Below are 72,089 nucleotides of genomic sequence, written 5' to 3'. Positions count from 1 at the left end.
ACCTGGGGGCCTTGCCCTTAGCTTGAATAACTAGCCATAGAGCTAACCAAACACTTTGTTTTCCAACAACCATAAGGTCGGCCAACATAATAGTACGTTGTTGATTTGGGCCTAAGCCTTTCGACCAGCGCACAGTGCGGTATTGCCATCCTTGACTAATAAGTCAAGCCCTGAACCAGGTATTCAGATACAAATACAGATAAGCATACTTCAGACAACACAAGTATGCATATATTTTAATCATATAACATATCAATTAAATTCAAACATAGTAATAACCATGTTCCCTAATGGGGTCGAGCCCTAGCTACGCAAACCATGCGAATAATCATATAACACTTAGCCAGAAACGGAATATTCAAGTATGTTTAATCAACAAACTCAATCATAACTCAAACACGTACATTCTTAGGGGCCCGAGACCTATTCATAATTATAATAAAAAATCGGGCCAAGCTATAATCACATATATCATGTATTGGGTGTAGTTTTCTTACCTCGGGTCCGAGTATAGCATAATAATACGAACGACCCTCGAGCACGATCCTCGTTCCGAGCCCCTAGCGACAACCTAGTCACAACCATAATTTAGGATGTTAGGGTTTTATGCCCTAATTAAAACCCAAACTCTTTGTAATCTCATTTTATTATCAATAAAATAATAGAAATCATTTTTTGACTTGGTCAATCACTTTGCTCACATGTTTTATTTTCATGATTATTTGTTTAATATAAACTTCTATTAAATCCCGAGCATATAGCTAATCTTATTTATAGTGACGTAATCACAGTGGAATATAAATATGATTATATGTTCAAGTAAGTTAGTCCTAAGATTAGTCAGTGCACCGGATTTATACTGATTTTCCAATCTACGATATGATCTACTTACACATTACAGTGTTATGTTCTTTCCAGAACATTAGCAAAGTAGGTAAGATCGGATGTATTTGTTACATCGGACAGGACCGATATTGACAGTTGATAAGATAAGTAAACATACCGTTATTATCTATTCTAGTCATATCATATAGTTGACCATAGGTCAATTCAATCTCAATTCTGAGTGGTTAGTATTCTAACTGATTGTATTATTTGAGTTCTTTGACTTGTTCATTACCAGCTTACCCTACGGACTAGCCCATACTTACATCTTGGGAACTCGGTAGTATAATTGAGTGGGAGTGTTAATCATAGATATGAACATCTATAGCTTCTGATGAAGAAGTGAAATGATGGTTTCCTTTTAGTTTGGTTCAAGGTGTTAAATGATAGAGATCTCATTTCAGTAATTAAATTAGTTTACTGAAATATCATTTACAAGGAACTAAGTGTTTTAAGGATAAAATATAATGAGGGGTAAAACGGTATTTTAGTCCTATCTCATTGTAGACCATCTATAGAGGATTGAGTGACAATTATGGTTGTAACAATGGATAATTAATAGCGTATCTATATTTGTTATAGAGTGTTCTATGAATTCAAGAGTGCAATTCCAAGTCTATAGTGGAGTCACGAGGAATTAATAAGTTAGTAAATTTATTTGTTAGATTTATGATAACTTATTGGAGCTTGATTTCATAGGCCCATGGTCCCCATTGTACCTTGGATAAAATCATCTAGATAGTCTCAATTAATTGATTTAATTATGAATTAGAATTATCAAAGTTGACCAGGTCAATTTTGGATAGTTTCACAGAGTTGTGTAATTTTGAGAAGAAAAGAGAAATTATGGCATATTTATTAATTAAGATAAATTGGTATCTAAATTAATAAATAAGTTTAAATCAAGGTTCAAATTATAAATAATTAATTTGATAAAGGATTTAAATAATTATTTAATTAATTAAATCAATAGAAAATAATACAGGCCTTGATTTTAAGTCCAATGGGCTTATAATCAAATGAGAAATTTTACGGGCCTATAGCCCATGATAATTTCGACCTAGGGCTTCAAAATAGCTATTATTTTATTGATTTTTTAATTAAATTAAATGGTCTAATTGAGTCTATAAAAGGAGTACTTATAGATCAAAACAATAAGTTTTGATAAGTCACTAGTCAGATTTTCTGATAGTTTTAGATTCTCTCTAAACACAAGTCCTTTTCTAAGCCTCTTTGTTATTTTCTCTTCTTCTCGCTATATCTATCTCATGTGTTGAGAATTGCCCACACTAGTCTAGGTGGTTCTAAGGATACATTGGAAGATCGTGAAGAAAATAGAAGATCGGTTCAGTTTCTTGATAATACTCTGCGACAGAGAGGATACAAGAGTTACAGAAACTGAAGGAATGACTCTTTAATTCCGCTGCGTATACTGTAAGTATTCTATTCTTTGTTTCTCTTTGAATTCAATTTTAGAAACATGTTTTAGGCTATCTCATATTAATTTGTTTAATATTAGATATACATGAAAATAAATAAATATCCTGTATAAGCTTTTTCCAACATAGGATTCCGTCAATAATGAGCAAATAAAGGCTTCCGGACTGAGTCCTAGCCTCCGAGACGTCGGAATCCAATAAACGGGGTAATGGAAATGATCCCAAGCCCTTTGGAATAAATTCCCGTCATTAAAATCCTACAACATCCAAAATTGCCCAGGCGGTCTGCGACCTACCCCTAAATGTCGTGGCTCCCTCTTGCCTGGAACCTAGACACAGGTCGCAACCTAGCCTAAAGGGTCGCGGCACGCCCCTGAAGCAGAAACTCCCTTGACCCTAGGTTCGCTTGGGTCGCGGCGCCCCAAGAACAGGGCCGCGACCTGACCCTGCGAACCCACTTTTCCTCAGTTTTCTCCAGCCAAACTCAATGAAAACCACCACAAATTCATCCTAAAACCACAATTCAATCCTCATAACATATTTAACATCTTCCCAGCAACAAAACCCAACTTAAAACTTGATGAAAAACCCATCAAAACTTAATAATCCAACATTTGAGCTACAAGCTCAAGAACACCAAAAACTCTAACTGAATTCAATCGAAACAAAGGTTAGAACCTTACCTCGGTTGTGATTTAATTCCCCCTAGCTGTAGCTAATCCAATCCCAAGTTTAGGCCTTCAATCTTCCAAGCTTCAACCAACAATTTCTTAGTTTTCCTCAAGTATTTCTCTTACAGAAATGAGAGAGAGAGAGAGAGAGAGTTGGTTGGGAGATAAGTGTTTGAGTGTGTTTTTGTGTTTGGTTTTTCTTCCTTTAGGCTTATTCCCGTTACTCGATAACTCGATAATGTATTAATTACCCACAATACCCCTTGACTTGCCCCAAGTCGAGTATTGGGTCCCGTTGTGACTTTCCCGCTAACTTGCTCCCTAGGATCGTCTCGTGTCGAGTAACCCAAATAAACCCACATAATAATGTGGTCTCTCACATATATGCACATATATACAATTATGCCCATAACATGTCAAATTACGAAAATTGCTCTTCTAATAAGAAACGGGCCCACGTGGATATCTAATACTCCTAAACATGCATATCTAATCATATAACTCACATAATCACATAATTACACAAATATAACTCATATAAGCATATAACTCCATAAATTTCCATCATGACCCCCTAATCAAGACCCTAAGTCTTATTAGGTAATTTGAGACGTTACATCAAGGGTATGAAAGACCCTTGTTTTGTTTGTGGCAGGAGTGGTCACTTGGCTAGGAAATGAAAGTTCTGAAAACATACCAACTTTGGATCCAAGGTCAACACAACTGAAGAAGAGTTGGTTGCAACCTTGAGTGAGGTGAATTCTATCCAAGGAAAAGTGCAAGGATGGTGGTATGACACTAATGCCACCATTCATGTAACTTATGGTAGAGAATTCTTCAAGACATTTGAAGAATCAAAGGATGGCCATGAAATCCAAATGCGAAATGAGTATAGATCCAAAGTAATGGGAAAAGGGAATGTTGATCTCTACTTTACATCTGGAAAGAAAGTTCTTCTAACTAATGTGTTGCATGTTCCGGAAATTAGTAAACTTCTTGTAAGTGGGAACTTGTTGAGCAAACCGGACATCAAAGCAGTGTTTGAGTCCGGTAAGCTAATTTTGTCAAAGGAGAATTAATTTGTAGGGAAATGGTGTTGGGGGAGAGTGAGATTACACCACAAAAATAATAAGAATCTACACTAAAATATCCTTGACAGAGACCAAGAAAAATTGAGTTTAGATGACGCAAACCCTTGTAGTAGATCAAAGTTCTTCAACCTTCTTGAAGTTTCTTTTTCCCTTCTTCTCCGAGTTCTCTCCATTCTTCCATCTGGGTTCGAGCTTCTCATTGTAAGTTGGTATGAAATTTTAACTCTTAACTTTTCTTTCCTCTTGATTTGGTGTTCGTTCTTCAACTTTGTAATGGGTGTTTACACTTTAGCCCTTTATTTGAACTTTTCTTGAGCTATATGGGAAGATCTGAATTTCTTGATGATGTTGATAAAAACTTTGTTTTATTTTTCAGATTTCTTGTGTTTGATGATGCATCTTAGATTGGGTTCGTTTAGGTTTTGAGATTATTTGAGATTTGTTGAAGGATTGAGCATTGAAACAAGTTTGGGGAAATTTTTGACCTAGAAATTGAGGCTTTTGAAATTTTTGATGTTATAATTAAATTAGATTGAAATTTATGAAATTATTGTGATGCTTGTGAATTTTGTCATCTTTTTTGTTGAGTTTCATTGTAATTTGAGAGAATTTTGCATTTTGAAATTTCTAGGGCATGGAATTGAGGATTCTGTTAATTGTGATGAATTGATGAAATTAAGTTGAAATTGATGTTCATTTTGAGTGTATTGATCATATAGAAGTTTAATTTTGTTGGGCGTTGATTTGATTTGACAATTGTGGTATAATTTGCGTAATTTGAGGGCTAGTACATGTTTTTTTTTTAACAATGAATATTTCATTTAAAATAAATAGAGTGTAATACATCCAATAATAATGATGGAAAAACTTTCATTCATACAAGTTCATTATCCATTCTAAGTGCATTCGCAACCAATTCATAAGCAGCCTTATTGGCCGAACAACATACATGAATTACGGATGCCTAAGAAAAATTGGATAACAAACTTGTTATATCCTCTAACAAATATCTTAACTCATTACAATACAAGAATCTCTTAGAGAAAGCATAGACTAAAGTTAAATAATCAGTCTCTATAAAATACAAGGGTAGCCCGATCATATAAAATCAATCCAAAACCACAATCAAAACTACTCTAAAATTTTGATCAAAGAAACATATATCTATTAAATATCAATCAATATATAAATTTCTATCAAAAAAAAATGAAAGGGATACTCCTCATAGTACTAATATATTGTCAATTAAGATATCAATGTATGAAAAGAAACTTAAGTTGCTGCCATTTGTAAGTTACTTTTCAAATCAAGTATGAATAAGAGCAAAATTCTAGCAATCAACCAAAAAGAGAATTTAAATCCAACACTTATAATTCAATAGTTTAATAAGTTCATCTAACTATATATTTTTGGCATACTAAAAACAATCTGATTGAACAAAATAATTCTATGAAATTCAATCAATCGATCTAACCTCATATTTGATTTCTTTTTTGTTCCACAATCGGAGTTTTTTTATTTATTACATTGATGTTTTCATTTCTATAGTCACCGGAACTAGTGAATTTATGATTTCTAATCTTTTTTACTACAAGTCATAAAAGTGAAAATTAAATACCATTGAAAGAAAAAGAAAAAAGATAATCATATAAGAGATTAATTTTTTCCACTTACATAGTTATACATGAAAAACCATAAGGTGATTTGTGTCAAAATCTAGAACAAAATATTTTCATAATTATAAAATGGGATATTGGCAGGAATATTTCCAAAAAATTTCAATTGTTGCACTTTAAATATAATATATGAATTAAAATCTTAGTGCAATTGGTAGTACTCACCGTTAATTGTCCATTAAGTATCTATGTGCTACATTTCTATTGGTCTAATTAAAGTGACACGTAGATACTTAATAGACAATTAACGATGAATACTAACATTGCACCAATATATAGAATTTGAGTATTATTACAGTAAAAATAATTGAGCATTGAAGTGTAATAATTAAAAAGCTTTGATTATTTTCGCCACTAATAACCCCTATATAATTAAGGTTGTTAGACGGTTAATTAGTAACTATTAGTTGTCATTTATTTCGTTTCTTACAAGGATATTTATGAGAGTAATTCTTTAGTTACTTTTTTTCCCTTTATTATAGATTCATTGCGTAATGAATTTTACTTTTTTTTTTCCTTTACAAAATATATACAGACTAAATTAATAAAATATAAAAATAGCTTAAGCTTGTAAAAAAATAATGGATTTGTGGAGAGACTGTGGCAGCCGATGATTAACAGTGTTCGCCGGCGGTGGCGACGGCAAGGGGCAGTGGTTGCAGGTGGTGGTGGCGGCGGGATGAGAGTGGGTGTGGGTGGATGGGTGAGGATGATAGTTTTTAGGGTTTTTGTTTTAATTTATTATTATTTAATTTTAAGGGTAAAATAGGTAATACAAAAAATTTATTAATAAAAGATATTATTTTGTTAAAAACTATTGAAACTAGACCAAAGTACAAATCTATATATTTATATAAAGGAGAGCTCACTCTAAAATTACTCAAAATCACTCTTTCTATTTTCTCATTTTTTACATTTTTTAATTCTTCTTTTTCAAATTTAAGATTATTCATTAATAATTAAATAAAAAAACCAAAATATCTAATTATAAAATTTATAATATATCTTTACTTAATTTTAATTCAAATTTGATTAGATATTTAATTACGAAAAATGCTTGATTAAATTATAAATATAAATATAATAATAAAAAACATTTTTTCTCATATTTTTATTTTACTTTACTAATTTATGGCTATTAAATAATTTTGAAAAAAACTCAATCTATTTTCTATTTTTTCTCATTTTTATTTTAATAATAATCTGTCTATTAGAAAAACATACAAAGCGTATAATAATAATAATAATAATATGAAATAAAAGTACATGTACACACAAGTTTTTTTAACTTTGTTTTTGACACTTTAACTATTTATAATTTCTCGAAATCTTGCACGAGATTTGCTAAACAATGAATCTTATCATAATTTTTTTTTTGTCAAGACGCCTTCACGTGTCCTATTAACCGAGATTTTCGGCAACTATATTAATGAATGATATTTACTAGTAATAATAATGAAAATGGAAGATCGACACGAGGTTTTTACGTGGTTGGGGCGTTAACTAGCCTTAGTCCACGAATCCATATATTAGAGCTAGAAGAAGCTTTTACAATGGAGTTTTCTAACTATATCTAAACAGAGTTTCTGCCTTCTCTCTCTTTTTTCTCCCTTTTTTACGTTGTTCTACAGCTTATATTTATAAGCTGAGGGGGGACACCGGGTCTGGGCCGGATCCGACCCGGGCCCATCAGAGAAATGTGCACAAGGGGCAATTCTAGTGGAGGCCCAATATAAAAAGGTATACAATACACAACATTCAAACCAGCTAAGGCCCAATTAGTTGACCTGAGACACAAGCCTTCGCCCGACAAGACGGCACTTTGGCTCTGACCACTTCGAGTCACGAGGCTGATTCAGGAGACAAGACCAGTCAGGGTACTTGGCTGCGCAGTCCTGACACACCAGTGGACAATCCCAAGGCAACCTTTTCTGCAGGCGAAAAGTGGGGGGACAACGCCTACGCGAAATGAGGCGGTTTCAGGATCCTGGACGCCTGGCCCTTCAACTGGGGAGGAGGTGATCCAAGTCCGTTTACCTTTGGCCCGCTACATTCACCTCGGGCCCGGACCATACCAGGCTCCGGGACATGGACGCGTAGGTCGCGACGCTCCGGGCGCTCCGGACATCGCCGGGACCGTCCAAGCTGAAGATAAACCCGGAGGGACGTCCCGGACCCTTCCAAACGGGCCCAGTCTGGAGTCCCTGGGCCAGGCCCAAATTCCGAGTCGGCCCCCTGACCGTGGGCCAGGGCGAAGGCCCAAAGCCCTTCCAGGAAATGGGGACAACATTTACCCCCCAAGCCTTCACCCGGGCTAGCCGGGAGGAGGGTTGCACCACCCTCGCGGCGCTCGCCAAGTCGTCTCCCCAGTTCCTGTCCGGGCTAGGAGGCTTGGCCGAAAGGCCGTGGCAGTGGCAGGTGGCTTAGCCCGGATCGTTTACCGTGATCCGGAGACGTTTACCTTTGGCCCGTTTTAGGAAAAACCGACACACGTGTCGCCATGTGATAGTTACAAGGGCCTCGAAGGGTCGTCTAGGCCTCCCAAAGGCCGCTAGGCCTAGACTAGGGTGTCAGCGCACGTCACGAGGCGTCACATCCGCACGGGGGAGTCATCATTAATGTCCCTGGAACGAGGTGGACCGTAGGATGGGGCGTCCTTTGGCATTCGCCACTCCTGGACCGTCGGATTAGAGGCGTCGAGGATCCAGACCAAAAGGACTCATAAATGCCCCCTGCGCGATTCTTGATCGTCGGATGAAGAGGCACCTGACCGTTGGATCGTGGGCCAGAATTTGGGGGATGACATAAACACTCCCAGAGAACAACATTCGGCACTTTTCCATTTTCGAACCAGCTTAAGAAAAAACCCGAACGCTTGTTAGAGCTTTGCATGTCCGACATCGCCGACCAAATACTCCGCCGTCTGCTAGTTCTGCGCCACCGCCTGTTTCCCAAAGCCTCAACCTTCGTTCTGCAACCTGACGGCGCTTATCGGGTTTGTCCCGCCGACGAACTGCCGCGCCGGCTGTGCCACTTCAAGAATGAGGTCCTGCCATCCTTACGATCGGACAACCGCCAGCCTCAACAGTTGACACCACACAGTAAGTCTTTTCTAACTTCGTTACCAACTTTGTGAACTTATGCTCTCTAGATGCATGCGCCTAGGCCCTGTGCTTTAGAATTTGTTAAGAAGGCTGCCTGGTTTGGGTGGCACTGTGCTCGGATGCTTCCCGGACAAGGGGTGGACCTTAGTAGCCTTCTCTCCCGATCAGGGTCCCGGGGCTTTTCGGGGTCCCGGGCCTGGTCCGACGGGACTCCAAGCAGTCCTTAGGAGACTCCCTGTACCTCGACCGACTTTTTTGGGTTTAGGTACTGACTGCTTGGTCTTTCTTTATCTGTTCCCAGATCGTCTATCATGGCCACGGGCGTCACACTCCATTCCGAAGAAGAGGTCAACAGGGCCCCTGTAGTCGTTCCCGGATCCAAGAGGCCCACAGGCAACAGGTGGGAAATGGATGTAACGGCCAACTCATTCCGGAACTACCGGATGATGCTGCTCCTGGAGACGCGGCTGGGCATCGAATCAACTCCGGGCCTCTTTCACAATCGCATGGCCAGGCTAGAGGAAAGGGCCCACACGTCCGTGGATGGATTCGGGGTCTGGAGTGCCGGTCACATCAGCGCGGGAGCTACGCTCCCGCTTCATGACTATTTCGTGCGGTTCCTGACATACGTGGGAATCGCACTGTTCCAACTGCTGCCGCAAGCGTACCGCCTGCTTGCTGGGTGGAAGGTGTTCTGTGTCGCGAAGGAGATCGCGGAGCCTACCCCGACGGAAGTCTTGTACTTCTACAAGTTGGTGCCGCAGGTCAGCGTTAAAAACAAGAGCCTGGACGGCTTTTACAGGCTGTAGCCGCGGAGTGGCTACCCTGCTCCTACCAGCACCTGGAAGCACCCCCCGGATGTCAGGCATTACTGGTTCATGACATTCGGGTTCCTTATTGACAAGAACCCCACGCTGCTACTAGACTTCCAGCGAGTGGGTAAGTATTCCCCCGGACCCTCTCTTTTATTCATCTTTTGCTTCCACCTCTTATCGTATCTTCCGGGTCGCAGGTCCCTTCATTCAAACCCCCCTTACCGAGTTTCTCTTGGAAAGGAGGAGGTTCTATGCCAAGCTGACCGCGGAGGAGCTCGACGTTGGGGGCTATGTCAATGATAAAAACCTCCGGCTAATAGGGTTGCTTGCGGCCACCCAGACCATTGTCATCCCGAGCCTCCGGGGCATCCCGTGCGAGAAGGATGCCGAGGTCCGAGAGCAGCTAGCCCTCGACCATATCGTCGAGGTGGTGAGAGCGGCGCAGGCCACCGCAGCCCAGCATAAGGAGAATCAACTTCCGGTGGAAGAGGCCACCTTGGAAGAGCTGGAGGAGCTTTTCGAAGACGCCCTACCAAACACCGGGACTCCCGGGGCTAGTGCATCGGGGCGAGGTAACTCCCCTTTAATCTTAACTTATGCTCCTCAAGTCGGGGACTTAGCTAGGGATAGGCTAGAGCCGCCGGGCCCCGCGTTTGGGGCTGATGGGGAGATGAGGCCTTCATTTCCCGTCCCTGTAGGATCAGGGACCCTAATGTTCCTGTCCGGGTTCCTCCAGTATGGGGGGTTTCTAACCCCGGACGACGTAGGAGACCGGATACACTCATTCGCTTTAAGGGAATTGAGTCTCGCCCGGGGCCTAGATGAGGGTTCGTCCCGGGCTGTTCTTTTTTACTGCTGTGTTTTCCTGTCTGGCTTATCATACTAACTCCTTTCTTCTGTACTTTTGCAGAGGATTCTACTGTCCCAGAGGAGTGCCGACCTAGTACCCGAGCTTGCCATAAAGATGGAGACGGCCAAGCTGGAGCTGGAGGCGGCCGTGAACCAGAGGGAGGCCATCAAGGAGACCTTCAGCCGGGAAACGGCCCATCTCCAGGAAGAAGTGGCCCGCCTGAAGGCGGAGCGCGAGGAGATTGGCCGCGCCAAGGCTGGGCTGGAAGAGGAGCTGTCCCGGAAGACAAGAGTCGCCGATGAAAGGGAGACGCTCTTGCAGACGGCCGCGGCACAGTCCGCCCTGGACAAGGAGGAGATCTTGGCCCTGAAAGCTCGAGTCTGCAAACTGGGCTACTCCCTGCTTCAGGAGAAGGCGGCGCATGAGACGACCTGTCAGGAGAAGGAGGAGGCCGATAACTTGGTGGATGTTACCTTCGACGAGGCCATCTATATGGCCTGGTGCAAGGATAAGAACATGAACCTCCTCGTCTTCCCTGATCCACAATCGAAGCATGCCAAATACGAGGCCAAGGAAAGGGAGGATGAGGACCTCCGGGCGGATGCGTTGTAGGCCCGTGTCCTGGCCTTGTACTTTTGTTACTGTTTTTGGCTTGTAATTAAACTTAAAACCTTGCTACTTTCTTTTGTCTTTTAAGAAAGCTTCCTTCCATTGTTCAGTAGAGATTTCGATTTGTTGCCGCGACTAACTGATTGCAGGGGTTTTAGTCCTGGTTCCAACGGCCGGGACTAGGCCCAACTAAATTTTCCAAGTCTCTAGCCTTGGAGCAGACATCGTTCGTCCAGGGTGGGACCGGCCTTGGGCTCGGTCCCTTTTATTATATACCCCCGGACATCGTTCGTCCGGGGTGAGACCGGCCTTGGGCTCGGTCCTCTTTTTTAATATTCCCGGACGTCGTTTGTCCGGGGCGGGACCGGCCTTGGGCTCGGTCCCTTTTATTATATACCCCCGGACATCGTTTCGTCTGGGGCGGGACGAGCCTTGGGCTTGGTCCCTTTTATTATATATCCCCGGACATCGTTCGTCCGAGGTGAGACTGGCCTTAGGCTTGGTCCCTTTTTTAATATACCCCCGGGCGTCGTTCGTCCGGTGTGGGACCGGCCTTGGGCTCGGTCCCTTTTATTATATACCCCCAAACATCGTTCGTCCGGGGTGGGACCGGCCTTGGGCTCGGTCCCTTTTATTATATACTCCCGGACGTCGTTTGTCCGGGGTGGGACCGGCCTTGGGCTCAGTCCCTTTTATTATATACCCCCGGACATCGTTTCGTCCGGGGCGGGACGAGCCTTGGGCTTGGTCCCTTTTATTATATACCCCCGGACATCGTTCGTCCGGGGTGGGACCGGCCTTGGGCTTGGTCCCTTTTTTAATATACCCCCAGACGTCGTTCGTCCGGGGTGGGACCGGCCTTGGGCTCGGTCCCTTTTATTATACACCCCCGAACATCGTTCGTCCGGGGTGGGACCGGCCCTGGGCTCGATCCTCTTTTTCGCATGTGCCTGGGATGACACCCCCCGCAAGTGAGCGGAGACGGGTCTGTGGTCACTTGGGAAAGAAATTCGAAAGGAATTCGCCCTGAGGCGTACATTTTCTTGGTGACGATAGCCCTTTAAGACATTTTACACACGTCGTTTTCATTGTTCAAAAAGGAATTAGCCCTGAGGCGTACATTGCTTACAACGTAAATACTAAACTAGGACGAGTTCTAGGACTACTGGTAGTATTTGCGGAGAAGCTCCGCATTCCAGGCTCGCGGAACCTCGGAACCATCGAGCCGCTTCAAACGGTACGTTCCGGGGCAGACCTCGTGCTGGATCTCATACGGCCCTTCCCAATTAGGGCCCAGAAACCCTACTCCCGGATCCCCAGTGGCAGGGAAGACCCTCCGCAGGACTAGATCGCCGGTTTCGAACTTGCGGTTCTTGACTTTGGAGTTGAAATGCCGCGCGATCTTGCCCTGGTACATCTTCAACTGCACTTGCGATTCCTCCCGGATCTCCTCGATAAGATCCAGCGATTCCTGGAGCAAGGCGTGGTTCTGGGTAGTATCATATGTGTCGCGTCGATGGGACGGGACGGTCGTTTCAATTGGGATGACGGCTTCGCATCCATAAACCATTGAGTAGGGGGTGTGCCCGGTTGACGTCCTTTCGGTCGTCCGGTAGGCCCACAATACGCGGGGGAGTTCCTCGGGCCATTTGCTCTTACAGGCCTGGAGCTTTTTCTTCAGCGTCCCTTTTAGGATTTTGTTCACGGCTTCGCCCTGCCCGTTCGCTTGCGGTCTGGCGACTGCCGAGAAACTCTTCACTTTACCGTGTCTTTCGCAAAAATCCGTGAAGTGGAAGCTGTCAAACTGCTTCCCGTTGTCGGACACGATTTTGTAGGGGAGGCCATATCGACACACTATGCTGTTGACGATGAAATCCAAGGCCTTCTTGGACGTGATCGTGTTCATGGGCTCCGCCTCGACCCATTTCGTGAAATAGTCTACAGCCACAATGGCATACTTTACCCCTCCCTTCCCGGTCGGGAGAGATCCCACAAGATCGATTCCCCACACTGCGAAGGGCCAGGGGCTGTTCATCAAGGTTATCTCTGTCGGGGGGGCCCGAGGGATCTTCGCATACCTCTGGCACTGCTCGCACTTGCGGACGTAGTCTATGCAGTCTTTCTTCAAGGTGGGCCAGAAGTATCCTTGGCGCAGAATCTTCTTGGACAGACTGGGCCCGGCCATGTGATCTCCGCAAAAGCCTTCGTGGACCTCATGCATAATGGCTCCCAGCTCGGTCCCGGACACGCACCTGAGGTAAGGCATAGACAGTCCCCGGCGATAGAGTTTCTCGTCCATCATGACGTACCGGTGGGCCTGGTATAGGAGTTTCCTGGCCGCGGCCCGATCGTTCGGAACTTCCCCGGTGGACAGGTATCGGATCAGCGGCCCCATCCAGGAAGTGGAGTTGTCGACCCTATTGACGGTGGGAGCCCTGATGCTTGGGACGGGGAGATGGTTGACAGGAACCAGTCCGGCCAGTTCGGCCTCTGCGTCGGTTGCCAGCTTCGCTAATGTATCCGCGAACACGTTCTTCTCCCGGGGAATCTGGCGGATGGAATGCGCCGCGAACGTTTGGAGCATCTCCCTCGTTTGAGTCACGTATGCCGCCATTTGTTCTCCCTTGGTTTGATACTCCCCCGAAATCTATCTGACTACCAGCTGAGAATCACTGTAAATTTCGAGGTTCGTTGCCCCTACTTCCCGGACCAGACGCAGGCCGACTAGGACAGCTTCATGCTTCGCCTCGTTGTTTGAGGCTTTGAACTGGAAACGGAGGGAATTTTGTAGCTGGTGCCCCTGCAGTGACACCAAGATGATCCCGGCGCCGGCCCCGTTCTCGTTCGAGGCTCCGTCCACGAAGATTTTCCAAACGGGCGCCGCAGGGGCTGCGGGGACACTCTCTTCTGGGGGGATCCCGGAGCATTCAACGATGAAATCGGCCAGTGCCTGTCCCTTAATGGACACCCGGGGCACGTAAGATATATCAAATTGGCTCAGCTCCATTGCCCATTTCAGGAGTCTCCCCGACGACTCGGGTTTCTGCAACACCTGCCGCAGGGTATGGTTGGTCAAGACCTTTATGGCGTGAGCCTGAAAGTAGGGTCGAAGCTTCCGGGATGCCATCAATAGGCAGAAAGTCAGCTTTTCGATCAGCGGGTACCTAGATTCGGCGTCTAGTAACCGCTTGCTCACGTAGTATACCGGGAGTTGTGTCCTTTCCTCTTCTCGTACCAACGCGGCGCTGACGGCATGCTCGGTCACGGCCAGGTATAGGTACAAAGGCTCTCCTTCGACTGGTTTCGCCAGGATGGGGGCCTTGGCCAAGTTTTCTTTCAGCTTCTGGAAGGCTTCTTCGCACTCGGGTGACCACTCGAACCGCTGGCTTCCCCGAAGGACGTTGAAAAAAGGGACGCACTTGTCCGTGGCCTTGGAAACGAAACGGCTCAGAGCGGCCACTCGCCCCGTCAGGCTTTGAACGTCCTTGTGCTTCCGGGGAGAGGCCATGTCGATCAGTGCCTTGATCTTCTCTGGGTTGGCTTCGATTCCTCGGAAGCTCACTATGAAGCCCAGGAACTTCCCGGAAGCTACGCCGAAAGTGCACTTCTTAGGGTTCAGCTTCATCCTGTACTTCCGGATAACTGCGAAAGCCTCTGCCAAATCCTCCGAATGGTCCCGCGATGTCTTGGACTTGACCAGCATATCGTCGATGTATACTTCCATGTTTCGCCCTAGCTGGGCCCAAAACATTCGATTGACGAGCCTCTGGTAAGTTGCTCCGGCATTTTTGAGTCCGAAAGGCATGACTATGTAGCAATAGATGCCCTTGTCGGTTTGGAAACTGGTGTGCTCCTGATCCGCCACGTGCATGGAGATCTAGTTGTAGCCCGAGTAGGCGTCCATGAAACTTAAGATCTCGTAACCGGACGTGGCGTCCACCATTTGGTCTATTCGAGGGAGCGGGAAACAGTCCTTCGGACACGCTTTGTTGAGGTCCGTGAAGTCGATGCAAGTCCTCCAGGTCCCGTTAGGTTTCGGCACCAAGACCGGGTTGGCCAGCCACACGGGGTAAACGGCTTCGCGGATGAAGTTGATGGAAGACAACTTCTCTACCTCCATCTTGAGGGCCTCGGCCCTTTCCGTCCCCAAAGGTCTGCGCTTCTGGCGGACCAGGGTCGTGTTTGGGTCAATACTTAACGCGTGGCAGATGATATTGCGGTCGATCCCGGTCATATCGGAGTGGGACCACGCTAGAAGATCCTGGTTTTCCTGGACTCGGGCGATGATGGTGGCCCGAACGTCCGCCGGCAGGCTCCTTCCCACTTGGATGACTCTGGCCGGGTCGGTTTCGCTGATGCATACCTCTTCTATTTCGTCCATTGGCTCCAGGACGCGCTCATCTCCTATCCGCGGGTCCAAATCGTCCTCTTCCTGGACTACTCGCTCGACCGGGCGGAGGGCCAGCCGACGGGCTCCTCCCAGACCATATAAACGGGACGGGCAGAGACATGGTAACACTTCCGAGCGCTTTTTTGGTTTCCGCGGACAGTCCCTATTCCTCCATTGCTGCACGGGAACTTCATGCATAGATGGCGGATGGAGGTGATGGCCCCGAACTCGACCAGGGCGGGTCGGCCAAAGATGACGTTGTAAGCGGTTGGGCAATCCACCACAACAAAGGTGCAGAACTTGAACGAGTGCTGCAACTCATCCCCCAGCGTCACCGGCAGCTGGACCTTTCCCATGGGGAGAAGCGCATCTCCGTTAAAGCCATAGATTTGGGTCGGGCAGGACGCCAAATCAGCCTCCGTCAGGCCAATGGCGGCAAAGGCAGGTTTGAACAGCAAGTTGACGGAGCTTCCGTCATCCACCAACACGCGGGATACCAGCTTGTTGGCAATTTAGGCATCTACGACCAGCGGGTCGTGGTGCAGGAAATGGACGTTGCGGGCGTCATCCTTCGTGAACGTGATGGGGAGGTTCATCAGTTTAGGGCGCTGAGCCGGGACCTGGACAAGGGTGCAAACTTCTTGGTCGTGGTCCAGCTCGCTCAGAAAGCGCTTTTGGTCATTCTTCGAAGGTCCTCCTAGGTGGGGTCCGCCCGATATGGTCGCCACGTGCCCGTCCACTCGAGGGGGCGTTGCTCCAGTAGGATAGGGCATTCCAGGGTCGGGGGCCTGCGCGGCGATGGTCCCCTGAGGGGCTTGCGCTGGGGGTCCTGGTGCATACCTTCCCTGGGGTGGGTATGCACGAGTCGTCACCGGCGCCGTGGATTGTCTGGGGATTGCTGACACACCCGGGACGCCCACGGGCATTCTTACCCACTGATGGAGATGCCCCAGCTTGATGAGGTTCTCAATCTCATCTTTGAGCTGTCGACACTCGTCGGTGGTGTGGCCCACATCTTTGTGATAGGCGCACCGTTTGCTGGTATCTCTGGGATTCCTTCCCCCCTTAAACATGGGGCTAGGCTTCCGGTAGTGGACTGCTCTTTCCGTAGCCAGGTAGATGTTTTCCCGGGTGTCCACCAAGTTGGTGTATTCTGAATATTGGGGCTCGTATCCCCTCTTCCCTTTTTTGGCCAGCTCCGACCGGTTTTGGCCTTTGCCGGACCGCTTCCCCCGGGAGGGATTCACGCTTGCCTCGGTTACTCCGGTCTGCGATTGCTGGGCTACGATGGGGGCCATACTATGCCCCGCCGGCGTGACGCCATAACCAGAGAAGTGCGTTGATTGGGCTGAGGCGTATCCCGAAGCGGCAGGGCCGTATACCGTAGGCGTGTAACTGGTACCGGGCGCGACGGCCGTCCCCGGGACTATGGGGGGCGTTGCGTAGGACTGCGCAGGGAACTGCCTCGCACCACCCGGAATCGTCTGAGGGATGGGGTGAGGAGCCGACGGCCATCCGAAGGCCTGGATCTGAGCCTCCTTCCAGTTGATGAATCCTTGGGCTCTTCTGATGAATTCTTCCAAAGTGGTGGCTTTACTGCGCTGCATGTCGTCCCAGAGTGGGGACCCGGCCCGGATCCCAGACTACAGTGCCACCAGGCGCTGTCCGTCATCGACCTTGGTCTTGGAGGCTTCTTCAGTGAAGCGCTGGATATAGGCTCTCAATGTCTCCGCGGGTAGTTGCTTAATATTGGCGAGGGCGCTGATTTGCATGTCCATCCTCATGGCGGCCACGAATTGCTTCTGGAACGCCGACTGTAGCCCGGACCATGTTTGGATGGACCCCGGTTTAAGCCTTTTCCACCACTCTTCGGCGGGACCGTCTAACGTGATGGAGAAGCAGAGGCATTTGCCGTTGTCGCTGACGTGGGCCACGGTCATGAGTCGGTTGTACCGGGACAGATGATCCCTAGGATCTGTGCTTCCAGTGTAGGCGGTGAGGCTTGGCATCTTGAACCCCTTGGGCAGTACGGCGTCCAGGATGTGCCTCGCGCACGGCTCTTTATCCTCTTCGTCAGAGTCAGTGTCCGCGCCTTCCTGCTTGCAGACCAAGCGGTCAGTGACCTTTTTTAATGCGGCCATTTGCTCCATGAGCTGCTTGGTCGTGCTATCATCCAGGGGGATTCTCTCGTTCCTCCTGTCATTGATGTCGTTCCTGAGGTCGCCATCGCGAGGAAGGATTTTTTCCTTGCGGGCCCGCTCTTTCCGGGCATTCAGTCCGTCACGTAGATCTACCCGGGAAGTGTCGTCCCCTGAGCTGAGAGCGTGACGATCCTCGCGGCGAGACCGGTCCCGGCGGTTCTTGTTGACCGAGGCACTTGGGTGCAAATACCTTTCCTGCCCGTTCGTCCCTGGGGCGTTCCGGGGCTGATCGTTCCGCGGCCGCTCTCCCTGTGGATCGATTGGGTGGCCTCGACCTGGGACAGGGCGCACCTTCTCTTTCCTAGGTAACGGCCGTGAACGTGCCCCGGCTTTATCGACGTGGGTGGTCTTCTTCCGGGTCGTCCGTCGCACTTTGTCCGGGACTTTCGGAGCCGTGTCGGGAAAAGGCTCTGGGGGACGGATCGGGCTGGCACCCCTGGGGCCCCTGGCTTGCGCTTGGGGAGCGAGTTGTTGCATTTCTGGTTGCGGGCCAGCTGTGGGGTTGGCTGACGGGCCCTGCACGGCCATCAGTGCTTGCAGGGCTCGTAGGGACTCTTGCACCCGGCGGTGCGCCTCCGCCTGTTCAGCCATCCTGGCTTCCTAATCCAGGATTTGCTGCCTCAGTCTAGTCACCTCCGAGTCTTGCTGATCATCGTGAGGGACCCCGGGGTCTGCGGCTTCATCGTGATACTCCCCCTCGTTCTCCTCCTCGTAGTACTCTTCTTCGTTTTCTACTTCGTACTCTGCCTCACCCTCGTAGTCTTGTGACTCATCTTGGTGAGACGTCTGAGGAGGCACGTCTTCAGGCAGGTCTTGAGGAATGTGCTGAGAAGGCAGCGGATCTCTGTTTCCTTGCTCTGGGTTGGTAGGGTCGAAGGTGGTGTGACGCGTGTTCACCATCGTAGTAAAAGGCCTGACGTTGGCGCTAGCTTCCTTCAGCTCTCAATGAAAGCACCAAACTGTTAACCGAGATTTTCGGCAACTATATTAATGAATGATATTTACTAGTAATAATAATGCAAATGGAAGATCGACACGAGGTTTTTACGTGGTTGGGGCGTTAACTAGCCTTAGTCCACGAGTCCATATATTAGAGCTAGAAGAAGCTTTTACAATGGAGTTTTCTAACTATATCTAAACAGAGTTTCTGCCTTCTCTCTCTTTTTTCTCCCCTTTTTACGTTGTTCTACAGCTTATATTTATAAGCTGAGGGGGGACACCGGGTCTGGGCCGGATCCGACCCGGGCCCATCAGAGGAATGTGCACAAGGGGCCTTTCTAGTGGAGGCCCAATATAAAAAGGTATACAATACACAACATTCAAACCAGCTAAGGCCCAATTAGTTGACCTGAGACACAAGCCTTCGCCCGACAAGACGGCACTTTGGCTCTGACCACTTCGAGTCACGAGGCTGATTCAGGAGACAAGACCGGTCAGGGTACTTGGCTGCGCAGTCCTGACACACCAGTGGACAATCCCAAGGCAACCTTTTCTGCAGGCGAAAAGTGGGGGGACAACACTCACGCGAAATGAGGCGGTTTCAGGAACCTGGACGCCTGGCCCTTCAACTGGGGAGGAGGTGATCCAAGTCCGTTTACCTTTGGCCCGCTACATTCACCTCGGGCCCGGACCATACCAGGCTCCGGGACATGGACGCGTAGGTCGCGACGCTCCGGGCGCTCTGGACATCGCCGGGACCGTCCAAGCTGAAGATGAACCCGGAGGGACGTCCCGGACCCTTCCAAACGGGCCCAGTCTGGAGTCCCTGGGTCAGGCCCAAATGCCGAGTCGGCCCCCTGACCGTGGGTCAGGGCGAAGGCCCAAAGCCCTTCCAGGAAATGGGGACAACATGTCCATATAAAGAAGATGTTGTGCGAGTATTATGAAAATGAATCTCTACCACATAATCTCCCAAAAAATATTTTAAAATATATATTTTTAATAATTATGAAAAATTGCGCAAAGCGCGGTTATGTTTTCTAGTTACACTATAAAAAGAGGCTATTTTTTCAAGGAACCATATAATTAAGGTTGTTAGAAGGTTAATTAGTAACTATTAGTTGTCGTTTATTTCGTTTCCTACAAGAATATTTATGAGAGTAATTCTTTAGTTACTTTTTTTCCCTTTATTATAGATTCATGGCATAATGAATTGTACTTTTTTTTTTCTTCACAAAATATATACGGAATAAATTAATAAAATATAAAAATAGCTTAATAAGCTTGTGAAAGAATAATTGATAAATTATAAATGGTATAGGCATAGGGTAACAATGAAAAAGGAATATATTAGAAGAAAATAGAAAAGCAAAAAAGGCATATATTTCGTCAAATGAATTGAATAGAAGACTAAAGACTAAGACTTAAGATTAAGAGTAGAACGATTAACATTAAAAGTTGGAAATAAAATGGTGTAGCATCTTCTTATTAGAGAAAGAGAGGACATCAACAATTTTCTGGGATTCTGTCTGATTTACCTTTAAATTTCATATCTGAGTTAGAATCAATTTTAGAAAAAAGTCAAATTTTATCTTTAATTCTTATAATCAATGGATTAGGTAGCTTCAACCATTTTTAACAAAATTAAAAAAAAAATTACAAATAGTACTTGATTTTGCCAAAAAAAATTATTTTTTTACGTTCTAACAATTTTTTTATTTTTTTATTTTAGATACATTTTTATGATTTTGTTTATTTTGTTTATTTGTATTGTTTTCAAGTTTATATTTTTTAGTTATTTTTATGTTTTTTTTTGTTAATGTTTAGTTATTCTAATGTGTAGTGTTATTTGTGTTAATTTTTAATTATTTTCTTAATTTATTTGGAGTTTGATGTAGTGAGTTATTGTCGAGTTATTTTCTAACGGATTCTTATTTACTTTTGAGTTATTTTTTTTAAATCGAGATCTTAAATATGTAAAACAAAAACATAAAAAAAATGTATTTAAGAAAAAAAAACCCAAAAAATACTAAGAATATACAAATATAATTTATGAAATTTCAAAATAGGAGTTTACCTTAAAAAAAAAATTCTAATTAGTTGCAAACCTTATTTCATTATTGATTCTTTTAATGTTTTCGTTTCAATTCACCAAATAAAATATTTGGTGGTTTCTGATATGTGTCTTTTGGGTTGTTAGATTCTTTAAAGTTGAATATGAAATAGGTAAGAAAAAATTTAAGAGGAGGAAATGAAAAAAAAAATTAAACAAAGTTATAAATGAAAAAAGGTCACATACAAAAATGAAAAAAAAAAAAAAAAAAAAAAAGCTATGGACAAGTAAAATTGAACAAGAAATATCCACAAAATAATTGAGTGTAATTTCATCTTTAAAAAAAAAATTGGAGATGGATAATTTTTATTGGTAGAAGTAGTAATAGTAATAGAATTTGGGTCCTTGAGTTCAGATCAATTGATGATGATGAGAAACTTCATTCAGTGTGCATTCACATCGGTACTCTACTCAAGTCAAGCCCATTATTTAGTTAGTTGCCAAGAGAATAGCACTACTTGTTTCAAGAATCAGTTCCAAAAGAACACTTACATACAATGAGTGAAGAAAGTAGCCATTTTTAAATTGCTTACTTTTTTTCAGATAATACTCATAGGCATATATCTCAAAATCTTTACCCTACCTTTTTCTAGGGTTTCAAGACTCAAGACTAGTGTATAGGTTGTTACTTTACAATTAGTGAACTCATTAATGAAGTAAGGTATTATTCATTATTTGGTCAAAAGATTTTCTTGGTTCTCTCCATTATCGTTTAATATAGAATAATAATATGTGCACTAAAATAATGCACCAAAATATTACACTAACTCACGTGATACTATTTTTTAAAATAATAGGTCCTGCGTGAAGAAAAAAATTGATTAGTTAAATAGAACTGCAACGTCAATTGATGTAATATTTTAATGCATAATTTTGGAGTATATATCATTACTCTTTAATATATATCAACAAAACATCATATTCTATATTTTTTTACATTATTTTAATATCTTTCATTTATTAAAATAAGAGAAGATGGGATAAAAAAAAAAGAATAATAAAAAAACTTAATAAAATGGTTTAGCTCATTTCTAAGATATATATATGCCCATGAGTATTATTACTAGAGATAAATTAGAGATGTAGCTAAAATATAGTAAAAGCACCCTTAAGGTATAATAGAAAATTGATTGGTAAAGCAATAATACCATACCAGATGTGGCAAGCTTTACATGTGCTGTAAAAAAATTTATTTCCTTCTCAATATATATTTATATATATATAAACACTTACACTTTTCTCATCACTTTCTTTCATTCTACCATTCTATTTTTTGTTGTGACATTTCTATTCTTTCTTTCCCTCTATATATACAAGAAATGATTACAATACATCTTTTTTTTTTTTGCAATATCGGTGCATTATTTTTCTATTTCGGCACCTGAATAGATATAATCCCAATTTTTTTTATATGACGGTGTATATTGTAGGTATTTAGAATATCCTACAATAACTATTCAGGTGCCGAAATAGAAAAAAGATGCACCAGTATTGCAAAAAAAAAAGAGGCGTTGTAGTCGCTCACATTTATATATATACGCGCGCACATATAATTAAATTTTATCAATACCTATCCTTAATTATGTGTTTTAAATTCAAATATAATTACTTAATTACATATGATAATATTAATAAATTTTTATTAATCTAATTTGAGTCTAGGGTACCAAATATATACAATTTTAAATTACAAGGTACCAGATGAGCATTATTGAAAACATATGGTACAAAGTATATATTTCGATAAAACATAGGGTACCAAATAGTTATTTACCATATTTTTAAAAAAAATTAGCGAACCAGTTTTTATTAAAATTATAGATAATATTTACAATTTAAAAATTAAGCAAACGTACGTTGCATGTTATTTTTACCTAGTAAAATATAAAAGTAAGTAATTTAAAATTAGAAAGCACCATATAATATATATATATATATTTATAAGTATATGTTACAACATAAGAAAAAGAAAATAGAATATTTATGAGTGGATGCACCTAGTATAAATATATATACATATAAATTTGTAATAAAACTAAGCATGAGGATGTTACTTCAAATGAGCCTCTTAAATGCTTATGAAGAAATCAGGTACTCTTTGCCCAAGATTTAGAAAACAAACTTTTGGACAACCCACAAAAAAAAAAAAGTCAAATGAAAAGAAAAAACAAAATGTGAAAATGCATAGCTTTATGAGAAAAGGCTGAAAACCTCCGAGATGGAAAGTTGGGTTTTGATTGGAATAGTGGAAGAATTATGATAAGCCCCCAATCCAGACCATGTACACTAGGAGACCCCGAAACACTTAGGTTCTTATGGTGTTTGTTGTACCTTGTTTTATTTAGTTTTATTATGTTTTATTAGTTAATCTAGTTGGTTGTTTTAGGGCTGAGTTGTATTGTTTTATTAGTTAATCCAGTTGGCTGTTTTAGGGCTGAGTTGTATTCTTTGTATTTGGTCTTTCTTTTTCATAGCTGGCATTATATTGTTATATTGTAAAGGGACCAAAGCCTATAAATGAGGCAAGGGCTTCATTTAGAAGGACATCTGATGATAGAGAGAACTAGACTAGGAGAGAGCAGCCCTCTCAAAAGGTTGTAATTGAAGATACTAGCATCTCGAAAGCTAGACTATACTATTTCTCATCATTAATATAGAGGTTTTCTTTGAGGGATTTCATTATTGGTGTTACTATTTTGATAGAAAAATTATATTCTCTAAGATTGTTCTATCAAAGTCTAGTCTCTACCTTAGCTGCACTTCCATTACAGTAACAAACTCAACTTTTTCACACCTAACCTCTATCTAACGATGACTCTCCCAATTTTATGCCTCGACCCCCGTTGTTTCAAGTTTCAGAATGATAGGCTACCCCCTAAATTCAGAAGCTGGGTTTTGGGTCTTTAGGTAATCGGTGGTGGAGAAGGGAAAGGGGAAGAAAGAATAGTAATTAGTAAAAGTAAGGGCATTTGAGTCTATTGACTCCAATTTCCGTCAACTACAAAATAAAGGGAAAGCTTGTAGAAAATTGTAAAGAAAAACAAGAGGGTTTTTACTTGGTTAGGTCGTTAATGGGGCCTAGTCCACGAGTCACTTGTATTGTTGAAGGCTTGCTAGAATCACGAACCTTTTAGGGTTTACAACTTGGGCATAGGATAGTCTTGCTCCAAGGTAACAATGGAGGATAAAAAATAGGGTTTTGAATCCTTACAAATGACCCTTCAATGCCTTATTTATAGGCGTCAATGAGGGATTAGTACAAATAATTAAGCAAAGAAATTAGCGATAATCCTCCAATTAAGTTGAAGTTGTACATGGGATGCATGACACGTGTCAATGAGAGGGAGGATCTATGCTTGATTTGGTGAGGCCGTCTAGGTTGATTTAGTCTCGCGAACCTCGTTTTTTGGGAAAAGGAGTGGTTCACTTGTGCCAAGGAGAAAGGAGGGGGGACCATGAGGTGTTTGTGTTGGGATTGGTGCCCTATAAAGTATATGTTTTGAATAATGTTTTATGAAATAAATAATTGAAATGAATTTTTGCATATATTGTTTGTTAATAATAATATTATATGAATATCATAAATTTTCCAAATTCGTTATTATTACTACAATCTTGTATTGGTACGAGATGATTAAGATTGTAGGGAACGAATTTAAACAGTTCGCAGTAAAACAAAGTTATATGGAATCTTTGGATTAAGAAATCAGGCAAGAAAGATATTAGTGCTTATTTGTAAACCATAATGAACTTTGTGAACAACTTCTCACACACACAATTTAACGTGGTTCAGTGATTAAAATTCACCTAGTGCACGAGACAATATTATTACTCACTAACAATTTCCGCAAAGTTTCTGTATTACAAAAAACCATCCCCTTTCTCTGTCCATTATCCCTGGTATTTATAATGGATTTTCTTGGACAAGTTTGGGTAACTGTGTGCATGAATATGGTAAAAAATCAATCAAGGTAATTCTCATTTACATAGAGATATGATTGCATATGCAAACTACTCCCGTTATCTCAGGCAATAAATGTATAATACAATCTGGACATTAATGAGCGTATAAAGAGCCTCCAAATCTTTCGGGATCCCTCACTATGTGTCATGACCAGTTTTCCACGGGCTAAACATCTTCATCGAGCTGGTGATCAAAGAGTATTCGAACCTTAGTTCGAATTAAGTTCAGAGTACCCTAAAGGGGATCTGGCAACTACATGTCTCAAACTAGATCATCATCCTGTGAGGCGATCTGATAATTATCTGCATGTCGTACTGCCAAGTCCTAACTCGAGCTGCTCACATCATCATTAGCTAGATGGTCTACTCACCTGCTTTTTCCACATGCTTATCTGCCAACTGTACCCCTAGCTGAGTGGTTGAATCCATGCTAATTTTTAGGGTACAACACCCATGATATTATTGATAGTTTGGATATTTACGGCGAATATACCTAAATTATTGTGTTTATAGCACTTAAGTACCCAAGTTATTTTTCTGGCTGCGAAAGTACCTTCCGTCCATGTTTTGGTGTAGTTGTCTATTTCGTCATTAAGTCCATCTACATGGTGTGAAATTTGCTTATAACTTGAGTACTTTTACCGCAAACAAATCTTAAATTGGGTACTTTTACCGCAAACATCTTTTATATTGGTTATTTTCGCCGCAAATATCTTTTTAATTGGGTACTTTGGCCTATGTGTCACAGATAAACTTTACGGTGAAAACTAACGGCTGTACCAAATTACACCAAAACATGGACAGAAGGTACTTTCCTGCCAAACAAATAGCTTGGGTACTTAAGTGCTACAAATGTAATAGCTTGGGTACTTTCGGCACAAATAACCCTTGATAGTTAAAAAAAATATTTAAAATGAAAAAAAAATATTTAAAAAGTATAATATATAAATAATGTAAAAATAATTAGATAATGGGATGTAGAAATGAAATGTAAAAGTTTGAAGTAAAGTAAATAAAAAAATGATGTTTTTGTGAGATATTTTAAAAGAGAAAGTAGAGCATCTGATGTGAATGAGAAGCACCCTTCCTTAGCTAAAATACATATATGGTTTAGTTCATCTGATGGAAGTATCTTTTTAACATTTCTTAGCTATACTTTACATATTTAGCTATTTTACCTCATTTACCACTACTCAGACATTTAAAATACTTTATCAAAACATTATTTTTTTTATTTTACCTCTAATTTTTACATTACATCATACATCATATTCTTTATATTTTCTCTTTACATTTTTTAAATATATGTATTAACTAAAATAATAAAAAAAATAATTAATTTAGAAAGAAAATTAATGAAAATTACTAAATAATAATAATAAATGTTTGAAGAAGATGTAAACCTTAGCTACATGTAGAGTTTGAAATATGATGAAGTATGTTTTTGATGATTTTGAACTAAATTTTATAATATTAGCTATTATAACTCATCCATTACGAGTGTGCTGTTATTTTTTAAGTTACACTTTGCTACATGTGGAGGTATATGTAAATAGAGCATTAGTTTAGCTCATCTGCTAGAGATTGTTTTTAATGGTTTTGATCTAAATTTTAAAGATTAGGTATATTATACCTCTTCTTTTGGGGGTGCTTTTAGTTTATATCAGCACGGATACCACGTTGTAGTTCTTTGAAATTTTATCTTGAATTTGTCCAAAAATAAATTAATATATTTTTTTAAATGATTAATATATCATCCTTAAGAAGTTAAGAACAAATTCTATTAAAATCATCCTAAAACAATAAAAGTATATATAAATAGTTTCTAAAAGGAAAAATAATAGTTTGGTCCCTGTATTTTTCTCAAATACGCGATCGACTCATGTGTTTTGTTAAATAAAATTCGGATTATGTATTTTACAAAATTGATCAATATAGTACTCAATTTTCGTCAAAAAAAATTCAAATATAATATTTCGTTATCAGCTTGTCGATCACTTTCTTCAAATCTCTGAACCCAATGCATCACTAACGACCCGAGAATTAATCTTCTAATTGAAAATATTTTTACCAAAATTGGGTCTAGCGTATTATTTTGATTCATTTTGTAAAACACATAGTCTGAATTGTCATTTAACAAAATACAGCGATCGATCGCGTATTCGAAAAAAATACAAGGGCCAAAATGGTATACATAAGATTTCCCTTTCTAAAATGATTTTTTCATGCCTTTGCTTTTGTTTGTAAAGTTCAAAGGGAATACTTTGTCCAAAAAAAAATCGAAGTGAATACACATAAGACTTGTCTATGTTGTTTTCTGTTTTATCAATTAACGGATTTAATTGCTTAATATTAATAAGTGATGTAATAAAGGGTTTATGCATTTTTGGACCATGTGTTTTGTTCTATTACCTGTTTGAACTCTGTGTTTTGACAAATTACTTTTTGGACCATATATTTTGTAAAATGGTTCAAATAGAACCCTAAACCCGGTTTTGGCTAAAGTTTTCTCAACTGAAATCACAAATAATTCACCAAACTAACAATTCAGAACAAAAAAAACCATTATGCTTAAAAATCGTATTGTTATATTCAATTTTTTCTTCATCAAAATTGAGTTTAGGGGTCAATTTGAACCATTTTACAAAATATAGGATCCAAAAATAAATTTTTTAAAACACAAGGTCCAAATAGGTAATCAGAAAAAATACAGGGCCCAAAAAGGTATAAACCCTTTAATAAATCAACGGTAGAAAAAACAAACTAATAAAGTGATGATTTCATCAATAAATCATGTGTATATCTATGTATGTATACATATATATATACACACTAAGTAGAAGAAACGCGCAATGTATGTTTGCTTAGTTTTAAAATTATAAACATTGTCTATAATTTTAATAAAAATTGGTTCATTGTTTTTCTTAAATATATATATATATATATAATAGAATGAATTATAGTTCTATAGTATATATAAATATTTATATCAATAATTTTTATATATATCACATCTAAACACAACGTTGGCATAAATATATATTTACATGGTTACATGACATATATATAAAATACAATAATATTTAAAAAGAAATTAATAATAGAAATAATATAAGAATAGAAAAAATCATAGTGTAGTAGTAATATACATGCATTAACTATATTTTAGTTTCTAATGTATCTCACAATGTCCATTGGTGAATTTGATGAAGAAAAATTGATTCAATCATTTGATAAAAACAAACAATCACATAAATTTATAAGATAAAAAAAATGATATGTGTGCCTTTATTATTTTTAAATAAATATGATTTAATTATTTAAATTATCAGAAAATATCTTTAAAATATTCTATTTTAATTTATTTATTTATTTATTTTTGTTTATGTTATGTTTGTTTTAATTTTTGAATTTGGCAGTGACAACAAAAGATTATATAGTATATGTTTAAGATAATATTAAATTTAAGTTTAATTATATGTTATTTAAGTTATTAAATGTAATGACCCAACTATTTCTAAGACCTTGGACCATTAGATCTACTATACATAACTACTATTTTGGGAAAGATACATTAGAAATAATATAACTAACTTTATTAAATCTTGAAATATTGTATCAAATACATAATAATAGAAAATATGGCATGGGTACCCATTGTTTAAAACATAAAACATAATTTTAAACTAAATAAAATTGTTTACAAAACTAAATGCGGAAACAACATGATTTAAAAGACTAAAAAAAATAAATAACTTCATCCTCGATCGACACGCAGTCCACACATTCCATCCATCCTCAACACACAAGCCAAGCTACCAAGAATCCTTCCGCCTTCCATATTCATTTTCCTGCATCACACTAAAAATAAAGGAATGAGCCTAATGCCCAGCAAGAAAAACCTACTAAAAACATACATCATATATCATAAGCATAAAACTTCATCATAAATATAAACTATAAAACATATACCATATATCATAAGCATACACTATAAAACATATACCATATAGGACTACAATATTAATGGTCATTAACTCATTAACATGGCATGCGATAAACCATCTAGGTCCCCTGTCTAATATCTGAGGTAGGTTAGATCACATGGTAGTATATGATAACCCATCTAGGTCCCCTGTCTAATATCTGAGGTAGGGTAAACCATAACTCTAAACCATGAAAATGATAAACTAATATTGGGGCTTGCTATCTAAGCAAGTCATATGCCCAAGCGACTAAAAACATAATCTTAGGGCTTGTTATCTAAACAAGTCATATGCCCAAGGACTACAAAACATATTATAGCATAAACATATCATAACATAAACATAACATATCATACAAACATACAAGATCTATCATATTTTCCTTACAAAAAACCGGGACATTAGAACAAGATCGAGACTTTGGAACAATCCTAAAAACCATAATAGAGAGGTGAGTATACTAAAGAAAAAAAATGGAAAGAATGAACTACACCATCGAAAAGGTACTCACCAATAAGAATCTTACGTTCAAGATCTTAGATGCCTAACCAAGAATAGAGAATACGAATTAGGATTTGAGTAGAAAAAACTATAAGAACTAATAATACAGAAAAGGAATTAAGAATAGGAATACCTTTGAAATTTCTATGACCGAACTACACCTCGAAACTGAAATACACTCTATGAACCTTACTTCCCAAGTGTCTAATAAGCTTAGAATGACAAAGCTTATAACCCCAACCCAAGTGTTTATCACTCTATAGTCTCACTAGCACCTAAAAGGCTCTGATCAAGACTTGAAGAATGAATGAAAATGCTTGGTGCTAGGTCCTATTTATAGAGTTCTAGGAATAAAAAATCTTCTAATTATAATCTAAATTTAAATTTAAATTTAAAATAGAATCATAACTTCTTATTTTCTAAATCTCGTAACTCTAAACTAACATACAGTAAAATTAACATATCTAGAGTTTTAGGACTCCGATTTAGAATATCTTTATACCGTTAGAAAGCTAATTAAATTATCTACAACTTTTTAGAAATACTATTTTTCGAAATTCATATCATAACTGGGTAAAAAATAAGTCGGAAGTTACAGTACCCTAAAGTTACGAAAAATCTATTTAATTATCTAAATCACAAATAAATGAAATATCTAACTCACAAATAAATAAAATTGTGACAAATGTCATGCTCCTAACAAATTCTGGTGAAAACTAAGTCTTATATTTCCCTTATTCTATTATTAAAATAATAATTCCTTAATAATCATACATATGACAAGTGTCAGCCTCTATCTAAACCATGGGAATAATCCATGCTCATGACAAATGTCATATTCTTATTAGCTCTATATAAACCTTAGGTTATAATAATTATCATATTAATAACCAACAATATTAATCAAACCTGTAAAGCCCCTATAAAATAATTATTAGTGAACTTTTTTATGACTAATTTCATTGTTTGAGATTGCCACTTGTGAACCCTTTTAATTGGTTCTTTTGCAAATGCTTTCGATCAATCCACTTCCAACATATAACTTTAATATGGTACATGATATGATTGCAAAAGATATTCATTATCTCTTCACCTTTTCATAAAATCTTATAACTTTGCAATATATGTTAAAAATAGTAATAATTGAGAATGAATCAAAATAATTAATTTGGATATCTGGTGGAATGAATCTCTTTCCATCCAAAAAAAAGGGACACGTCACAAACCTTGATTAATAAACCTAACTGATTACAGTATATAAGTATATTCTCATTTAATATATAGTATAATGGTGGAGAAGTGATTAAGAGATTTGATATACAAGTCACAATAAGGACATTATTACTCTCCACCTTATGAGAACATATATTTAGAGAAGAAAAAAGTAGTTGTGGCCTTATATGAAGCTGAAGATATATACAAAAATATGTGGCTTGTTTGCTAGTAAAACAACTTATTGTTATACTTATAATGAATGAATGAACAAACAAACAAAACATGATTTGAGGCAATAATTCTAATAATTATAATGAATGAATGAATAAATAATAAATATAGTTCTTAAATGTAATTAGAAAAATAGAGAGTGAATCATATATCAAATAAGAAGATTGGAGTCTAAATCTAATAAGGATAAATACAATTTTGAATTTTGTATTTTGCAAAAATTACTGATCGGACTTTGTGTTTTATTAAATGATAATTCAGATCTTACGTTTTTGCAAAATAGAACAAGTTAATACCCTGAGCTCAATTTTGATCAAACTTTATTCAATATGATCAAAATACTCTTAGATTTTTAATTAATGAATTATATAAAAAAATTAAAAATATATTTGAAAATGGAAAAAAAAATTAATTTTAAACTAAAAAAATACATTAATTAATTAAAAAACATAAATATTTTAATTTACCATTAATTAACGATGCTATTGTTGCTCCACCGAAAAAATTTAATACCATACAAGAAAACAGAACAAACAAAGGCAACCCTCATTCTTTCTCCAATTGAACTACAAAATACGATGTGGATGAAATTTTAAAAACAAAATAATACTGCCCAAAATACCACACTAACTAAACCCCGGGCCGGCTCTGAAGAGTTTTGCATTCTAAAAAAAATTGGGAATTAGGGACCATTTTTGTAAAAAAAAATCTAAAAATTTATGGTACTTTAAAAAAAAAAATGTTGAAAAAAATAAACTCATGAACTAAGGAAGCCTTGGGCGTGAGTCTAGCCCGCCTTAGCTCACGGCTGGCTAAACCCAACAATGAAAGAGTCTGATGCAATGAAAGGAAAAGTTGACTCCTCATAATACCAAAGAAAGCATATTCTTTTTATTTTCATCAAAACATAATTACTAATTCATACTCTGCAAAATGTAATATATCCACGAGTTAGAGTATAATAAAGTGTCACAAAAATAAGCTCTATTGTATTGCAATTATATATACATATATAAAAAGAATAGTTAAGTATATATCACTTTGGATGTTTATCATTATCATAATAATATTTTATAATATTTAAATTTACATTAATATAATTATTAAATATTTAGTATTATATTATATATTATTATAATTTTTAAATTTATATTAGTATAATTATTATATATATAGTCTTATATTAAATATTAATATAATAATAATATTTTATAATATTTAAATTTATATTAATATAATTAATAAATATTTAGAATATTCCATTAAATTAATCCTTCAAAGAATATTACTAAACATGAAATTATATGCAGCAGAAAATCATAACATTTACTATACACGGTCAAATAATATTTTCACTACATATATTTTTTTTTTCTAAAATCGTTGTGAATTTTTTTTTTCATTTTACTTTTTTTTTCTTTTAAGTTTTATTCTTGAAATATGCCAACTTAATTTTAAACCTGTTTAACTTTAACATTTTCTAATTTTTATAACCCAAAGCTAAAAATATGAAGCCCAACTAGACAGAGACAAATGGCAAGTTGTTCAAAACCAATTGATCAAATTGCAGATGAGAAAAGTACTCGGAGAGTGTTAAAACAAACCAATTAATTTATTGCCAAAAAGTCATTATGAATAAAAATACTAAATAGATAGCCACCCCTAAGTCTAACACCTGGACTAACCATTTCAACTTCTTCTATATCTATAGTATAGTATAGTATCCCCACCTAACCCTTGCTATCTATCCCAACTTTAGAAAAGCAATAAAATACCAACATTATTACTACTAAAATATTCTAAACAATGAATTTACTGATTTTTTCAAGTTTGAGTCGATAATGGCTCCCCAGAAAAGAAAGAAAAAAACTAGGTTGTCATAGTCTAGAATCAACCTAAACTTTATCAAAATTTGCTACTTAGTCAAGTCAGCAAAGGAGCTTGTCTAGTCTAAATAACTAGATAAATGTAAGCATATACCAGCAATTTTCTAACAGTTGAATGGGCACAACAGAGAACAAACATGGCCAAAATAGTAAGCCATCATTGATTCAAAGAGCAGCATTCTATTCCATGTCATGGTCAGCTATGCCATACACAAATCAAATGGGATGATGACATCAAAGTTGTATATGAATAAACTGTGCATTAAGCACTCTACCAACCAAGTGCCAGAAATATTCAATTTGTAATTACTTTTGCATAATTCACAATTCACTACCAGAAAGATAGGCAGGGCAATGCGCCACTACCAAAGACTTCTACATCAATGACTAGAGCCAAGTGCATGTTCTAAATATCAAGAACATACCTAGCCAAAAACTTCAAGAAATGTGAATAATTTTTTTTTTTTTAAGAAAAAAACATCCTATTCCATAAAAATACATTGTATGATACAGAGTTGACCAAACAGTTAAGCCTCCCCAATAACAGCATCGATCCTTACAAGTCTCTCTGCTTCCTTTCTCAAGTAAACATTAGGTAATTAGCCTCAAAGGTGAGGACGAAAGCAAACACGAATCTCGTGCTCTTCAGGCTCTGATCGAAGTTTTGGCACCACAATCTCGAGTACAGATCCTGGCCCATCGTAGTAAGCTTCTATGTTAGCATCCTCAAGGATCCGGGTTGAAAGTGGTATTTCTCTAACAAACTCTCCTGGTGGGCAGTGTTCGGATGAGGGATCTGTAAGCCTAAACACCTTATCATGTCTCTTAATATATGGCATGCGAGATGTACTCACACAGGACACCTTGATGATACCATGCGTGAGAGTATTCCTCCAAGAAACTTTTACTCTTTGAAGATCAACACAAGGCAAGCTAATAATAATCAAATAGCTTTCTTCATCCTCATAAATTGTTTTGGCACCAGTAACAGGCCCATACACATCCTTCATCACCCCACTAAAATCATTCAACCAGTGTGGTCCATTTGGGTGAATTTCTGCATCTGGAATACCATTAGATGGAGGGTTAATCGCCAAACAGCACTCGTCACTGTTTCCATTTGGGAAAAAACCCTTCCTTCTTTTGCTGCTGACAGGTGAAAGGTCTGCCACATCAGAACTACTGTGGTTAGATGGCTGCGTAGACAAATTCAGCCCAGACCCATTAAGCAGCTTCTTTGGATGTGAATTTGAGGTGCTCTTTATGGGAGAAGGCAGCCTCTCAAGTTCAAAGTCGGTGTTTGGAAGGTTTCTCCATGAACTAAAATCACTTGCTTCGTGAGGGATTGTAAAATTCCAATCCCTACCAGTAAGTTCCACCCACCGTTTCTGCTCATCCTCACTGAAACCAGTGAGATTGGGGGTCCAAACAACCTCGATCCCATGCACACACTGAGGATTTGATAGACCCCTATAATGCTTGCGCTGCATCCTGTGAGATCGAACAAAACCCTTATCAACACTAAATGGAAAGGGGCGTTCCCCTTGGCGAGAATGACCATTCATGTAACTCCTCAGCTGCATCTTACCCAGTGCATTCTCAGGCCGCTCCTTAAAGACCCACATATACATGTTTTCCATGTCATGCTGGACCATAAAGATGTCATGGTTAAGATCAGATTTATCAAACCCAGAAATTCCGTTGTGGTCACATATAGTTTTGGCCTTGGACTTCTCATTGAGCGCGGGCTTGAAGTAAAAAGTAAAGAAGAACCAAGCACCCCAAATGCTATCCAACCGCTTGGCACATTTTCGGCCAATCTTGGGAATACTAATCAAAGTTTCAGTCTCACAGACTTGTGAAGAAAGCCCAACATCTAAAATGTCGCAAGAGTCGGAATTCCAGGCCTGCTGAGGAGGGCTGCCCTCTACTGAGAGAGGTAAATTGATATCAGGGGGGTGGGAGAGCACGATTTGGCGATTCATCTCCAAATCCAATTCGTCGTGAGAAGAAGAGGCGCTGGAATCCATGGACAAGATGGTGGAAGGGTGATGATTCTCCATTGAAAGGGAAGTAAGGCGTGAATCTCCCATTTCAACTCAATTCCTTGACGGGTTTTACTGCTGGCGGAGTCGGCAGGTATATCATTGCAATTCCAAAAACAATTCAAGTAAACAACCTTATAAACACGTTCATCATTCAATCCCCACTATATCTCCCCTCCATCAAAAGCCTAGATTTACAATCAAAATAACAAAATTTCTCACACACCAGCATCAAATTCCAGAACAACGGGACAAAATCAATATAATTGGGGCTAAAAAAATAAAGAAAGAACTCCTTTGACGAAAGAGATCCATAGAGAGAAAAATAAAGTGAAATAAATCAAAGAATGTAAGAAGTAGCTATAATTAAATCAAATCTATTTGACCTCAATCAAACCTTATATAAAGAGATAAAGAAAGAGAGGAGCGAAACAGATTGTTCTGAAACGCTAAAGAAAGACTATATCCAAACCTAGCCTAAGAATCTCTTGAAATCCTCGAAACCCAGAAGGGATGCAGAGAATGCAAAGCAAGAAATCCAGGGAAAAAGCTTACTAAAATTGAAACGAATCCAGAAAGAAAGTAAGAAAAGACGACAAGGGATCTTCAAAGATTATACCTTTTGGGGTAAACACTTGGGAATCTAGAGGAAGAGGGACCTGCGCTGACGCTCATCTTCACCATATCGTCAACTACCATTTTTGCTATTCTTTCTTTTTCCAATCCGAAAAATCGACCGAGAATGAATTTGAGAACGAGAGGAGGGTCGACTCAAGCGCCTCGTCACCGCCTCCTTATAAACACGCCACGTGTGACTTCTTTCTCTCTCCCACCTTCCCCTCCCCTCTCTTATATAATTTTCATAGTATTTATCATAAATAAATAAATAAACAAACATTATCATTATTAATTGGATTATTTTGTATAAAAAAAAAAGACAAAATCATTTTCTCAAAATCAAAAATAGTAAGATGTATGTTTTGGTAGACCCACCTAAATTTTGAGTATTTGGTTCAATATAATAGAATATATAATCTTAACACTCCTAAAGGAATAAATAAATCAAGAGTAACTAAATAAAAACAAATAAATAAATTTCGGCAGCTCTTATTTTCACTCAAATAAAATTTAATTATGTTTCACTACTTGTTTTGTTATTATTTTGAAAAATTACTACACAAATTTAACTTGGAAATTTTAGTTGGGCTACCAAAACATACATCTTATGTATGAAATTAGGCGCAGCCACCACTTTTTCTTCATGTCTTTGTTCTTGTGAGATTTATGTATGAAATTAGGTGTGAAAAAAAGGAATGGGTCCGTTATGAGATTTTGATCAAGATTTGTGATGTTGATGAGTGAAAGAATAAGAAGAAGAAGAAGAGTGGATGAAAAAATGAGGGGTTGATTGGTATTTTATTTGAATTCAATTTTATAAATTGAAAAGTAAAATAAAAACATGGGCCCACAATAATAGTTGATTAGTTGAGTATTTTTTAAAACTAAATGCTAATATGAATTTAAACAAAAAAAAAATATTGTTTTCTCCTATCTTGGATATTTTATCTAAAAACCTTAAACACAAATTCTTTCTTCTTCTAATTCTCATATTAGTGTGAACTTCCCATGCTACCCATAGTCATTCCCTTTAAGTTCGAGTTTTCACAATCAAAGCATCTTGTCCGACACTTGCCTACGCTGCTTCTTCGTCGACCTTCTTCTTCATTGTAGTTGCTTAGTGTGAACCATCAGCTTCCAGGTTTTGTATCGTCATCATTCTCATAGGGTTTTTCAATTATTTATTTTAATTATATTTTGTTTTAGTTTTGATTAATTTTTATTTAAAATTTCAAAGTTTAAGATAAAGATTAAGTTTTAATTTTGTTTTTTATTTTTTATTTTTTATTTAATTTTTAATATTGAAAACTAATATAATATAATTTAATATTCAATAATAAATTAAGAAAGCTCCTTGATACGCTACTAGGACGGGTTTGGGAACGGTTCAAAGGCTAGAGTGTAAAAGTTCTACATCAAGAATCAGGGATAATGATTCTTGGAGTTCGTTGTTCGTGTGGGTCAGATTGGGCAATAATATTGGATTGGTCCCCCTAGATCTTCAATTTTGGATTATTAATTCTGGAGAAGTGGACGTCAAATGAGATTTGGCAAGAAGTTAGTCTTATTAATTATCAGCTTTGAGTAAGAGTGATGGGAATCCCACCTAGTCTAATAACTTATAACAATGTTCAAACGATTGCTAAAGTTTTGGGAAAGATTGTTCTAATCCAATTGGACAATTTGGAGGATATTATTCTTAGAGGTTTTGTTCGTGTTCTAGTGGAGTTTTTAATTGTAAATGCGATGAGTTTAGGGCATTTTATCCTAATGCAGGGTGTAAGAAGTCAGTTACCAAATAACAACTCTTTTATTTTAACCAATTAGTTAAGATGACTAATTTTAATAGCCCTTGTATTTAGTATATATAAAATGAGTCTCTCAACTTAGGTTAGTATTTTTACTTTTAAGTTTCTCACTTTTGTAACAAGGCATAGAAAAACAAGAAAGCTCCAAGAAAAACATAGTGATTTTTTGGTGTGAGAAAATTAAAGTGCCGAGAGAGGTGAGGCAATGGAAATTTGGCACTAGGTTGTGAGGTTTGAGCGATTGTTAAACTCCATTATTGTAGTTGTACTGATTTCATCTAATAAATCAGAGAAGATATCTCCTCAGGGGCAGTTCAAGAGGACGTAGACTCAGATTTCTGAGTTGAACCTCTATAAATTAGGGTGTCTCCTTCTTGTTTATTTTTCTTGCATTTTTTTTCACTGGTATTTTGTATTGTGTTCTACTTTGTTGTTTTCTTGGTGTGTTGCTACTAGTTTGCAAGTGTAGCAGGAAAAAGTCAAAATGTAGAGTGGGTTCTCTGCAGTGGTATCAGAGCCAGGTTCCGGCAAGGGTTTCGACTTCGAGCTTTTGATCAAGAAATTGGAGAACACAATCAAAGCTAGCTGCAGAAGTTTCAGAAGAGAGCATTTCTTTTGACTTGTGTGAATTTGGGGATTTTTCACTAAAGACAAATTCACAAGAAGAGGGTAAAGCAAGTTGGTCTGTGTGAAAGATAGCAACAATGGGCAATATAAAGATTGAAATTGAGAAGTTCGATGGCAATGGAGATTTTAGAATTTGGAGAAGGAAGATCAAATCTCTTCTTGCACAACATAAGTTGTTAATGGTTCTTGAACAACAAATTAAATGGCCAAAGGAAACACCTGAAGATCAAAGGGAAGAATTAATAATAACAGCCACTAGTATTATTATTTTACATCTATCTGATTCTATTATTAGACTTGATGACAAGGAAGATACTCCAGCCAAGATTTGGAGTAAGTTAGACGAGTTATTTCAACAGAAATCTTTGAGTAACAAGATTTTCTTGAAGGAAAGAATATTCGGGTATAGGATGTCTATGAACAAGAGTCTTGAACAAAATCTTGATGAGATTTTGAGAACAAACATAGAGCTGGAAAATTCTGGTGAAAATGAGGCATTGAGTGATGAAAATAAGGCCATCATCATCCTAAACTCTTTACATGAGTCCTTCAAAAAAGTGAAAACAACTATTAAATATGGAAGGACATCTATACCTCTTGAAGAGTTACTGTGAGCTTTGTCAAAAGATTTGGAGATGAAGACATATCAAAATTCTTCAAATGATAGTGGAGAAGCTTACTTGGCAAGAGGCATACCTAATCATAAAAGTCACGGAAATCAGAGAGGAAGAAGTAACAGCAGGTTTAGAGGTAGATCGAGTTGTAGAGGTCTAAGCAGTTCTTGAGGTCAAAGTGGTTCTTGTGATTGTTATTTTTGTGGAAAACCAAGTCATTACAAGAAACATTGTTATCTGTGGCTTAAAATGAATAAGGGGAGATCTACTACTGACTATAACAGTGATGGTGGCTCAAGCTCTGCAAATCTTGGAGAAGGTTGTGATGATGGAGAGGTGTTAGTGGCTGCAACTCAAGAGAATCATGAAGAATGGATGCTTGATTCAGGATGTAGTTTTCACATGACCTACAATTCAAATTGGCTGAGTGATTTCAAGAAGATTCAAGGTGGCAAGGTGATGATGGGTAATAATGACACTTTCTCAATTGAAGGTACTGGATCAGTTAAGTGCATGATGGCATAGTAAGGAAACTAGAAAATGTGAGATATGTTCCAAGGTTGTCTAGGAATCTAATCTCTACTAGTTCATTAGATGACTTGGGATATGAGAGCAAAGTAAAAGATGGGAATTTCAAAGTTTTAAAAGGTTCTGTGGTGGTTATTCAAGGAAAGAAAAAAGATGGTCTATATTTTTTTCATGGGGAAACACTTCTTGGTTGCTCGGCAATAGCTGCACAAGCAGATGACACTAAAACCATATTTTGGCATAACAAACTCGGGCATATCAGTGATAGAGGGCTACAAGTTCTCAGTGATCAAAAAAAATTTCTGCGAACATTGCATCGTGGGCAAGTAACACATGTTGAGTTTAAGGCTAGAACACACAGTTCAAAATCAATTTTGGAGTATTTGCATGCTGATCTTTGGGGACCTAAAAATCATCCAACACATGGAGGTAACACATTTTTTTTTATCTATTGTTGATGACTATTCTCGCAAAGTTTGGATATTTTTGTTGAAATACAAAAATGAAGCTTTCACAAAATTCAAACAATAGAAAACTCTAATAGAAAATCTAACTAAAAATAAAATAAAAATTGTAACGCCCTAGATAACCAAAATCGTTACATTGTGTGTTTAAAATAGTGCAAGACTCGCTAATCAAGTTATTTAAATAAAAATGTGAACCTAAAGTCATAAACAAGTTAGGTTTAAAAAAAATTGGTCATAAACATATAATTTTCATTAAAATAAATGTTTAGTACATGAGATCCCAAAACATGGTTTAAAAGACGTATTTACAAAATTTCCAAGTTTTATAAATAAACAAAGTTACTCTAATGGCAAAATACACATTTTAGGTTTCCGTCCCTACACAATCCCTCGACCGTGGCGATCGAGCAGCTGACAATATACACCTCGCCCCCAAAGCTCTCCAACCCATGGTTGATTCATCTTACCCTTGCCTTTACCTGCACCACGTAGCACCCATGAGCCGAGGCCCAGCAATAAAACTATGACATCATAGCACAATCAATATCGATAACCAAATAATTCACAAAACATAACCAAATATTCAGCAGTCCACATCATTCACATAATCAGCGATAATAATAGACAAATCAACAGTCTTTTAACCAAGTATTTAACATGTCATAATCATAAGATTAATAACAGTAAACATATCATACAATAACTAGGGTCGACGCCCTTAGACCGCACCCTCTGTTTAACCCACTGTCTTCGGCTCACTTAGGCCGAGCTCAGTGTTCAACCCACTGACTCTGGCTCGCTTAGGCCAAGCTCAGTGATTATTTAATTAACCTCAGCTACCAGTGGCCAAGTCGCGTCCTGTGCGCCAATATTAATTCTGGCACTCTTAGGTCGTTTATTTCATGTTCACATGGCATAATACCATCATACAACATTGCATACAAGTATAGGGAACTCTAGTTCCAACATAGCCACACAATCGGGTGCAATTTTCTTACCTTTGATTCCGAGCGGAAAAGGTGAACTGGTTCCAAGCACGATCCCTAGCCTCGAGCCTCGGCGACAAACCTAGTCACAAGTGTCATTGATATCTATCAACTTCCAATTAGAAATATAATACCTAGGGAACAAAACTAGCCTCCGGGACCTCAATTTCTACCAAACCGAGTAGTAGAAATTGTCCCGAGCACCTAGGATCGAACCCCCCGAGCCCTAACAACAGTTGAAATAGTTCCAAGACCAGAACTCCCAGACAGGTCGCGACTTACCCCAAGTCAGAGAGCAGACTGCCAAGCCAAAGGGGAGGCGGGTCACGACTTGGCTAGGCAAGTCGCGGCGCACCCCCAAGTTAGAGAGTGTAACGCCCCAACTCCAATGACCGCTACTGTGCACATTGCAACAGTGCTAAACTCGCTAATCAAGTTGTTTGGCCATAAACGTGTAACTAAGTATGATTAGCGGTTTAGGGGTTAAAAACTTTGGTTAGGATATAACGTTTCACTAGAACGTTTACTGTATACATTGGGATCCTAGAAATATAATTTCAAAGTTTATTACAAGAAAGTGTTTACAACAGGCCGATCTAAGCGGCAAAACAGGGTTCAGCCCTAGTTCCACTTTCAAACCTCGCCCAAGTATTGGTCGAGCAGCTGCATATGTACACGTCATCACCTAAGCTCTCCAACTCAAGGATGGCCCAGCTTCCTCTTGCCTTTACCTGCACCACAAAGCACTTGTGAGACGAAGCCCAGCAAGAAAACTCATATGCTCATAAACAGTCATAACATGACATCAAATCATATCTGGCATGCCTAGCAATCATAGCTCTATTCAGCATGCAAATGAATTCCAACAAATGCTGAGGTATCCAGGATAAGAAATCCTGGCCTTCTGATTGGAGGACTATCAAGTCAATCCTAATCAGATGAGTGTCGCAACACTTGAGGTTCTGATAAACCATGCTGAGTGACCGACAGGCGAGTCACTAATTCAAATGGAAGGGTGGTTGTTGTGTAAACCTCTAGCCTTCAATAGGTTCTGGTAAACCATACTGAGTGACTGGCAAGCAAGTCACTAATTCACATGGAAAAGTGGTTGTTGGGTAGCCACTAGCCTTTAACAGGTTCTGGTAAACCATACTGAGTGACTGACAAGCAAGTCACTAATTCAAACGGAAGGGTGGCTGTTGAGTAAGCCTCTAACCTTCAAGCGCTTATAATGTTCATCGACCCTTGAGGTCGGTCTGGCATTAATGCTCTTTGAGTCATTCAATGATGATAGTCAATTAGATCTAATCTCTGTTGGCTTGCGTGATACACGCTAAAGCCGTTCTGACTAATTAGTCAGCGCAATGTGACCAGTGCCCAGTACCACTGCCGAACTTGACTAGTGAGTCACAGCTTCACAATTGATACTAACACCTTTGCCAAATCTGACTAGTTAGTCAGTTCCATGCACAGGTAAGCAATGCTATCAATGTATATCATATGCCAATTATCCAAGAATAGGGTATTCAGCATGCTTACTAAACAGTTGCTAGCATAATTACAATCATGCACAAACACGGAGACTCAAGCTCTGACCAATCTCATATTCATCGTTTATGGCATGCCCTAACCACATATTTCTCGTGCATCACATGCATCACACTTATTCATCCAGCATGCCTCAATAATAACCTTATGCAAATGGGCAAAGCTGCCAAGCATACACTATGCTATCAATGTTCACATTCAACATCCAACATGCATCAATCACAGCCATGCATGTCACATATGGGGTGCAGTTTTCTTACCTTGGATTCGGGCAAGAATTAATAAAAGAAACGACCCTTGAGAACGATCAACTTCTAGTCCTTTAGCGGTCACCTAGTCATAACCAACAAAATATAGGATTTGTCAATGAAAATGAAAGCAAAGGTTTCCAAACTAATATCTAGCCTCCAGGACATCAATTCACACTTAACCGGGTAGTAGGACCGACCCCGAGACCTTAAGCTAGCATCCCCAAGTCAAAAACCTATTTCTGGCCAAATCTGGCCTGATGGGCCGCGGCTCACCCTCAGACAGAGGCAAAAACTTGCCCAGAAGCACACTCAGGCCGCGGCACACCATAGCCAGGCCGAGGCACATTACGCAAACCAGCAACAGTCAGATTTTCTTCCCCTGCGTTTCCCTCAAAACCAAACCTTCAAACCAGTCTCAAACCTCAACCTAACACCCAATTTAACCACTAAATATTATCCACAACTCACCCTCATCAAAACCCAAGTTAGACACCAACCAAACTTCCATTAATTCCAACTAACCACCAATAAATCACAAGCTGAAACTTAAAAGAAAACAGAGTATAATCAGACTTTCATAGCTGAATTTCCTTACCTTAAGCTTGGTTTTCAATCCCCTTCAAAGGCTGAATCAAGTCCCTAAGCCCAAGCCTTGATTTCCTAGCTTGTTACCTCAAGTTGGCTCTCAAAATTCCAAAGGGAGAAGGAAGGAAAATGGTTGTTATCCCAAAAATTTGAAAAGAATGATGTGGCAATAAAATTGGCACATGGCATGAGTTAATGGGGTGATCTGGCTTAGCAATGGCCCAATACATCAGTTAAGAAATTGGACAGATAATCAAGTCAAATACACCCGACCGAAGAGAATATTTGGTCTAAGGGTTGCTTGGCTCAGACCCCAGTTTGAGAACCCTAATAATTGATTTAAAGCCTAAGTCCAAGAAGATTGAAGGAGAGATTTGGATTTTGGTTCAAGGGATAAAAGCAACAGGTCCAATCGGACCTAAGCTTATGGAGCCTCTTAACACTTTGGCTCGAGTGTGTCCGAGGTAAACCTCTCAAAGGTTTCCTAAGTAGTGGCTTGGATGTGTCTGAGGAGAATAACTAAGACTTAAGTTTTGGTCAAAGGGAAAGCCACATAATGGCCGATTGGGTGTGCCATGGAAGAGGTAGGCTCGGGCTTGAACGAGGTTAGAAGGAGGAGGAAGTAGGCTCGGACCACCTTGGTCCGAGGAGAAGAATGCAAGGTCCGATCGGACCTTGGCTGAACAAGGAAGGCTCGGACCATTTTGGTCCGAGGAGAAGAGCATTGTCCGATCGGACATACCCATGGGAGGTGCCTTGGACCACTTTGGTCCGAGGAGATGGCTTGGACCACCTTGGTCCGAGGAGAGGAGTACAAGGTCCGATCGGACCTTGACTGAAGGGAATGACCTCGGGCTTGACCGAGGTAAGATGCCAAAGGGGGTGGTTTGAACCACCTTAAGCCAAGAAGAAAACCATTGTGTCCGATCGGACACAATGAAGGAGTATACCTCGAATTTGCCCGAAGTAAGAAGCAAAGTAAGTATCCTCGGACCACCTTGGTCCGAGGAGAGCCAAATGCACATGACCTTTGGTCCGAGGAGAGCCATGCACATACCACCTTTGACCCACGAAAAGCTTGAAGAGTAATCAACATGCATGAGAGAATACGTCAAACTTCCCGAAACGACTTTAGTGAGAATTGGTCTAAGCATCAGGGAATCTCTCACTCCTCACTCGAATTTAGGGATCAGTTGTATTTTAAACATTTATTTTGTAATATAAATATAAGGTGAATAATGAAATATCCCTATCTAAAGGGGATATCAGTTGAGAATCCCAGGTCTATAAATAGAGAGTTGGGAGGATCGGGAAAAGGACTTTTGGCAAAATTAAGAGTGAACCTGTGTTCTAGAGAGAGAAAGTGTTTTTCCCTGAGAGAACCCATTTTTGTATTCTGGAATATTTTGCACTGAAGAAACTCAGTTGACACTGTTCATCTGATCTTGAGTGTGAATACAGTAATAAAATCTCTAAGTGGATTAGGCTATTACCGATTATCGGGGCTGAACCACTATAAAATCTCATGTTATTTACTTTCATTGATAAAAACAGTCTGTTGTCGTTGATTATTCTCTTGAAGGCTTGTCGTAGTTGACGTTCTTACGTCGTTGGCTAAAATCACAGTCAACAATGGTGTACGGCAAAGAGAGAAGGATGAGGTTGATGATGCTCTGTTTTTTCTGTTTTCTACAGCCATCTAAATGATACATATCCTTTGCCAAATGACCTAAATGCCCCTAGGTCACTTAAGGTTTCTAGAGCCACCCCAAGGGCAAAATTGTCATTTCCAACCTATACCGTTAATTATAATTAACCTTCTCCAATCCCCGTTATTCTCAATATTCTCAAATACCAATAAATCATATCCCATTACCCTTTAATTCCCAGTAATGTTCTAATCATCAAAGTGACTCCGAGACTCACCCCGAGCCCCGAACTTAAACCCGTTATGACTAGACCAAACACTTACATTCCCATGATCGTCTCATGCCGAATGGCTCGAACCAATCCACATATAATGTGGTAAAATTATAATTCACCCATATGCATGAAATTACACAATCACACCCCCAACAGCCAAATTACCAAAATGCCCTTGCAATTAAAATATGAGCCCATATGCATGCATTCACCATCATATAATAATATAATTCACATAAACATGCATATAATCATTAAATACCATAATAAATCAATTATGGCCCTCCCGGCCTCCTAATCAAGGTCCTAAACCTTATTAGGAAATTTGGGGCATTGCAGAGAGCATCTAGGCCTGAAGGGCCACACGCGTCACGGCACCCCCCTGTCTAAGTCACGGTGCGCCCCTTTCAACCCAGAATATTATGGGTTTTCCTCCTCCTTCTTCCCAACAAAGAACACCCATTTAAGCCTAGAATTTTCTCTATCTATTCCCCCCAATTTAACACTAAACCAACCATAATTACAAGACTAACTTACACATTTATTAATCATCACAACCTTAGCTATAATAGCAACATCACTGTCTTAATTCTACCAGAATCAAACATTCCAAAAGTCTAGACTAATTCTGCTCAAAAACATAGGATTCAACCTAAACTAATTCAATAAGACACAAAGATTAATCACCAAGGTTCTTACCTCAAATTGTAGCCTTACTCCCCAGCTGGATCCTTGCTCCAATTCAGCTTAATCCCCTTAATTCCCCTCTGTTTTCTAGCTCCAATTCCAAGCCTAAGCTTCTGCCCTTCCTTCTTCCTTAGCTCTGAAGCCTTAAACATCCTTCAACAGCCCCAAAATATTTAGTCATCAAGAGAGGGAGAGAGCAAGCCGTGGGGGAGAAAGAGAAATGAGCTGAGAGTCTTTTTTTTCTTCATGCCTTTAAATTATTCCACCACTTTCTGTTATGTTCTAAAAAGTCTGAATATATCCTTTAATAGCCAAAATACTCTTTTGCCCCTCCACAATAATTAATCCTTTCACTTAATCTAGGGGTAGAATGGTCATTTACTCACAATTCCCACTAATTCCTCAAGTGTTCCTAATATTTACCATTTAAATCTCATCATTCAATTATTCACCAATTATTTTCCCCAATGTCTAATAACCCTCAATATAATTTCTAAGTTCCCGAAAATACCTCCAAGCTCCCCCGAGCTGGGTATAAATCCCCACCGTAACTATTTCGCCAAACCACTCACTAGGACCGTCTCGAGCCATATGCTGCAAATATATCCACATAATAATGTGGTCTCAACAATTTATCACATATAATTACATTTATGCCCTCAACGAACCAAAATTACAAATATGCCCTTACAAGCTAAACAGAGCCCACATGCATATCTAATACTCATAAACATGCATTTAATCATTAATTCACATAAATACCAATTATGCCCTCCCGGCACACTAATCAAGGCCTTTAAGCCTTATTAGTAATTTTGGATCGTTACAAAAACCCTAAGAACTGATAATGAATTAGAGTTTTATAATGATATTTTTTTATAAATTTTGTAGAGATAATGGTATACAAAGACATAGGACAAATAGATTGATACCTCAACAAAATGGGGTAGCTGAGAGAATGAATATAACTCTTTTTAATAAAGTTAGATGCCTACTTGTTAGCTCAGGTTTACCAAAGGGATTTTGGGGAGAAGCACTTATGATAGCAGCCTACTTGGTAAATAGAAGTCCATCTACTCAATAGAACTTTTAACACCTGAAGAAAAGTGGTAAAAAATAAAACCTGATTTATCACACTCAAGTGTTTTTGGTTGTACTGCATAATAAAGATCGAAAACTTGATCCTAGATCTACAAAGTGTGTTTTTCCAGGCTATCCATAAGGCACAAAAGGATATAGACTGTGGTCAAAAGATGAGAGAGGTTTTAAAACTATTATTGGTAGGGATGTTATATTCAATGAGATGGAATTTCCTGGTTAAACTAACTAAAATGTAGGTATAAAGGACAATATTATTACTAACCCTGCAGGTAAAATACAACACCAAATTCTGGTGGAAGGACCTGTAACAAACCAAACTATAGAAGCATGAGTACCTCAGCAAAATGACCAAAGATATTGCTCAGGTGAAACCCAGACAGATTATGGAGAGTGCTGAATTTCATGACAAGGATAAAGAGCAAAATTTCAAATGAAACTATTAAAGAGCATGAAGCTGATCAAGAAGAAATGCAACTTGACATTTTTGGATACCAATTAACGAGAGATAGACAAAGAAGAGTCACTAAACCAGTCAATAGATTCAGTTTTGCTACTTGGGATGAGGTCATGGCCCACGCTTTTTTGACATCAAAGGAGAAAGAAAATAAGGAACCTGAATCTTATCAAGATGCACTTTAGAGGTTAGATTTAGTTTTGTGGATGAAATTCATGGAAGATGAAATAACTTCTCTACACAAGAATAAAACTTGGGTTCTTGTAGACAGGCCAATAAATCAGAATGTGGTTGCTTGCAAGTGGATTTATAAGCTGAAAGAAGGCATTTCAGAAAGAGAACCTATGAAGTATAAGGTTAGACTTGTGGCCAAAGGGTTTACTCAAAAAGAAGGGATAGATTTTAGTGAAATTTTTCTCCCGTGGTAAAATACAAGACAATCAAAATAATGCTCGCTTTAGTTGCTTAGTTCAACCTTGAACTCGAGCAAATGGATGTAACAACAACATTTTTAAATGGTGAACTTGAAGAAAGAATTTTTATGGAGCATCCCCAAGGTTTTGTGGATAAAAAGGATAAAAGGAATGTGTGTTTGCTTCAAAAGTCTTTGTATGGACTTAAGCAATCACCAAGACAATGGAATAAAAGATTTGACACTTTTATCCAAAGTCAAGGTTTTAAGAGGAGCTATTATGACACATGCTTGTATTAGAACGGAAAAAAATATTTTTTATTCAGAATATCTACTACTTTATGTAGATGATATGCTTCTTATTAGTAAATAAGTGGAGATGACCAAGAAAATGAAGCTACTTATGCAGGCTGAATTCGAAATGAAGGATTTGGGTTGATAAGTGAATTTGAAATGGAGTTATGCATATCTTTATGTAGATGATATGCTTCTTATTAGTAAAGAAGTGGAGAAGATCAAGAGAATGAAGCTACTTCTGCTTCTTATTCCACTATGCATAACTCTACTTCTTTTATTTATTGTAGTCTTCATCCCTAGAATCTCTAAAGTAATAGAAGAAGTATTTGTTAACAAATAGATTATCTTCTTCGGTCTTAGGGATGAAGATTACAAGAAATAGAAGAGGTTGAGTTATGCATATTGGACAACAAACTTATATAGAAAAGTTACTAAAAACTTTTTCTATGGCAGGTTCAAAACTCTGCAGGCAGCCAATAATAAATCAATATTTGTTAACAAGTAATGATTGTCCTAAGACCGAAGAAGATAAGTAATAAATGGAAAGGGTTCCTTACTCAAATGCAGTCAGATCGATTATGTATACTATGGTGTGTACTCGACCAGATTTGGCTTTTGTTATTAGTACACTTGGTAGATTCATGGCTAATCCAGGTAAGACTCATTAAATGCAATGAAATGGCTTATGAGGTATTTAGTTGGATCTGCATCCACAGGGTTAGTTTACAAGAGCCATGGTAATAACATTGAGGTGGAAGGCTTCTCAGATTCAGATTATGCTGGTGTCAAAGATATAAGAAGATCTACATCAACTTACTTCTTTTTAGTGAATGGAAATTGTATCAGTTGGAAATCACAATTGCAACCTGTAGTGGCTTTATCAACAACTGAAGATTATACATTGTTGCAACTTAAGCTATAAAGGGTTATGGGATGTTAATTGAGCGGAACATTTTTAAAGGCAAAGCAATGGTGTACTCAGATAGCCAAAGTGCAGTTCACTTATGTAAAAATCTTGTCTTCCATGACAGAACAAAACACATTGAGATAAGTATCACTTTATCAGGGATAGAGTAACAGAAGGACTCATCAACATTGAGAAAGTTCCCACCAAAGAGAACCCAACTGATATGGGAACTAAAGTTGTAACTCTCAGCAAGTTTTGTCACTGTTTGAACTTATTGAATGTTGACAAAGGTTGAAGGAAGATGAATGAGAACGTGGATCCTTAAGGTTGGATATCTCTACAATTTTTGTTATTTAGCAACCGAGTGGAATTTGTAAAAAGTCAGTTACCAAATAACAACTCTTTTATTTTAACCAATTAGTTAAGTCGGCTAATTTTACTTTGCCTTTGTATTCAGTATATATAAAAGGAGTCTCTCAACTTAGGTTAGTTTTTTTACTTTTACTTTTGTAACAAGGCATAGAAAAACAAGAAAGCTCCAAGAAAAACACAGTTATTTTTTTATGTGCAAAAATTAGAGTGCCGAGAGGGGTGAGGCAAGGGAAATTTTGTACTAGGTTGTGAGGCTTGAGTAGTTGTGAGACACCATTGTTGTAGTTATTGATTTCATCCAATAAATCAGAAAAGATATCTCCTCAGGGGGAGTTCAAGAGGACATAGACTCAAATTTCTGAGTTGAACCTCTATAAATTTGGGTGTCTCCTTCTTGCATTTTTTTTCACTAGTATTTTGTATTATGTTCTACTTTGCAGGTGTAGCATGAAGAAGTCGAAGTGTAGAGTCAGGGCTGGCCTGTGAGGATTGGGGGCCCAAGAAATTTTTTAGTATTTTTATAATAATTATATATAATGGTATTTTTGTAAATTTTTTGGGCTTTTTGTATAAAAAAAATGATATTTTTCAAAATATTGAGCCTTTTTTAAAGTGGGGGTCTTAGGGTATGTTTAGTAGGAAGGATAGAGAGTAGGATGGATTGAGAGTTTAGGAAGGATGGAGATGATAGTTGCACTCATTTATATTGTTTGGTATTAAGTGTGAAGTTGGAAGGATGGAGAGAAAATTAATTATTAAAATTACTATTTTATATTTTTAATATAAATATTTATTATTTTTTAAAATGACTTTACGCCCTAAATATCCATAAGTTATTAGCGAGCTGGAAAAAGACATAATTCAATCTGCCACGTGTAAATCGTCCACCCGGAGCTGTTGTTACGAGTCTCCACCTCTTTAGCTTGAGCTGATCAAAGAGTTAGCAGTCTACTCGAAGGCAGCGGGTCAGCAGTATGGATATCACGAGCTGGCGCTACATCAAGCTCGAGGTGCGGCATAAATCTGACACCCCCAACTATTTGTGAAGTCAACCACGCAATGTAAACGTGCACATATCAGACATCACGTGTCTATTACATTCCTGAATTCTCGGACACGTAGTATAAACGTGTGTTCAGGCACCCCATGACTGGTTTGGGTCATGCGGCTCATTATCCTCCCTTACCTATTGATTAGACCACACCTCACTGTCAGGTTTTAGGAATTAATCATCAGTGTCACAGAGATGACATGATGGGTAAGAGGGTCACGGGATGACCCCCTTTACCAACGCCCAGGTATCCTCTCCCTATAAATACCAAGACCCTGGACGTTGCAAGGGGTTGGCGTTTTTGTTGTAAAAAAAACACTCTGTAAGGAATACTCGAGAGATATCAATAATATTGACTGGTGGACTAGAGGGATTTTAACCTTCGAACCACCTAAAAAGAAAGGAGTGATAACCTTCCCAATCGCCAGTTTAGAATTAAGTTATCTTCATATTACGATTCACTATTTAACACTAATCCATCCTGTTTATTCATATAATTATCTGTTGGCGAAGAACCGCGTCAACAAGGACATATATGTCATTTACATAATATTTTTTTGTCTTTTTCTTGGATCCCTCCATTTTTTGAGGGAATGAATTTTGAAGCTTTGGAGGGAGAAAGTCTCCCTCCATCTCTCCTCTCCTTTCCTCTCTCCCTCTTGCCAAACAAAATGATTCAACCTTTCATTCCATTACTCTCCCTCCAACCCTCTCCATCCACTCATCTCTCCTCCCTACCAAACATAGTGTTAGGCACAGGCCTAGCCCGCCAATGCCTAAGGCTGGAACTGTGTAGAGTGGGTTCTCTACACAGGGCCATAAGCTTTGGATTCCTTTTAAGTTTGAGAGGCTACCATTCATGTGTTTCCGCTGTGGGAAGATTCTTCATGAAATGGGAGATTGTTAGGAGTCTATTTTTACTGTTAACAATGAGGATGGACAAGCAATCCCTATTCTTGGCTCTTGGAAGAAGCTAGAATGTCCTATTTGGGATTGTTTTGAAGGATTTTTTAGGAAATCTAGTACTGGAGAAAGTCTTCGGATTAGGAGGCCAGGAGGGATAGGATCACTCAACAATCCAATGGAATACAGTGAGCCTTTTTCTTCCTCAAAGATGGTACAGTGAGCTTCGATGTGTTTTGTTTGCCAAGTGGAAAAGTTCTTTGTACAGAAGAGAAGCAAGTAGCTAAGGCAATCCCTCACCAAACTGGACTCTATTCCTAGCTTTGGTATAGGAGTGTTATATACAAAAATGTGTGGCTTGTTTGCAAGTAAAACAAATTATTATTAGCTTCCTAAAAATAAACAAATACACAAAACAGGATTTGAGGCAATAATGCTAATAATTATAATGAATGAATAAAGTTCTTAAATGTAATTAGAAAAATGGAGAATGAGTCATACATCCAATCATAAGATTTGAGTCTAAATCTAATAAGCAAATAAGGGTATCTTCCATAATATATGATAGAATGTAGTGGTATGTGGATACCTCCTCTTCTTTATCATGGTTTCCTTTTGCCATGCATGTTCTAATAATAATAATTTCAGTCACAAAAAAACAAAAAGACATATATATTTGTAAATACTTAACTCATTTGTAATATTAAATGTTTTTTTCTTTTAATTATAGTCCACAATATTAAGGGTCAATTTACAGATATTGCCTTTTGATTCAGTCCAACCAACAACACATGCGAATCAATATAAATATATATATTTAATAATATACTAAACTTGAAATTATATACTGCAGAAAATCATAACATTTATTTGGGAGAGGAAAAAACTCGTTGTGATTTTTTTTTTCATTTTGCTTTGTTTTAAAAGTTTATTCTTGAAATATGCTAACTTAATTTTAACTCTGTCTAACTTAAAAATTTTTTTTTTTTTTTTTTGAAGGAAACTTTAAAATTTTTAACATGAAGCCCAACAAAGATAGGGACAAATGGAAAATTGTTTAAAGCAAATTGTTCAAAACCAATTGCAGACCAGGAAAGTACTCAAACTTGAAAAGATCAGTAAATTCTTTGTTTAGAATATTTTAGTAGTAATAATGTCGATATTTTAATGCTTTTCAAAAGTTGGCCTAGATCATAGATAGCAATGGTTAGGTGGGGCTATATAGTATATACTATGTATATATACTAGTACTATATATAGATATAGTACAAGTTGAAATAGTTAGTCCAGGTATCAGACTTAGGGTGGTTAAATTTTTAGTATTTTTTATTCATAATGACTCTTTATCAATAAATTAATTAGCTTGTTTTAACACTATCCGAGTACTTTCCTCGTAAGCAATTGGTTTTGAACAATTTGCTTTAAACAATTTTCCATTTGTCCCTATCTTGTTGGACTTCGTGTTTTTAGCTTAGTGCCAAAAATTAGAAAATTTCCTGCTGATTATGGCTCCCCAGAAATGAAAAAAAAAACTAATTTGCCTTAGTCCAGAATCAACCTAAACTTTACCTTGTTTGCTTCTTAGCCAAGTCAGCAAAGAAGCTTGTCTAAACTAAATAACTATACAAATGTATATACCAGAAACTTTCTAACAGTTGAATTGGCACAAGTGTCTCTCTTCAAAACAAATATGGCCAAAATAGTAAGCCATTATTGATTCAAAGAGCAGTGTTCTATTCCATGTCATGGTCAGCTATGCCATACACAGATGAAATGGGATGATGACATCAAAGTTGTATATGAATAAACTGTGCATTATGCACCCTACCAACTAGTGCCAGAAATATTCAATTTGTAATTACTTCTGCACATGTCTAAGCTTTTCCACAATAATGAACATGCTCCTCATAATTCACTACCAGAAAGATAGGCAGGGCAATGCGCCACTACCAAAGACTTCTACATCAATGACTAGAGCCAAGTGCGCTTTCTAAATATCAAGCACATCCCTAGCCAAAAACATAAAGAAATGTGAACAAACATTCTATTTCATAAAAATGCATTGTATGATACAGAGTTGACCAAACAGTTAAGCCTCCCCAATAACAGCATCGATCCTTACAAGTCTCTCTGCTTCCTTTCTCAAGTAAACATTAGGTCATTTTTGCCTCCAAGGTGAGGAGGAAAGCAAACATGAATCTCGTGCTCTTCAGGCTCTGATCGAAGTTTTGGCACCACAATCTCGAGTACAGATCCTGGCCCATCGTAGTAAGCTTCTATGTTAGCATCCTCAAGGATCCGGGTTGAAAGTGGTATTTCTCTAACAAACTCTCCTGGTGGGCAGTGTTCGGATGAGGGATCTGTAAGCCTAAAAACCTTATCATGTCTCTTAATATATGGCATGCGAGATGTACTCACACAGGACACCTTGATGATACCATGTGTGTGAGTATTCCTCCATGAAACTTTTACTCTTTGAAGATCAACACAAGGCAAGCTAATAATAATCAAATAGCTTTCTTCATCCTCATAAATTGTTTTGGCACCAGTAACAGGCCCATACACATCCTTCATCACCCCACTAAAATTATTCAACCAGTGTGGTCCATTTGGGTGAATTTCTGCATCTGGAATACCATTAGATGGAGGGTTAATCTCCAAACAGCACTCGTCACTGTTTCCATTTGGGAAAAAACCCTTCCTTCTTTTGCTGCTGACGGGTGAAAGGTCTACCACATCAGAACTACCGAGGTTAGATGGTTGCGTAGACAAATTCAGCCCAGACCCATTAAGCAGCTTCTTTGGATGTGAATTTGAGGTGCTCTTTATGGGAGAAGGCAGCCTCTCAAGTTCAAAGTCGGTGTTTGGAAGGTTTCTCCATGAACTAAAATCACTTGCTTCGTGAGGAATTGTGAAATTCCAATCCCTACCAGTTAGTTCAACCCACCGTTTCTGCTCATCCTCACTGAAACAAGTGAGATTGGGGCTCGGAACAACCTCGATCCCATGCACACACTGAGGATTTGATAGACCCCTATAATGCTTGCGCTGCATCCTGTGAGATCGAACAAAACCCTTATCAACACTAAATGGAAAGGGTCGTTCCCCTTGGCGAGAATGACCATTCATGTAACTCCTCAGCTGCATTTTACCCAGTGCATTTTCAGGACGCTCCTTAAAGACCCACATATACATGTTTTCCATGTCATGCTGGACCATAAAGATGTCATGGTTAAGATCAGATTTATCAAACCCAGAAATTCCATTGTGGTCACGTATAGTTTTGGCCTTGGACTTCTCATTGAGCGCGGGCTTGAAGTAAAAAGTAAAGAAGAACCAAGCACCCCAAATGCTATCCAATCGCTTGGCACATTTTCGGCCAATCTTGGGAATACTAATCAAAGTTTCAGTCTCACAGACTTGTGAAGAAAGCCCAACATCTAAAATGTCGCAGGAGTCGGAATTCCAGGGCTGCTGAGGAGGGCTGCCCTCAACTGAGAGAGGTAAATTGATATCAGGGGGGTGGGAGAGCACGATTTGGCGATTCATCTCCAAATCCAATTCGTCGTGAGAAGAGGAGGCGCTGGAATCCATGGACAAGATGGTGGAAGGGTGATGATTCTCCATTGAAAGGGAAGCAAGGCGTGAATCTCCCATTTCAACTCAATTCCTTGACAGGTTTTATTGCTGGCGGAGTCGGCAGGTGTATCATTGCAATTCCAAAAACAATTCAAGGAAACAACCTTATAAACACGTTCATCATTCAATCCCCACTATATCTCCCCTCCATCAAAAGCCTAGATTTACAATCAAAATAACAAAATTTCTCACACACCCACATCAAAATCCAGAACAACGAGACAAAATCAATATAATTGGGGCTAAAAAAATTAAGAAAAATCTCCTTTGACGAAAGAGATCCATAGAGAGAAAAATAATGTGAAATAAATCAAAGTATGTAAGAAGTAGCTATAATTAAATCAAATCTCTTTGACCTCAAACCTTACATAAAGAGAGAAAGAGAGAGAGGAGCGAAAGAGATTGTTCTGAAAAGCTAAAGAAAGACTATATCCAAACCTAGCCTAAGAATCTCTTGAAATCCTCGAAACCCAGAAGGGATGCAGAGAATGGAAAGCAAGAAATCCATGGGAAAGTTTACTAAAATTGAAATGAATCTAGAAAGAAAGTCAGAAAAGACACAAGGGATCTTCAAAGATTATACCTTTTTGGGTAAACACTTGGGAATCTAGAGGAAGAGGGACCTGCGCTGATGCTCATCTTCACCATATCGTCAACTACCATTTTTGCTATTCTTTCTTTTCTTTAATTTCTTTTTCCAATCCGAAAAATCGACAGAGAATTTGAGAATGAGAGGAGCTACTCAAGCGCCTCGCCACCGTCTTCTTATAAACACGCCACGTGTGACGTCTCTCTCTCTCTCTCTCCTCTCTTATATAATTTTTATAATAATTATCATGAAAAAATAACCTTATCATTAATTGGCTTATACTTTTTGGACCATTATCTATTTCTCATTACTAGGTTGGAACCTTATTTTAGAAAAAGACGACTATAATTCGTAAAATAATTTAAAAAGACTCTAAATTCAATTTTAATAAAAAAAAAAATTAAATATAATAATATAATTATTAAGCAGAATAATTTTATTTTTATTATAAATTTTTAATTTAGTGAAATTTTTGTAATTTTAGTTCAAATTTTTTTTGAATTTAGGATTTTATTTGAATTATTTTATAAAATAGAGGACTCAAAAAATAATTTATTAAAATACAAAGTACAAATAAATAATGAGACAAAACATATAATCTAAAAATTGGTATTTGCGGCATAAATACCCAATGTTTAGGAAAAATACCCAGCATGGACCCATTCTTTTTTTTAGCGGGTAAAGTACCCAGACATCCTAAAAGTGTAATTTCGTCCAATTCTGTCAATAGGGACTCCGTTAGTGGGTCATGGTGGACACGTGTAGGCTCCAGATTAATTCATTTTTATTTGTTTTTAAAACCAGATTAATTGCAGTTTTAGGATGTTTTGGTACTTTACCCGCCAAAAAAATATTGGGTCCATATCGAATATTTTCCTCAAACAATAGGTACTTATAATGCAAATATTCTATCTAAAAACATATAAACCCCTTATTTATTGAATTATTTTGTATATAAAATAAACAAAATGATTTTCTCAAAAGCAAAAAATTGTAAAGATGTTACATACATAGTATGTATGTATGATGGGGTGTTTGACAAATATTTTTTTTCTTAAATGGTCATTTTGTATCATAATCTTTCTTCACATCTATTTGGGAAAAAAAATTGAACATACTTCACACTTAAAATTCTTTCAAAAATTCAAAAAAAAAAATTGTAAAAAAATACTATTTGACAATATTATATTTTCTTCCATTACTCTTATGTTATATAAAAGTACATGTTTTGGTAGACCCGTTTAAAAATTGAGTCTTTGGTTCAATGTATAGAGCATATAATCATAACACTCCTAAAAGAATAAATAAGTCAAGTATAAAATGGTAGACTCAAAAGTTATACTATTATGCTACTCAAAATATATATACTATTATGCATGTGAGTATAAATTTTGGCAGCTCTTATTATCACTTAAATAAAAATGGGATATTTACAAATTTACGTTAATATTTTAAAAAATATGAAAAATACGATATGTTACAAAAAATACAATATGTTATGAAAAATATAGAAAGAAAAAGTATAAATACGGAGAGATAAAATTGTAAATACAAAGTAATAAAATAAAACTATTTTTGTAAATATTTGTTATATATTTGTTACATGGTTGTAACAAATAGCATTAACAAAAACCAATTATAGAAAATCATTTTTGTAAACAATATTTACAAATTATCTTGTAATTAAAATTTTGTTAATTTTGTAACAAAAATTTACAGAATTAATTTCACAACTAAATAATATATTTTCGTAACCAAAGTTTAAAACTTGGATGAGAATATGATATTAGTTTTAGATTGGGTGTTTATATATAAATATATTTATATATATACATATATATATTACTTCTTGTTTAAGGTTTTTATTTTAATTATGTATAGTGTTTTTTTTTTATTTTAACTAGTTAAATATAAATATATAATTTAAAATAAAAATAATGTGCTTACCAAAAACTTATATGTATATATAATAAATTAAAAGATCATTTATATCACTTCAAATATAAATGTTATTATTCATGTTGTTTTTCGGTAACTTAATTATGAATAACACTAAATAATAATGTAAAAAAAATAAAATAATTCAGAGATTTTTTTTACGTGGTTCAGCAGTTAAAATCTGCCTAGTCCCCAAGTCACTGTTATTATCACTACTCTCTCAAAGCTTTGAATGAAAGCAATTTGACAGAGTATTATATGGATTTAATATGCAGCTTCAACGAATCCCTAAGAAATAAGAATTTCCTAACAGCCATCCTGTATGGTAAGCGCGTCATTGAGCTCTAATGCCGCGCTGACGCGCTTTCGAGACTATCCAAGCTTCGAGCTCATCCTTCCAATTGTTGCCTCCTCCTCATTCGTAAATCTGGTCGACCTCATCCTTCAGATAAATTTGGTATCTTCGAGCCTGCAACTCATGCTTGAACTCTGATAATTGATCTGGAATCGTGTCTCAAATTATACAAGTGTACTGCTAACACTTATTATCTTCGAGCTTACTCTTTTCGAGTTTAAATTTTGAGACTATTTATTTAATCTCGAAATTTGGGTGTAACAATCACTTTAAACAAATTAATTATAAAAAGCAATATTAACTGAGAACAAGATAAAAAATGAAAAAAATAAATATTTAATTTGAGTTTTTGTGTATGTTGACCGCGTTTTTGGCCAACGACGTGTAGACGTCAAAAACGATAAAAACCTTCAACAGAAATAAACGACACAGACAATTTTTATAGTGGTTCAGCCCCAATGTGTTGGTAATAGCCTAATCCACTTAGAGTTGTGATTATAGATCTGCACTCAAGATCAAATGAACCTGAGTCAACTGAGTTTCTTCAGTGCAGATTACAAGAATACAAGTATTCTCTCTCTCTAGAAAATTAGAATTCGAATCAAAAGTTCCCAAAAGTCCTCTTTATGATGCCATAAGCCTTGTATTTATAGGCTCAGGATCGTACAGATGATATTCCCCCTAATCGGGATATTTTATGATTCTCATTATATTTGAATTACATTAATATTCAAAATGTAACAGTACACTATATTCGTGGGATAAATGAGAGATTCCCGCGCAAGCCAAGACCGATTCTCGTTGAAGCTGTTTCTGGGATCTCTTGCGTAGCTTTGTTCTATCTAGTCGATCCATATCTCATCCAAGCTGGTCGACCACACCTTCACTGGGCAGACACGCACCTGACTGGACAGACATGCACTTGGCTGGACAGACATGCACTTGCCTGGGCAGACATGCACTTGGCTGGTCGGACATGGTCATAACCGATCGGGCAAGGTCATGCCTGGTCAGCCAAGATCATTCCTGGGCAGACAAGCATGTGACTGGGTGGACAAGGTTATGCTTGGGCAGACAATCATGTGACTGGTCGAACAAGGTCATGCCTGGGCAGACAAGCATGTGACTGGTCGAACAAGGTCATGCCTGGTCGGAACAACATGTGACTAGTCGGACAAGGTCATGCCTGGTTGGTCATGACACTTCTCAGGCCAGCAAAGTTCTTCACTGGTCTACCGGGTTATTCCTAAGCCAGGTCACCCAACCATTCCTTGCCATTTGTCATTTCTGTCGCCACGTCACCATTTTCAAATTTTGGGGATAACATTTGCCCCCCAAGTTTATTATATGATGTTTCACATAATAAACTTTTTTCTCCACAGCTGACGGCACTATAAAAAAAAATCAACTGTTCATCTTCCCGCCATGCAACAGACTACGATCACTGCAATTAACTGCTCATAATCGTGGGGAGAAAAAATATCTGAGGAATTCTAAGGGTCCAAAAATAAGTGGTAACTCCCACTTTTTTCCTTTAAATAGGTCCCTATACTTCCACATTTCCACACACACAAGAAAGTTAAACATCAAAAAACCCTCTCATCTTCTTCTTCCTCTTTGGCCGAAACCCTCTTGAGTTTTTCTTCTCTTGGCCGAAACTTCAAGGACCTCCAAGGCAAAGTTTCTCATTTCTCCAAGCAAATCAAGGGCTCTTCAAAGTTGGGTAAGTCTTCTCTTCCATCTTCACTCATGTTATTTTTTTTTTCAAAAATTTCCATGAAAAATACAAGTGGTGGCCGAAACTCCATAGAGCATTTTTTCTTGAATTTGTCTATGAATCTTAGAGATATAATGTGTTTGGTGGCTGTTTTGATGTTGTTTAGATTATGGGTAACCCAATATTATCTTCAATTTCATATGAATTTAAAGAAAAATGGGTCATTTTAACCGAAATCATGAATATGGACTTTTGGGAACTTTTGATTCGAATTCTAATTTCCTAGAGAGAGAGAGAATACTTGTATTTGAGAGAATTCTTGTATTCTTGTAATCTGCACTGAAGAAACTCAGTTGACTCAAGTTCATTTGATCTTGAGTGCAGATCTATAATCACAATTCTAAGTGGATTAGGCTATTACCAACACATTGGGGCTGAACCACTATAAAAATCGTCTGTATCGTTTATTTTTCTTGAAGGTTTTTATCGTTTTTGACGTCTACACGTCGTTGGCCAAAAACACGGTCAACAGTGTATAATATTAAGAAAATAAAAATAATTAAAAAATAAATAAAAGAGCAAATTTATAGTTGATGGTAGAGGAAATATAGAACGGTGGTTTAAGTTCACCGTATTTTAGTAACTAGTTTATATTAACGTATTAATCAAAAAAAAAATTTTAATTACCATGAAGGACGTAATCTTTTCAATAAAAATTAACTTTCTATTTTATTATTATTTTGAAAAATTACTACACAAATCCGAGTTGAAAATTTTAGTTGGGTTTTTACCGAAGTAACATATAAAAGTCAAATTTGTACCTATGCAAGTATTCAAATTTTCTTTCTATTCTCAAATGGTCCACTTTTATAGTGAAAGAAATGATGGGTAAAATAGTCTCGCTCCTAGTAATTTTATACAATGACTTATTTTAAAAAAAAAAATTGCAAATTGTTCTTTCATACACACTTCACACTTTCTTTTAGAGTTAAAAAAAACTATTTTGCAAAATGACATTAGGTCTATTTTTACCAATTTGGGTATTTGTGAAAATATTTTTTTATTTCTCTAGCCACTGTAAATTACTTTTAATACTTATTTGCAAAATAGTCTTCTAGACACACTCTATACCTTGTCGAAAATTCTCATAAATTTTATCTCAAGGTCATTTTAAAAAAAAAATCATCAAAAGAATGTTATTTTACAAAATGACAAAAAAAATGTCTATATATACTAATGGGGGTATTTCACAAAATAGTTATATTTTTATAGTCACTCTACACAATTAACTTTTTATTTAACAATTAATTGTAAAATGACCAACCATTTGATTGGTAGTAGTAAATCTACATACAAATACAATGAAAAAAGATAAAAACAAACACACATACATCAAAACCTCCTTTAAAGATGACTTATTTGGATCCATGTGAATAATAGGTAACATAGTTAGTCATAAAACAATGGTAAATTTCAAAGAGTGTTTGGGTAAATTTTAAGTATTTTTGTGTTTAAATATTTTTCTTAACAAATTAAGAGGGTGTTTGGTTTCTTAACTAACAATATTTTTTTTGTTTTTAAAAGCTAAAAATTGTTTTTTAAAAACAAGTTGTGGTATTTAGCGTTGTTTTCATAAAACAATTTTTAAAAATAAAGTTACAAAAAACAGTATATTTTGAAAACAACAAAAAGTTGTTTTCTATTGTTCTCAAATTTTTTTGTCCATTTTGTTTCTCACATCACTTTTTTAATTATTATTATCTAACATCATTTATTGTCACATCATTTTCTCTCTCATTAGTTTATCTCTTTTCACTTTCTTTCTCATCACTTTCTCCCTCCTTACCTTTTCTCTCTCGCTATTTTCTCTCTTCTCACTTTCTATCTTTTTATTTTTTCTTTCATCATTTTCTATCTCCTTATTTTATCTTGCATCACTTATTATGTCATCATTTTCTCTTTTATCACTTACTATATCCTCACTTTCTCTCTCATCACTTAATATATCTTCATTTTCCCTCTCATCATTTTTTCTCTCTCGTCATTTCCTCTCTCATCACTTTTTCTCTACTCACTTCTCTCTCTTTACTTTCTTTCTCATCACCTTCTCTCTCATTTTTTTATTGGATCAATTTCTCTCTTCTCAATTTATATTTCTTCAAATTTTCTCTCACTACTTTCTCACTCCTTATTTTTCATCATTTTTCTTTCAAATTATTTTATCTCATTATTTATTACAAACTTTTAAAGATTTTTCTCTTTTTAAATATATTTGTTAATTTTTTATTTAAGATTTAACAAAATAAAACTAAAAAATTGTTTTTAGAAAACATTAACCAAACACATTTTGTTTTTTGAAAACTACAAAAACTGTTTTCTAATCTCATATTTTAGAACACAACTTTGAAAACAAAAAACAGAAAAAAAATGTCAATCAAACAAACCCTAAGTCTCACCTGGGATATCAAGGATTTAAAAAAAAAATTAAAATATATATACTTTTTTAAAAGGGAAAATACTAATTTGTTATTTAACAAAACACAAGGTCGATCGAGTAATCGAGCAAAACACATAGGTCAAACTGGTATTTTCTATTTTAAAAATTTCATGAAATTTTGTTTTTAATATTTCTAATAATAAATTCTTTATTTTATTTTCATGCTAATAAGAGAAAATTATATTAAAATATATATTTATGATTTTAACTATTCAAACGAAAATGAGTAGTAAGAACAAATGTTTTTCATATATTAAAGATGAAGAAAGAAAGCAAGCAGCAGTTCCATCCCATCTTCTAATAATGAAAATGTATTGTGTGATCCATCTAATCTGAAGAAAGGAAAAAAAAAAGATTACTTAATTGAATGAGAGCTTTTCAAGATTCCCTAAATTATTGCATATCTTCTTCCCACCCACTTCATTTTGTTCCACACAACTTCAAACTACATAAATATAGTTAAATTTTCTTCTTCTTTTTTTTTTTTACCTTTGATCCACAGCTGATTATTATAATGATCTAATCAATAACCACACAGGTAAGGAGAAAAAAACTATGTGAAATGACCTAATCATGATTACTAATGAATTATTTAAAAGAAAAAAAAACTTTATATGAAATGACCTAGGTAATATATCCACATATCATCAAATCTTAAATAAGATGAAAATTTAGCATATACCATTAAATATTCAGATATATTGTAACAATTTATTTAGTTTGGAAAGAATTTATAAATAATATATATTTTCAATTTGATGAGAAACAAGTATTTCTTTCTCTTTTATTTTTTTCCCTTTATAAATAATAAATATTATATGATTGGTTTAACTTTTGATTTAAGGTGTATAATATATAAAAAAAACCCAGGTAGAAAATTAATAACTTATTCCTTATGTAGTTAGTTTTATTAATGAGGTTACATTTGCATATATAAAAAAAATAAAGTAAATAAATGAAACCATAAATTATTAAAACCAATGAAAAATAGTAGATTAATAATAAGTGCACTGCATGAGTTTGACTTTTCTCAAGGGAAAGTATATATGGGTGTATCATATCATCATAGTATCATATAGTGATATGCCAACAAAAATAAAAATCTAAAGAAGAAAATTTATGTCCACCAATCCAACTACTTTTTTAATGGTGGCTGTGGCTGTGGCTATCATCACTCTCTAAAATCTTTTCACCTACATCATAAAAAAAAAATATTATTTTTTATTTTATCAAATGTTTGTGCTTGTTGATGATATGTGTACTTCTATTTGGATCAAGTCAAATAAATAAATAAAAATATATGCAATTTTTAGATTTTGGAAAAAATCAATATAATATTGTTTTAAAATATTTATAGTTTTTTTTGAGAAAAGAAATATTTATGGTATTGAACAATACCTACTACTACAAGAGTAATTAAAAATATATGATTTTATAATATCAATTTCTAAAATAATTTTATTTTAATAATTTTTTATAAAATTACCTTTCTGATAAGGTGTTGAAATTTTTTGATAGGGTATTTAGAATTTGTATATCATTTTACAAAAAATAATCAAAACAAAACTATTATATAAATTATAAAATACCTATACAAGAAAGTTAGTTTGCCAAATACTCTTAATACAAATAATACAAATAGTTTTATATTAATTTCATAAGGTCTCGTTTGGATAGTGGGATTGGATTGGATGAGAATAGATCATTTTTATAATGTAATTTTGTTATCAAATTAGAGAGGATATTAATAAAAGTAATTTAACCATCTAAATAATCCCCCTAGTTTGGGATAACTTAATCCCATTGAAAAATTTAGGATAATTTTATCCTATTCAATTCTCACCTCCATGTATTTCTTTGGTAAGAAAAAAGAATTGATACTTTGTATCTAACTTATTTTCTTCTAATTCGGTGTTGGTAATGGTCAGCTCATTAATTCTTCAATGTTTTTTTCATTATATTTTTTAGTTCAATTCTACTATCTAAACGTGACCTAAGGGCTCGTTGGAAATGTAGATTATTAGTTAAGAGTGGATTGTATTGGACTGGACTAAATTATCTTAGTACTATACTGTGTTTGGCACAGTGCATGACTAAACAAAAAATAAAATAATATTTTCAATAAATTTATAATTTTATTAAAAGAAATAGTATAAATTAAATAATTTTCAATAAAAATAATAATTCTTAAAATTAAATAATATTTAAGAAAAATATTAATGGTTTGTATAATTTAATTTTCAAATTTAAATTTAAATGTTATAAAAAAAACAATTATAATAGATAAGAATTTTTTTAAAAAAAATATTTCAATATAATTTGATGGGAGACAAAATTTATTATTATTAATTCTTATTTAAAACAAAAATTATTATTTTCAAGATTAATTTTGTTATCATTTATTATATACTAATTATAAAAAATAAAAAAATTCTATGGTGTGGGACTAAAATAACCAACCAAAATGGATGGGTTAATATAGTCCCTTATATGAGAACTTAGGGAAAGTGTGGGACATAATTATCTGGTCCAACATTACCATACAAATTGTGCAAGAATAATGATGTGTAGCTAAAATTTGTACTCAAATATTACAAATAGTGATGTGGCAGTATTTTTTAAAACAGTAAATTCTAATTTTAATAAATTTAATTAATTAAATTAATGTGTCACATCATTATGTGTAATATTTAGGTACATATTATACGTGCACAAATCATTACTCATTGTGCAAACACGGGATTTGACAAATTTGTCCATTCTGTTGGTCTAGTCCAATGGTCCTATCAGTGTGAGCGCGATATTATAATCCTGGGTTGGGTTATCATCAATGAACCAAAATAGAATATTTTTTTTTTAATAGCCGTGTAATGCTTTTCTTCTATTATTAATGGTTATTTATTAGTTTTGGTTCACATCACCAATAATATATAATAATGTTAATGTTGGTGTCTCAAAATTGAAAGCTTAGAGAAGCATATTGCTGACAACACATTTTTCACATCTCAACATTACATATATGCTTAGCTCATCACATTACACCTTTTATTTTCTTTTTTTATTTAAATTTATTTTCTATATTTTATTTATTTTATGATACCCATTTCAAAGAACGAATGAGACTTTGCACTTTTTGTGTTTGGGGTTGGGTTGGGGGTTCCATGAATCTGACCCCCAAATCCCAAAATACGAATAAAATTTGGAACCAATTAGATATGCAAGTTAGAATAGGCACATTACCACTTACTACCCATATCACACTAATGACTTTGTTTATATATATGTGTCTGCATCCTTAGATTGTACTTTATATAAAAAATAAAAAAGATTTCATTTTAATATTACAATAATTAATTATTGTGAATAAATTATACAAAAAAATGTATATTATTAAATATTAATTGAAGTTGTAAAGAAAGTGTGGCTTATTATTATTTTATTATGAAAATTTCTACTGAAAGGGCTTCAAAAAGAGTCATATTAGTATAGTTTTTTTGTGTTATCGACTCGTAAATAATTTTCAGTGCGATTTTTTTATGATTGTGTATATTATAGTTATTTAGAGCATCTTGCAAATTTTCAGAATATTCGAAATAATTTACAGTGATAAAAACTAGTATAAAAACAAGTTGTCGTACACGTCATTAATTTTTTTATCCGCGTGGAAAATAATATATTTGAATCTGGTTTTCGACACTATAAATTATTTAGAATTTTTTTTAAAATTATATAGATTATCATTGCTAAAACACCTTGCGATAGTAGAAGGGGAAGATGAATCTTTTTTAAAAAATTTCAAGTTTTCTCAAGGATCTTCTATCACGTATTTAAATTATTTCAAAATGATAAAAGCATTAGTTATTGCATATTATAGGATCTAGGTATTGCGTCATTAAACTTGTTTATGACATTGATAGGCTTGTTAAAAATTGTGTTGAAGTTTACCCTAGATATGAATATGCATAGATACGTCTACTTTTATATGAGAAAATAATAAATTTACTTGATAAGAAGACTTTTTTAAGTAGAATTGTAGTTTTCGTAAAAATATTTTATATTTAACTATAATATACATAATTATAAAAAAAAATCGTGTCAAAAATTTATGAAACGTGGCAAATAAGAATCCTCATCCTTTTATTATTATTATGTAAAGCTAATAAATATGTTACGAGATGAGACATGAACTGACAGTTAAAAGTGCAGTCTAATTAGGAGAAACACTTACTTTTTTGGGCACTTATCGAATTTTTATTATTTATCATTAAAGTTCTCTCTTTTATTGTTTTATTATTATTATTATTATTATTTATATTTGATGTAGTTGAACAGTTGAATTATGAAAACATTTGCCTCAGATATCACCTGTTTGGTAGTTGATCACCTATATAGGAAGTTACCAAGTAGTTTCCTGTTCCGCATAAGTACGAGGAAAATGCTAGATGTACCACGTGAGGGTGGGTGGAACACTTGTCTCACCAAATTTTTGTCATCTTCTCAAAATTAATTTAATTTTATTATCTCTGTATGTATAATTAATTATATCATTATTAATTATCTTTAATATTTATATGTGGAGTGTTTGTGTGGTAGGATAGTCTTTTTTACCTACCGGCATAGGAAGCTTTCTATATAGGCACGTGGAGGTGTTTTTATTCTAATATTTTTTTGTTATCACAATATTTATTGTAGTTATAACAAATGTATTATAAGTTTTTTTTGAGAAATTTTGAATAATTTATAATGACGAAAATAGAGTTTAAACAACTACTTTTACACGAGTATAAAAAAAAATGCAAACACGGGTACAACAAGTTGTTTAAATTTTTTTTTCAGCACTGTAAATTATTTGGAATTTCTTTAAAACTTGCAGGAAATTCGCTATAACTATAATGAACACCATCATAAAACAATAAAAGTGAAAACACCTCATATGTCTAAATAGGGAGCATGCTATACAAATAGGATAAAAAGAACTACCCTATTACATCACTTCCCATATATATATAAATAATATTATACACCCCTATTTGTGCTCCAATAGAAAAGAAATGTAAAACCATCTCATACTACTAATACCTATATCATCATTAATTGATCTCTATTTCATTATTTAACTTAATATTAATTTTATGGGGGAAATAGTGGATGTAAAAATCCATAGCATATCGTGTTCTTCAAGTCGCACGTTGCTTTCTACCACATTGTTTTAAACAAAGTTTTACCATAATATTCCTTTAGTTTGAAACTAGTATGTAATTAATTCCATTGTAAATTACAATTATATTGACTATGTCACTGTGAATTATAATTGTAATTATATGTTCAAAAGAACGAGTCCTAAGATTAAGTCAGTGCATTGAATTTTCACTGATCTGATAATCTATGATATGATCTACTTATACATGCAGGGTGTGATGTCTTATCCAAGATATTAACCAAGTAAATAAGATCAGATGTATTTTGTTACATTGGACTGGACCAATATTAATTATTGATAAGATAAGTAAGTATCGTTATTATCTAATATAATCATATCACAACGTTAACCATAATTTAATTCAATCATAATTCTAAGTGATTAATATTCTGCTAATTGTATTATTCAAGTCTTTTGATTTGTTCGTTACCATCTTACCCTATGGATTAGCTCATACTTACATATTGGAGATTTGATAGTATAATTGAGCAAGAGTATTTATTATATATATGAAATCTATAGCTTATGTTTAAGAAGTGTAACGATGATTTTCTTATAGCTTGATTCAAGTGTTAAATGATAGAATACTCATTTTTATAATTAGGTTTACAGAAATATCATATACAATAAACTTATTGGGAGTTAAGGATAAAATACCAATTAGGGGTAAAATGGTAATTTGCACCTGTATCATTAGTAGATCATCTATAGATGATTGAATGACTGTTATGATTACAACAATGGATAATATATTTACATTTGGTGTAAAGCGTTCTATGAATTCAATAGAGCAATTTTGAGTCAGTAGTGGAGTCATGATGAATTAATAAGGTAATGAGATTATTTGTTATAAATAAACTCACGGTAACTTATTGGAGCTTGAGTTCATGGATTCATGGTCCCCATGTCATCTCTTAGCAAAATGAACCTAGTAGTCTTGAATAATTAATTTAATTATTAATTATAAAAATATCATATTAACTAGTTCAATGATATAAATTATGTTAAATTATTTATTAATATTTTGTGAGAAAAGAAATTATTAAAATTTTAAGGATTTTATTGCAAAATCTCAAAAAGAGACTATTATAACCAATTATAAATTTTTTGTTAATATTGATAAATTATGTTAATATTGATAAAATGAATTAAATAAATGTCAAAATTATAATTGGTTAATTTTGACAAGTATTTAATTAATTATAATTATTAACTAATTAAATTAAAATGAGAAGCTAAAACTTATTTTATGTCCTAGCTATTTGCATATGTATACTAGTGTTATAGAATGCATTATGTTAGATGAATTTGACAAGGTAAAAATTCATTCCTAATATTCTATACCTAGTCGCCCACCCTATTATCTTCTCATGTGTTAAGACTTGCCTACACAAACACTCATTGTTTTAGAGAAAAACTTGGAAGACTGTGGTATTGTTTCTGTTAGAAAAAATATAGTGGAGAATAACGAAATATATATTAATATATTTAATTGAATAACAGAAATGAAAAAATACAATAGAAAGAATGAACCAAAGTCGAGGCACGCGAAACGCGCTTTCCTTAAAGCAGGTTTGCCCTCTCTACCTAAACGGTGCTAGATGATTCGTGAGCAACCACTTCCCAGCATACAACAACTATAAAAAAGGATGAAAGTATCACTGCGTCTGCTTAGGCGAACTCGAAACACACCTTCTTTCTATCACCAGAAAATACTACAGAGACAGAAGAGAGAAAAAGACTAAGACTATCGTATGTGATACTTTGTATTTGTGTGTCCTAGAATGAGAGGAGAAGCCTCATTTTATTGGCTTCGTGGATGGTTGAAAATGTGTGTGAATTAAGTGCATTAATGTCCAAATATCCAACAAATCTGGAATCTTAATTTATGAAAATCAATCAGAATTAATCACACTTATTTTGGTAATATCAGTAGTTACCCAAAGTGATTTTCTGAAATTCAATTAGAATTAATCACACTTATTCTGGTAATATCAGTTGTTACACAAAGTGATTTTCTGACAATCAATCAGAATTAACCACACAATATTATGATAATCTCATCTTTAATCAAAGTAATTAGCTGAATTGTTACTATTTTATGCATCAATTTCTCATTCACTGAATTTTTTCCAACAGTTTCAAAATAGTTTGAATTCCTTACAATACCTAATATTTAACAAGGACAAAATGTTATGATGGTGTAGTCTTATTCCGCTGCGTATTCGTAAGTGTTCTAATTTCTATTGTGCTATATACGAATCTCTGTATGAAAATCAAAACTATGCATATATTTATATTCTCTATTGTATATTATTTTGTGCAATTGAGATTATACATGTAGATTTATATAAATGAGATTATCTCTATTATTAGCAGTAATATAAAATATTATTTATGAACAGTGATATTTTTCATCACCGTTGAATTTAGCACGAATTATGTGTTTTTTTTCATAACAAATCATCATCATTATAAGTCATTACAGTCATCGCAATATGACTTATCACTAATCATCTGACAAAACGTGGATTATGATATTTAATTAATAACATGTAAAATATTTTTTTCAATTAATAGATATTGTTATTGCATTATAGCTTCATATGAGTGAAACATGATTCATTTCATTATGTAAATGCTAGTGTGTGTTCTTTGTTTATTAGATTATCAAATTTTTGGAATTAAGTTAAGATAATATAACACCAATTTGATTTTGGGTACTTATATTTTTTGCGCACCTTTTTTTTTCACTCATCACCCCTTTATAATTAATTATGAGCTAGATTACTGACACCCTAATATTTTTTCTTTCTTCACCCCTCTTAATTATTTAATCATTATAAAATAATTTTAGTGAATTGACATAAGTATTCTTAAGACAATTCTCATACATTACTTTAAGCTTTAGTGGTGGAGTTTTTCAGTATTCTCGATCTGTGAATAGATTTCGGCGCAATTTTTTTTATGACTGTGTATATTGTAGCTGTTTAGAGCATCCTACAAATTTTCAGAAAATTCTGAATAGTTTAAATACCGAAAACTAGGTTTAAATATGTTGTTTTCCACGCGCATAAAAAAAAATTAGTCACGCGTGCAACAACATGTTTGAACTTAGTTTTCGGTACTGTAAACTATTCGAAATTTTCTGAAAATTTGAAGGATGCTCTAAATAGCTATAATATACACGGTCATAAAAAAATAGCACCGAAAACTTTTCATGGGTCGAGAACACTGAAGAACCCTACCGGATAAGCTTAAAGTGAAGCCTCAATAAAATAATTGTTCTCTTAAATATTAATATTCTTATTAGGGTTTATACATTTTTGGACCCTGTGTTTTTTCCCATTACCTATTTGGACCCTGTGTTTTGACAAATTACTTTTTGGACCCTATGTTTTGTAAAATAGTTAAAATAGAACCCTAAACTCAATTTTGATGAAGAAAAAATTGAATATAACAATACAATTTTTAAGCATAATGATTTTATTTTTGTTCTGAATTGTTAGTTTGGTAAATTATTTGTGATTTTAGTTGAAAAAACATTGACCAAAATCGGGTTTAGGGTTCTATTTTAACCATTTTACAAAATATAGGGTTCAAAAAATAATTTGTCAAAACACAGGGTCCAAATAGGTAATGAGAAAAAACACAGGGTCCAAAAAGATATAAACCCTTCTTATTATTACATCATTTAGATATTAATTAATTTATTAGTTTTTAATTAAGATAATTTTTACACGTACAAAAATTTAATTTTGCTATTTTAAAAACGAATTTGATTCTAACAATATAATTTTTTTTTAAATTTAAAATTATATATATGTTTTTATTTTGACATAAAAAATAAAATTAAAAAAAATTGTGATTGAAATTTTTTATTCTTCAAAAATTATTATATTTTTAATTGAGAGTATCAACAATGTTTTAATTTTTTTTAAACAATAAATGTTTATAAATGTGGAATTTTTTTGGTAGTTTTGTATAAACTTTTTGTTTAGATGGTGTGGAAAATGAAATTTTAAAAAATTATGAGAGGTTTGTTAGAAAATAGTGGAATGAGAAAAAATATCGGAGTGTATAAAAGAATCTATTGAATAATTATATACACATATAACTTTGTGTAAATTGACATAAATCTTCTTATATATAATTTTAAACCATAAATCCTATTTCTTAACACACTCCCTGTCAACTCATTAAATATACATTAAAAAAAATTAGGTTATCAATTTTTTTTAAATGTATAAAATATAAGTATGGATGAATAAATATGGATGTGACTACATCAATTATTTAAAAAGATTAAAGGAAACATAAATAATAAAGTAAAAAGGTAGGGAAAGAAATTTTTTTCAATATCTTTTTTAATATGTAATTTTGTACAAAAAAAATTAATTTCTAAATTCTATAAATGGTGTAATTAAAGGTGAAAGAAAAGTGCCAAGCACCCTTTGATTTTTAATAGTTTAAGTAAATGGAATAACTTAAAACTCCATATTAAACCAACAAAGAAAAGAAAGAGGTAAAATAGTAAAATTTGCTTGCATATATTAAAACTTAAACGTGCATACATATATACGAAACAAAAATACTTTTAATAAAGAAAAGTTAGGGAAAAAGAGAAGATATTTATGTATTCTTTCCCCTTCTCATATAGAAAAAAGTGAATTAATATAGTAAGTGAAGGAATATAAAACTCATGTAACGATAAAAATGTAGGTCAATAATTGAAACAACTTGTGTAGACTAGAGGAGTAGAGATCTTCAAAGAGAGTTGACAAAGATTGGTGGTTTATATAGATTTATATAAATATAAATAAATACATATATTTAGAAAATTGGAATCCGAGTCAACACCACAAAAATAAAAAGTGCAAAGCTTTTAAATTCACATGGGAAAAAGAACAACATCACAATATATATAGGAATTTTTTGAATAGTATCTTCACTTTAGGTCCTATCGGAATGACTTTCAGTGTTCTCAACCTGTGAATAGTTTTTTGCACGATTTTTTTTATGACCATGTATATTATAGACATTTAGAGTATCTTGCAAATTTTCAGAAAATTCTAAATAGTTTACAGTACTAAAAACTAAGTTTAAATATATTGTTGCACGCATAATTTTTTTTTATGCGCATGGAAAGTAACATGTTTAAATATAGTTTTCAGTATTATAAACTATTCGAAATTTTCTGAAAATTTGCAGGATGCTCTAAATAGTTACAATATACACAGTCATAAAAAAATCGCGCCAAAAACTGTAAATGAGTCGAGAAACACTGAGAGCCCACCGATAAGGCTTAAAGTGAAGCGTGTAAAGAAGAATTGTCCATATAAATATATGTATGTATATATAGGGCTTGGTGGGAATCATATTAGCTTGTTTGTAGCATCCACGTG

At 36.1% G+C, this 72,089-nt stretch overlaps 3 protein-coding genes across 3 annotated transcripts; 1 reads left to right on the top strand and 2 right to left on the bottom strand.

The window, feature by feature from the left end:
• Window positions 1-32,848: 32,848 nt before the first annotated feature.
• Window positions 32,849-35,427, bottom strand: LOC133801460 (uncharacterized). The gene is made up of 2 exons (XM_062239674.1): window positions 35,230-35,427; window positions 32,849-34,798 (listed from the first exon to the last, which is right to left on the bottom strand). Exon 2 carries the CDS (start codon window positions 34,656-34,658, stop codon window positions 33,171-33,173), a length of 1,488 nt encoding a protein of 495 aa, XP_062095658.1. The 5' UTR covers window positions 34,659-34,798; window positions 35,230-35,427; the 3' UTR covers window positions 32,849-33,170.
• A 12,628-nt stretch (window positions 35,428-48,055) lies between these two features.
• On the top strand, window positions 48,056-48,438 carry LOC133800409 (secreted RxLR effector protein 161-like). The gene is made up of 2 exons (XM_062238366.1): window positions 48,056-48,170; window positions 48,233-48,438. Exons 1-2 carry the CDS (start codon window positions 48,056-48,058, stop codon window positions 48,436-48,438), a joined length of 321 nt encoding a protein of 106 aa, XP_062094350.1.
• A 4,080-nt stretch (window positions 48,439-52,518) lies between these two features.
• Window positions 52,519-55,143, bottom strand: LOC133801459 (uncharacterized). Its single transcript, XM_062239673.1, has 2 exons — window positions 54,972-55,143; window positions 52,519-54,546 (listed from the first exon to the last, which is right to left on the bottom strand). The coding sequence occupies exon 2, from the start codon at window positions 54,404-54,406 to the stop codon at window positions 52,892-52,894; it is 1,515 nt and encodes a 504-aa protein (XP_062095657.1). The 5' UTR covers window positions 54,407-54,546; window positions 54,972-55,143; the 3' UTR covers window positions 52,519-52,891.
• Between the last annotated feature and the right edge of the window lie 16,946 nt (window positions 55,144-72,089).

This window comes from Humulus lupulus, chromosome 9 (genome assembly GCF_963169125.1).
Source record: "Humulus lupulus chromosome 9, drHumLupu1.1, whole genome shotgun sequence".
NCBI classification, from domain to species: Eukaryota; Viridiplantae; Streptophyta; class Magnoliopsida; order Rosales; family Cannabaceae; genus Humulus; species Humulus lupulus.
Note: the sequence above shows the minus strand (reverse complement) of the source record. Positions and strands in the feature narration are given on the sequence as shown.

Bases quoted from the DNA above. Each gene is read 5' to 3' on its own strand.
- LOC133801459 (XM_062239673.1), bottom strand. From the start codon at position 54,406: ATGGGAGATTCACGCCTTGCTTCCCTTTCAATGGAGAATCATCACCCT.
- LOC133801460 (XM_062239674.1), bottom strand. From the start codon at position 34,658: ATGGGAGATTCACGCCTTACTTCCCTTTCAATGGAGAATCATCACCCT.
- LOC133800409 (XM_062238366.1), top strand. From the start codon at position 48,056: ATGGAAAGGGTTCCTTACTCAAATGCAGTCAGATCGATTATGTATACT. The intron at 48,171-48,232 runs GTAAGACTCATT...CTGCATCCACAG, and splicing joins TAGATTCATGGCTAATCCAG to GGTTAGTTTACAAGAGCCAT.